At 43.0% G+C, this 72,089-nt stretch overlaps 1 protein-coding gene across 1 annotated transcript; it reads right to left on the bottom strand.

Annotated features, from left to right (window-relative positions):
* Positions 1-7,643: 7,643 nt before the first annotated feature.
* Positions 7,644-33,701, bottom strand: B3GNT3 (UDP-GlcNAc:betaGal beta-1,3-N-acetylglucosaminyltransferase 3). The gene is made up of 2 exons (XM_075850930.1): positions 33,540-33,701; positions 7,644-9,293 (listed from the first exon to the last, which is right to left on the bottom strand). Exon 2 carries the CDS (start codon positions 9,282-9,284, stop codon positions 8,136-8,138), a length of 1,149 nt encoding a protein of 382 aa, XP_075707045.1. The 5' UTR covers positions 9,285-9,293; positions 33,540-33,701; the 3' UTR covers positions 7,644-8,135.
* Positions 33,702-72,089: the final 38,388 nt, after the last annotated feature.

A 72,089-nucleotide genomic window follows, 5' to 3' on the forward strand; every position in this document is an offset into this window, starting at 1 on the left:
ATATATATATATATATATATATAGAAGCCAGGTGCGTCTCTAAGGTCTTAAAACGTCAGGGGGAGACAGCATATCTAAAGAACTACGACAATATAGCTATGGATAGGATTATATATAGTAGCTCAGCAGACTTTATCACATATTATAGGCTTAAATATAGGGCCCAGCTCACTGACATTGCGGCTCCAACGCTGGACCCAGAGGAGGCAAGTATAATAATTACCTTTCTTTTTTTTGTGTTACTAATTTTTTTGTGTGTGTTTTGTGTTTTTTTACAGGTTCGGTTGTTGGACTACTACGGATTTGAGGACTACTTCGATGATGGCTTTTCTTTTATTCTCAATAAAATGATTAACGAGGATTATGTTTTTTTTTATTTTAATAAAATATTTTTCTAGGTCCTAGAATTTTTTTAAACTTTATTACTAGCGTCCATTACTAAAGTGGGTCTTAATGTTAGCTGGTGAGAAGACTAGCACTAACCCCCATTATTACCCAGATACCCACCCCCACTAGCGGTAGCAGGAAGAGTCGGGTGCGATCCAGTACCCGACCATCCGTAGTGATGGTCGGGTACTGGGTTAGTCGCAGACTGGAATTATTAGACTAGGAAAGGCCAGAAACCTTGGCCCTTCCCACCCTGGTAATGCTAGCCTGCTGCTGCTATGTTTTATCTGGCTGTTCATAAAATAATTTTACATTTTTTTTAAATGACACAGAGTACCCACTTTTCATAACTAGCCAGATACAACATAGCAGCAGCAGGCTTGCATTACCAGGGTAGAAAGGGCCACTGTTTTGGGGCTTTCCCAGCCTAATACCAGCCTGCGGCCACCCCAGTACCCGACCGTTACTACAGATGGTCGAGTACTGGATCGCACCTGGCTCTTCTTGATACCACTCATCCATTTAAGGGAATATTCAAATGTGGTTTGTAGTCACAATGCAAGTATGTCAAGAAATCCAATGTATTCTTTGACTCCACTAATTGGATACAATTCTCTGTACGAAGTTTTTTGAACGGTCGTTCTACCATTGTTCTGTATTCGATTTTTTTGCCCCTGCATGAAGTTCTATGTAGGGAAAACCATCAGGGAATTGCAATTACTGATTTCTGAACATATCCATGATATTAAGAATGGTGATGAGAGGAGTCTATTATTTATGTCTATCAACTTCCGAGGGACAATGGGGGCGGTAGTCGCAATTGTGTCTGTTGCTCCAAAAAGAAAGTATGTGGATATATACTTTAGAGATCCCTTCACCCCTGTGGTTTGAACAGTGAACTGAAATTACATGTTTCTTTAGGTGCCCACTTTGGGCTCACGTGACTATAACCAGTGTGTGGTCCGACTCCTTGGACCCAGTCTCCCATCGTTATTATTTTTTCGTTTGTTTTTCTTCCTTCCTCCCTTTTAAATTTTCCTCTTTTTTAAAAAAATATATATTTATATAATTTTTCCTTTCTTTTTGTTTTTTCTTCCCACCTTTTCCTTTTGGATGGCACCTGATGGGGAGTATATCAAAAGCCTAATTAAGCATGTATAATTTTCTGTAGCTTATTTCGCCCCTGCAGGGGTTAATAGAATTTATGTCAAACGTAGGCTGTCTATTGGCTGCTTGTATATTTAAGGGACTGCACTATACCTACCTTGCTATGCAACGCTCTGAAGAATTCACGTGGTGACGAAGCGAGTTAGCGTACGTAGCTCACGCTAGGACATCACACGCCAGGATCCAATGTTTTCGGCTACACGCAGACCTGGCTGGTGTCTACATCCTATATGCTGAACGTTTATCCGGACAGCAGACATTGCATGTGCTGTTATCAGGCGTCAGAGACTCCATCACCGGGACCGAGGTCCCGTTTAGTTCCCTATTGTGGAGAACATCTTTGGAGACCATTTTTGCTGGTTGGATATCAAATTTCTTTGCCACAATTACCCACCTCGGCTAAAGGTGCCTCCATGGCGGAGTATATGGTATTTTCTAAAACTGCATATTTGTTATTTGAACTGCTCGACTGTTCTGAATTACACGGCCTGTTCTGTATCATATGGACTGTTTTGAATTATATGGTCTGTTCTGAAGTATATGGACTGTTCTAAAATGTATGCTCTGTCCTGATCTATATGTTTTCTTGCCATTTGGTAATACATGTTAGTGCCTGATATGGCTATATAAGTCACTGCCCTTTGATATATAGCTATATTGGAGCTATGCTTTTGTGCCACTTTCAGCCCCGTATTTGCACCTATATGGAAAACTTTTCTTAGCTCCATACCATGCAGCTGCTTATATTACTAGTGGCTTTTCACCATCCTGAGGTCATTGACCATTGTTCAATTTATTTTCTCAGTCAACCATTTGAGCTTTTTGTGCTTATGTCTCACTAAACCCCTATGACCTATACTGCAACATGCAATCGCAAAGGGGGTGGGAGCAATGGCACTTAAGAGGTGGGCCGCACTCCCTCATTATAATGGCTTAGATATTGTGGTGGCTATTAACCGGGGCATCAAAGGGGTTAGAAGAGTGGGATTCCGCTCGTTAGACTAAAGTGTTGGCTGTAAGATACAGCCAACACACTCGTTCTATGGAGCCCATTATATACTCCCCCGGAGTCAGAAGGGGATTAAAGGGATTGTGAGGATTAGAAAAACATGACTACTATTTGCAAAACATAGTGTCCACCTGTCTACAGTTTGTTTGTGTTATATTGGTGCTCAGCCCCATTCACTTTAACCCCTTCCTGACATTTGTCGTAAGTATACGTCATGTAAAGCCTGTGATTCCCGCAAAATGTCATATACTTACGACAAATGGGTGGCACCGGCTCATAAGCCGAGTCGGTGCCATCATCCCTGGATGTCAGCTGTATCTTACAGCTGACACCCTGATGTAATGGCGGGGACCGAAATGAGCTTAGATCCCTGCCATTAACCCCTTAAATAACGCAGTCAAAAGCGATCGCTGCATTTAACCCTTTCACGACCAATGACGAAAATGAACGTCCTGGTTGGCTGCTAGTTCCTGCCCCAGGACGTTCATTTTCGTCAGTATTTAAAACTGTCACTCTGTGTAAACACAGAGTGACAGGCAAGCGCTGACAGCTGTCCTAGACAGCTGACATATCAGTCTCGCCGGACAGCGGACCATCGCCGCTGCTTTCGGCAATTAATCCCTTAAGTGCGGCGACGGCGACGATTATTTAATCTATGCGGTGAATGGCATAAAAAAAAAAACGTAAGAAACAATGCCAGAATTTGTTTTTTGGTCACTTTGCCCTACAAAAAAAAAAAAAAAAAAGTGATCAAAAAGTCGTATGTATCCAAAAATGGTACCTATAAAAACTATAGCTCATTTCGCAAAAAACAAGCCCTCATGCAGCTCCGTCGACTAAAATTTTTAAAAGTTATGGTCCTCTGAACATGGTGACAGAAAAAATACATTCTTTTTGCACAATAAAATTACTTTTGTAAAAAGTTGTAAAACATAAAAAAATTGGTATAAATTAGGTATTGCAGGAATCGTACAGACCCGCAGAATAAAGTTAACAACATGTAATTTATAACGCATGGTGAACGCTGTATAAAAAAAAAACTAAAAAAAACTATGCCAGAATTGCTGTTTTTTGGTCACCTTGCCTTCCAAAAAATAGGAAAAAAAGTGATCAAAGTCCCATGTAACACAAAATGGTACCAATGATAAAGACAGCTCATCCCACAAAAAACAGCCCTCATACCACTATGTGTATGAAAAAATTTAATTAGTTAAGGCTCCAAGAAGTCAGGAAATAAAAATATGCGGTTGTGCAGGCCCGAGGGGAACATTTCTTCTGTTTCAGGAGGCGATTTATCGGGGCCCTAAAATTAGGGAACCGGGGAGGGCCCAAACATATCTGCTGGAATCAAGGGTGCCCGTATTATACCAGGACAACACTTCCCAGCAAAATTCCCCAAACTGCAAAGGTGCCGAGTGTGTACCAAAAGGGGGATAAGAAAGGACACCATTAATCAGTGCGACACCGGCCTGTGCAGAAAGGATTGCTTCACAGCGGAACACACATCTATGGATTATTTTATTGTTTTTTTTACCCCATTATGATACCACCTGACTATGCCCCTGATTTACTCTGCCCAGCTTACATGTACCCCCACATTATAAACTGAAATACCAGTAAAACGGCAAACACAACGACTACCAAGCAAAACTACGCTTCAAAAACCAAATGGTGCTCCTCGCTTCTGAGCCCTACAGCGTGCTCAAACAGCCGTTTACTTCCACATATATGGCACCGCCATACCCGGGAGAACCCTTTTAACTATTTTTGGAGTGTGTGTCTCCAGTGGCATTAAAAAGTTATCCCTACATGCTATAATAAGACCAAATCAAACGTATCTTAGAAAAATACAAAATGACTTTATTGAAGACAAACAACACAGTTGATCAAGACAAATTAAAAATTACCACCCATAAAAATAATGTACAGATAGTACAAAGAGAATAGACAGTGTTGAATATAAGGCAGGGCAAACAATGGTAGTATTATGCATATTATATCATAGACTATAAAATATGTATCATGAGTAGAAATGTACTGATATTAATCACCACAACAAATGCCTGAAGTATGACCACAAAGAATATATGGTAAGAGTCATGGAAAAGAAAGACGCCGTGTACTGCGTGATTGAGGTGCCGCCTCTCCTCGTGCATGCGCCAGCTGAACATCCTATGGACAAGTAAGTGTGGTACACTGCTCAGCTGTGTACCCCCTATTTAAATCCTCTGGTCACACTCTTCCAGCACCCCCTGACAAAGCCAGGTGCGAAACGCACGTTGGGGTGTTCTGACAGTGTTGTGGCAGTGGAATGGCTCATGGTGGGTTTTTGGTATGCGTATCTTGAGGTCTTAGTGATCTTTCTTTTCCATGACTGTTACCATATATTCTTTGTGGTCATACTTCAGGCATTTGTTGTGGTGATTGATATCAGTACATTTATACTCATGATACATATTTTATAGTCTCTGATATAATATGCATAATACTACCATTGTTTGCCCTGCCTTATATTCAACACTGTCTATTCTCTTTGTACTATCTGTACATTGTTTTTATGGGTGGTTATTTTTAATGTGTCTTGATCAACTGTGTTGTTTGTCTTCAATAAAGTCATTTTGTATTTTTCTAAGATACGTTTGATTTGGTCTTATTATAGCATGTAGGGATAAGTTTTTGGTGTTTCTATTCATGGGGTCCCATATATGCAACTATACTCATTGATATATGACCTTGAATTTATAGGTATTCTTTTTTGGTTTAATAACTCCAGTGGCATTAGCTGGGCATGACATGGCCACCGAATTAGGGCCATATTTGGGGAAAAATTTACATTTTTACTTTGCACCATCCGCAGCGCATTCATTTATGGAAAAGATCTGTGGGGTGAAAATGCTCACTACACCCCTTAATAAATGCTTTGAGGGGTGCAGTTTCCAAAATGGGGTCACTTCTCAGGAGTTTTTTATTATTTCACATGAGCCCTGCAATTGTGAACGAATACTTTGTAAGTCGCCAAATTAGGCCTCAATTTCGCATGGTACGCTTCCACTCCTGAGCCCTGTCGAATGTCCAGGCAAAAGATTAGTGCCCCATATTGGGTGATTCTAAAACCGGGAAACACAGCATAATACTTAGAGAGCTGTCTTATGGTGGCACAAGTTGGGCACCACATATTGGCATATTTATGGAAAAAATCCCATTTTCACTCTGCAACATCGAGTGCACACTAATTTCTGCAATACACCTGTGGGGTTAACATGCTCACTACACCCCTAGGTGAATATCTTGTGGGGTGTAGTTTCCAAAATGGGGTCACTTCTGAGGGGTTTCCACTGTTTAGGTCCCACAGGGGCTTTGCAAATGCGACATAGCGACCAGAAACTAATCCAGCAAAATCTGCACTCCAAAAGCAAAATGGCGCTCCTTCACTTCTGAGCCCTACTGTGTGCCCAAACAGCAGTTTATGACCACATATGGGGTATTGCCGTACTCGGGAGAAAATGCTTTACAAATGTTGGGGTGCTTTTTCTTCTTTATATTTTGAGAAAATGAAAAATTTTGAGCTAGCTACGTCTTATTAGAAAAAAAATTTAATTTTTATTTTCACTGCCCAATTCAAATAAAATCTATCAAACGCCTATGTGGTCAAAATGCTCAAAAGCAACATGGTGTCAAGAAACCAATCCAGCAATATCTGTGCTCCAAAAGCCAAATGGCGCTCCTTCTCTTCTGATCCTTGTTGTGTGCCCAAATAGCAGTTTATGACCACATATGGGGTATTGCCGTACTCCAGAGAGGTTGCTTTACAAAATGTTGGGGTCCTTTTTTTCCTTTATTTGTTGAGAAAATGAAAAATGTTGAGCTAAAGCTACATCTTATTGAAGAAAAGGGATTGTTTTTATTTTCACTGCCAAATTCTAATAAAATCTATAAAACACCTCGAATTAGCCATGAATAAGAGCACAGATCGTGCTCGAAACGCATAGGCTACTATTTAGTTGCCATTCTAACCACCTTGTTACTCTTCCTGTGTCCGCTATTGATTGTTCACATCCAATAAAAGTGGAAACCGAGTTTCCCCACATTTATTACACATCGCTGGATCCTTTCTTTCTCCTGCATTGTCTGCCGTGTGCCGTCGCGGTGATCCGGACGAGATCCGAACACAAGAACGTGGAGCAGGTGAGCTGGAGGTTTCCTCCTACCCTCTCTTTCCCTTCTACAATTTCTGTAGACATGTGGGAAATGTTAATTAGCGACTATTAGGGTATGTTCACACGTGCACGTCCGTTACGGCTGAAATTACGGAGCTGTTTTCAGGCGAAAACAGCTCCTGAATTTCAGACGTAATGGCATGTGCAGGTGTTTTTCGCAGCGTCCTTTACGGACGTAATTGGAGCGGTTTTTCTATGGAGTCAATGGAAAACGGCTCCAATTATGTCCCAAGAAGTGACTTGCACTTCTTTGACGAAGGCATCTTTTTTACGCGCCGTCTTTTGACAGCGGCGCGTAAAAAAAAATTACCGTCTGCACAGTACATGGTAAAATCCATGCAAATGAATGGGCAGATGTTTGCCGACACTTTCAAGCAGTATTTTCGGCCGTAATTCGAGGTGTAAAACGCCTTAATTACGTACGTAAATAGTGCGTGTGAACATACCCTTATATGTGGTATAACTGCCTGTCTTACAAGCACATACATATAAATATAGAAAAATGCTAATTTTTCACTACATTTTGGTGTCTTTCACAATTTAAATACTGAATGTATCGAGTTAATTTTAACAGTAACAAAGTCCAATGTGTCACGAGAAAACAATCTCAGAATCGCTTGGATAAAAGCATTCCAAAGTTATTACCACATAAAGCGAAACATGTCGAATTTGAAGAATGAGGCTCTGTTAGGAAGGTCAAAAGTGGCCAAAGCGGGAAGGGGTTAATGGAGCGGAGCTGCAATACCAATCACAACCCATAGACAGAGGGTGCGGTTTCAGGAAGAAAGCAACCATGGTTTTTCTAATCAAGTACAAACATTCTAAAACCAAACTTAAAGGCTGTAGACTTTTATAAAAGTAGCTCAAAAGGTGGAACATGGCTTTAAAAGTCTAAATAGATACAAGCTTTTTAAATGCAGAGTTTGGCAACAGTAGCATGTTCATTCAACATAGTTCAATAAGTACTTCAATTATTAGACTATACAGAACCTGTAGAAAAAAAAAATACTAATGGAGAATAATCATCAAATGAACAAATAATTTCATTTGCAATACATAGAAATGCTGCCGGCCTCAAAATTCATGCATTTAAATGTCAGACTGTGTACATGTAGTCGATTCTATTCTCTTGACCCATAGCCAATAAGCTCATAAATAACATCATTTATAATCAAAAGGTTAAGTTTTGTTAAATGATCATTTTTTAATGAAAAAAAAAAAGGTAAATAACTTAATATATCACATAAATACAGCTTTTACAGAACAGTTTCTCCAATCAGTAAATTATACAAAATCTGCTTAGCAACAGTATATTAAATTGCTCTTGGTTTTCTATCAACATCAGTTCATTCCCGTTATACGCCTAAATAAACGGACAATTTCTGGCCACAGTCAAGGTGAGGATCTTGAATAGCCTTCCACATGACTAACATCTGATATGGTATAAAACGATGCACCATTAAAAGTTCTCTATAATAACAGGGATTGAATGAATCCAGTTTAGCAGAGGGTACATGCACCCCCACTGTCCTCATGCCCATGTGAGAGGCCGGGAAAAGGCCAGCCTTTGCTAGACACATACCTAGATAAACATCATCAATAGGGAATAGCTGAATGTCCTGAGATTTATTGTAGATGACATGGGCAGTATATTTAGACATGAGAATTCCTCCACCCCCACAGTACATTGGGTAAGCATTAGAGGCAGTAACTTGTACAGGTACATAATATTTGCTTCCAGCCTCACGGATAGGTCCAACATTAGCTATTAGCTGACCTACAAAAAGGTGCTTGTCTGCTTCATGACCACGCAGGTATATCACTACATTAAAGGTGTTGACAAATACATCATCGTCTCCATTAAAAATGAAGTTTGCTCCTGGGCAGTATTCATTTATCCACCCATAAAACAGCAACTGTTTTAGTGTCAGGTTATAAAATGTGTCATGAAAGTCCCACTGTAGGATATCCCCGTATGTTTCGCTCTCAATTTTTAGAAGCTGTCTTAAATGGCGGTCTTCGCGCTCATTCTTTGAAGTTCCAGAGAGAAAAATCCTTTTGACATGAGCACCTTGATAACTGGTTTCCTCCCCCCATGTTTGACGAATGATGGCTCTTCTTTCGTAGTTACCCGGAGAAGATTTTATGGCAAGTAGAAGGAAGACGTTTCTAGACACTGCTGCACCTCCACACTTATTTGGTGACTTAAGGATCTGGGGAAAGCTCCTGCAATGCCTATACAGCAGAAAATCCTGAATATGTGCAGGTAGTTTTGAAAAACCCTCAATACTTTGCATTGATGTGTTATCCTGGCATGCAGGGAGCCATTCAAGTTTTTTAAATTCAGCTGGGGCAACAGTAAAGCGGGATGGAATAGCAGGCTGATCTTCCTCTTCGTCCAATGTAAGTTGTTCATCTCCATCCCCCTGCATGATAAACAGAAGTCCAACAAAACCGACACTTAGAAGGAGAATGCTCTCGAACTTGCCAAAGGTTAGCCTCATAATGACAGTCTACAAGAAAAATAAAAATAAAAAGATAAAACAAGTCAAATAACAGGATATTAAAATGTGTTTAAAGCATTAAGAAGCAGAAAAGTAAAAAAAAGTATACTGCATTATTTGAAAGAAATTGTGCACATTTCTTGAAATCACTAAAAATCCCCCCCAAGTTGGATGTCTGTTGGGAGATATGGTGCAGGCTGCTAAACAATGCCAGGTTGGTGGTGGAAAGCTCTTATAAATAATTTCCACGTAAAAGCCATGCTTTCTTTCATCAACACAAACAATGGTAGTCACCGTTTAGGCCTGTAAAGGTTTCTAGAGGCCCTCATAAGTAGTTTGGTATGAATGCCATGCTATTTCATACAATAACACCAGAAGACTGTAAATTTGATAAACTAAGATATTCACAGAAACCAAAAACAGTATACTGTACGAGTGTGCTTTGACATAATTGATATTTAGTAAAAAGAAACAAAAATCTGATTAACTCCTTCCCGACCGCCCACCATCTTTTGACGGCAGGCGGTGCATGTGCTAAGTCTACAACGACTTCTTTTGGTGTCGCTGTAGATGAGGCTGATGAGCACTCGTGTGAGCGCTCATCCTCTAAGCAGGAGCTGTAACTAACAGCTCCTGATCTTAGAGCAGCCTCCTGAACACAGCTGGGGTCGGAAAACATTCGGACCCCAGCTGTTTAACCCTTCGATTGCCGCGGTCCGTAACCACGGCATGATCAAAGGGAATTCCCCTCTTTGATAGCATCAACGGGATTCCGGTGATGCGATCAAACACCGGAGAATCCCTCTGCAGTTAGCCCTGGGGACCTACAAAGGACCCCAGGGCTGTCTGTTCCGTTTGCCTGCTGTTCGGGCACACTATGTGCTGCCCGATCAGCAGCCTGTGTCATAGTGACACAGTGTAATGTATTAGCATACAGGAGTATACTAATACTTTATAAGTAGAAAATAAAGTTATCCCTTAATGGGTTTAAAAAAATAAATTAATTAATTAATTAAAAAAAGGCCCAAAGAAAGTCATTATTTTGCATAAAATATATTTTATTGCCCCATTACATAAAAACAAAAAACCTACACGACCGTAAGAACCTGAAGAATTAATTTAACAGGTTATTTAGCGTGAAACGTGAACGGGATAAAAAATAAACAAGAAAAACAATGCAGAGAATCGCTGTTTCCTATATTCATGCCGTAAAAAAAAGCCAAACATTTTACCCCCAAATGGCGGGGGGAAAAAACTGCGGGGGAAAAAAAACCAAAACGATTTCTCTTGCATAAAACAAGGCCTCATACGCGGGAGAAAGAAGGGGCATTCCCTATATTCGCGCGGTTACGTCAATGAAAAAATAAAAAAAGTTATGGCTGCTGAAAGAGAGGCAAAAACGTAAAAAGTTTTAGCTGGTCATTAACCTGTTGCCTGTTTCTCGCGGGAGAAAACCGCCTCCACCTCCCATTGAAATCAATAGGAGGCATTTTCGGACGTTTTTTGGCGAGTTTTGTGGCGCGGTTTCCGCACCAAAAAACTTGTCAAAGAACTCAGTGTGAACCCAGCCTTTAAACTGTTCAGGTTTTTTGCAGGTTTATTTTGTTAAAGTAAATAGTTATTAAAAATGAAGATAGATTTTGCAACAATAGTAGGCAAATTATCATTGCATTTCTTTGTCAAAGATGAGTAACTAAAACGAGTCACTGTGGTGAGAAGACAAAACAATAAGGGTATGTGCACACACACTAATTACGTCCGTAATTGACGGACGTATTTCGGCCGCAAGTCCCGGACCGAACACAGTGCAGGGAGCCGGGCTCCTAGCATCATACTTATGTACGATGCTAGGAGTCCCTGCCTCTCCGTGGAACTACTGTCCCGTACTGAAAACATGATTACAGTACAGGACAGTCATCCTGCAGAGAGGCAGGGACTCCTAGCATCGTACATAACTATGATGCTAGGAGCCCGGCCCCTGCACTGTGTTCGGTCCGGGTCTTCCGGCTGAAATACGTCCGTCAATTACTGACGTAATTAGTGTGTGTGCACATACCCTCAGGTGTAAACCAAAGACAATGTAGATGAAACTTGTAAAGGTCACAGAGATTGGAAAAAAAAAAAAAAAATCACACCCAACTATTTCGTTCTGATGCCTAAAGTGTTGCATATGAACATGAACAGATCCTGATTTTGGTGGTAATGCATTCCTTTGAAGATATGAGTACCGCTGTATTTTCATATACTGTTTATTTCTATTTATTTTATGTGGAATTCGCATGTACAAAGAAGAAAAAACACAACAAAAACACACCTAGCTCCATAAGGGTATGTGCACACGGTGAGAGGCTTTTACGGCTGAAATGACAGACTGTTTTCAGGAGAAAACAGCTGCCTCGTTTCAGATGTAAAAGCTCCTCCTCGTATTATGCGAGGCGTCTGAGACGCTCGTAAATCTTGAGCTGCTCTTCATTGAATTCAATGAAGAACGGCTCAAATTACGTTGCAAAGAAGTGTCCTGCACTTCTTTGCCGAGGCAGTCAATTTACGCGTCGTTGTTTGACAGCTGTCAAACGACGACGCGTAAATGACAGGTCGTCGGCACAGTACGTCGGCAAACCCATTCAAATGAATGGGCAGATGTTTGCCGACGTATTGTAGCCTTATTTTCAGGCGTAAATCGAGGCATAATACGCCTCGTTTACGTCTGAAAATAGGCTGTGTGAACCCAGCCTGATATGCTGCAGATCAGCGCTTTTAGGCTGGGTTCACACTGAGTTTTTTTGCAGGCAGAAAATCTGCCTCAAAATTCAGTTTGGAATTTTGAGGCAGATTTTCCTCTGCCTGCACGCCGATTTTAGTGGCGTGTTTCGCCTGCGGCCATTTAGCGCCTCGGGCAAAAAACGCCGCAAAATACGCTTTCTCTGTCTCCCATTGATGTCAATGGGAGGTCAGAGACGTAAACGCCCGAAGATAGGGCATGTCGCTTCTTCCCGCGAGACGGTTTTTCCGCTCGCGGGGAAAAAAAGCCTCCGCCTTCCATTGGAATCAATGAGAGGCATTTTGAACGTTTTTTGGCGCGTTTTCCGATGTGTTTTCCGCATCAAAAAACTCTGTGTGAACTGAGCCTTAGGGTGGAATACAGTGTGATATGAGACACACAATACTAAACTATACGGACCGCAATAAGATTTTGTACACACTGGTCATGTGAATTAGGCATTATGATTAAGCTGAAAAAAAATTAGCGGAAATTAGATTGCGAGCCCCAATGGGGACAGGCATTGATGTGAGTGATGACAATTTCTGTGCAGTACAGCAGGATGTGGTGCCACTATATAAGCTACAGGAAATAAATGTTTTTGGTCTCCGACACTGAGAAAGCTGCTACTTAATAGCTCTATAGTAATATGACCAGCAAAATCATCAACAATAATACACACATCCTATAATACCAGGTAAGATGTATTTTACCAGTTTAAAGGTACACGTGTTATCACAGGATATCTAAACACAAATAGTTAAGAAACACGCCAAACAAGAAGAAATATTGTAAGCTTGCTTCCTAACTAGCTCTGTAATATTCACAGCAGAGGTCGGAGATATTCATCTACAATACCACACAACTTTGTAAAAAATAAAAGCTCAATCCTCAAATGTTTACTCTTGGCTATGAATTTAAGAGATCCAAGCTGATTCACGATAAAAACGCATTTTTTTGGCGTTATTAATTAAATGTTATTTCAATACTACGGTTTGGCTTTTAAGAATCCGTTTTCTAATCAACCTTTGCTCTACAGACTGGAACGCAATGAATTCTGTTCAGGTGAATAGCTATGCACATACAATTATCGCCAGTCCCTGTGAATGACCTTTGAAGAAGAACAACCAATGTACTGTGACTATTTTGAATGTCTTCCTTTTATATTGGGATATTAAAAGGAGATAGCAGGCAATAAAAACTGCTGATAACGTTGGACTGTCTTTTTACTTTATAGTATATTGTATTAATTAAATTAGTCACAAAAAAAAACAAGAATATATTGAAAATTATACTATAAGAATGATGGTGGAATACAATAACTCCCAAAACAGAATGTGCTGGAATGCCCTTTTTTCAAAAGCTACAAGGTGGCAAGCACAGATGCTTAAGCCAATGCACACACTGCTGCCAACCGCACGGTTTGCCTTGTAGTGACTAAATCAGTATTAGAACACAAATGCAATCCAAACATAAGCACACAACAGAGCACAATAAATCATCTAGAAGCACAACCTAAACTGTACTTTCATGCTCCTTGCTGAACAATAGTGTCAAATTTTGCTTACTTACATTTTACTGTTATCCCATAGAGGAAAAGCAGAGAACTTCTCTCAGTGTCCCAAGACAAATATAAAATCTCCAACCTGACTGGTTTCACAGGTAGCACATTGACAAGTATCAGGGATGGTCAATACAAAACACCTTCTATAGGAGGAGTTTTGTACTACTTGAAAAACTGGTTTGCTTGTGTCCATCCTGGACCACTACACTTTAGAATATATAGACAGACAGAATCAGGAAAGTGTTTGGGTCAAAATGTTATATGAACATTATTAATGATCTCACTGTACTCCGTTATTTGGATCATCTGTTGCTTCAAAAAGCTCCTGACAGAGCACTTGGTGAATGATGTGTGGAAAACCTTTTCATAAATAGATATATGCATTCCTTTAAGTCAGCCACAGAACTGCAAGAAATAATTTCACAAGAACAGAAACCGAAGACTTAGCAGAAATAACCAATTGTGAGACTCAGATTGAAAAACAATATGATAGCAGCACCCATCACTCATCAAAGCAAGTTTATCAAAATGGCACATATGGCATAATATAGTTGGCACAACATGCTAGACATGTCAGACATGTCAGACACTCTTCTTTATTCGACCTCATAGCTGTGGTACATATACATATTCTGTGCAAAAAAAATCTTTAGCAGTCACATGATCCCTTACTTACTCAGTAGCCACAGCAATCCCTCCACCCCTTTCCCGAGTAGTCTCAGCATGGTAAGGGCGGATTCACACGAGCGTGTGCGTTTTGCGCGCGCAAAAGGTACATTACCGCTCCGTGTGTCATCAGCATATGGTGCGCGGCTGCGTGATTTTCGTGCAGCCGCCATCATTATGACACTCTGTTTGTATGTTTGTAAACAGAAAAGCACGTGGTGCTTTTCTGTTTTCATTCATAGTTTTTACTGCTGTTGCGCGAATCACGCGCATCACACGGAAGTGCTTCCATGTGCTGCGCTTGATTTTCACGCACCCATTGACTTCAATGGGTGGGTGATGCGCGAGAAACGCACAAATATAGGAAATGTCGTGTGAGTTTTACGCAGCGGACACACGCTGCGTAAAAATCACGGCCCCATTGACTAACATAGGTCCGTGCGAGGCGTGTGAAAATAATGCGCGTTGCACAGACGTATTACACGTTCGTCTGAATAAGCCCTAAGGGAAAGAACAAAAAAAGAAGGACAATTGATGAAATAGCTAAAACTACACTGTAAAAGGACAACGGTAGCGAGCATTATATATATATATATATATATATATATATATATACACACACACACACACAATTATAGTGCTATATTAGCAATTGCCCTTATTGACTGCTGCCAAGTTGCCTTTCCTCTGCCGTTTGCCACTTCAGCTTTGAGCTAAAAAATCATGAAGAGTCATGTCTGACAATATTGTTGCTAAGCATACACTGCCTAACAACCACAAACTTTTTAAAGGGGTTGTCAGGAAAAGCATTGGTAGACACCAGTCTGTCTTCAGCTACATTCATACCATGTTCAGTTTGTACTTTCTGCATATGTGCCAGGAAAAATCTCCTTGCGCATATGCCAAGTTGGTCCGTAGACATCCACTGTATGGGCATGCCGGATGCCAAAAAAAGTTTTCTTTTGGCATCCACCAGGCAGGTTTCCTGAACAAAAAAAACACATATACTAAGCAGTATATGTTTTTACAATAATGCCCTTTGAAGGATATACAGTTGCATACATCGGGGCTTTCATTTTAGTGCATACGTCGGGAGATTTTTCAGTCATGTGCGCTAAACATAAAGAAAAAGCTAAACGTGAACAAAGTTTTAGATTAGTCAGGTCTTTAGCTAATGGTCACGGAATATAAGGCACAGAAAGTGGAGCAGTCTCATGGTTATTGTAACCATATTTTTCTAAAAAACAAAACAAAGAGAATCTCTTAAAAACTGTTCCTGGTCTCATGATTATTTCCAATGTAGAAAGAACCTTGTATTCTCTCGTCATCACGTTATTGAGTAAGAGATACCAACTATAATAAGAATGAGATCAGCTATGACTGTGACAAATGTCGCAATATTACTCATGGCTGAGCGGACGTTCCCACCAGTAACAGAAAGAATCAAAGTCAGGGCAATGGCGTGTGCTCAGATCTGTAAGGGTAGGGTTTTTTCAGAGCATAAAACGGTTGCATTATACTCTGAAATACGCCTTGAAAATGCCTGCAAACAGCAAACCATTGCTTTCAATGGTTAAAAGCTGGGTGGTGCATAAAAGGCATCATTTTACGCCACTTTATAAAAAAACGAAGCGTAGATTTTGACCATTTCCTATAGGCAATGTCAATAACGCTTTGATAAAAACGCTTTAAAAGCGTTTGGCATATCTGCCTCAAAAACAACTTTTTCAGAGGCTGTTTTCTCTTGAAAACAGCCTCGTATTTTTTTTGCGGCTGTGAGCAATATTTCATAAAACGTAAATTTTCTTCTCAAGGATAGTCATGAAATCCATGAAATAGAAAACCCTCAATGTGCTTGAGTATACATTTAAAGACGTTTAAGGTACAGTACGCGCACATATATGTGTACACAGGATATGAGTGCTATATTCAGGATGTGTGTTATACAGCGGTTATGTGCATGATGTCGAACACATTAGCAAAGTCCTAAAATTTTTTATTTTAGGTAAGCCTTAAGGCTGGGTTCACACGACCTATTTTCTGACGTAAACGAGGCGTATTATGCCTCGTTTTACGTCTGAAAATAGGGCTACAATACGTCGGCAAACATCTGCCCATTCATTTGAATGGGTTTGCCGACGTACTGTGCCGATGACCTGTCATTTAGGGTATGTGCACACGGTAGCAGGCTTTTACGTCTGAAAAGACAGACTGTTTTCAGGAGAAAACAGCTGCCTCGTTTCAGTCGTAAATGCTCCTCCTCGCATTTTGCGAGGCTTCTCTGACAGCCGTAAATTTTGAGCTGTGCTTCATTCAGTTCAATGAAGAACGGCTCAAATGACGTCTGAAAGAAGTGTCCTGCACTTCTTTTGACGAGGCTGTATTTTTACGCGTCGTCGTTTGACAGCTGTCAAACGACGACGCGTAAATGACAGGTTGTCTGCACAGTACGTCGGCAAACCCATTCAAATGAATGGGCAGATGTTTGCCGACGTATTGTAGCCCTATTTTCAGACGTAAAACGAGGCATAATACGCCTCGTTTACGTCTGAAAATAGGTTGTGTGAACCCAGCCTTACGCGTCGTCGTTTGACAGCTGTAAAACTACGACGCGTAAATTGACTGCCTCGGCAAAGAAGTGCAGGACACTTCTTTGCAACGTAATTTGAGCCGTTCTTCATTGAAGTCAATGAAGAGCAGCTCAAGATTACAGGCGTCAGACGCCTCGCATAATACGAGGAGCAGCATTTACGTCTGAAACGACGCAGCTGTTTTCTCCTGAAAACAGTCTGTCTTTTCAGACGTAAAAGCCTCTCATCGTGTGCACATACCCTATGGGTTGTTAACACAGCGTTTTTTGGTGCTGTCAGAATAAGTGCCAAGAAACGCCACAAATCGCCCCCCCCCCCCATTGATTTTAATGTGACGCAGATGTATTTTTTTCCACAGGCAGCTTTTGGGGCGCTCGCAGAAACAACAAAAAGGAGCATGCTCTTTCTTCGAGCGGTTTCCGACCTCTGGCCCCCCATTGAAATAGGAGGCAGAAAAAACCCTGCGTGGTTCATTTAGAGCATTTTTTGCCATAGTTTTTGTATTAGATTAGTTAAGCTAAAAAAAAAAGACGCAAATACAGTGGGAAAAAAAACAAAAATACACTGGCATTTCAAAATCGGTCTCAAAATTACTGAAGGAATTCTGAAGCAGATATTTTCTGCCAGCTTAAAAACGCAGCGTGAACTACCCCTTGTAAATCTGCAGCATGCCCTATCTGTTGCAAATTTCACATGGATATATTGAGTCTTTCGTCCATTTCAAACCACCTCTCAGTTCACATGTTCATCTGTATGCAAAAACATGTGAATTTACAGCTTTGAAAAACTGCAGATGTCTGGCAGAATTTTTAGACATCAGCTACATGTTAATATAAAGGGTGGGTTCATATTTGGCAGTTTTTCTGACACTTCTTTCACCCTTTGCATTGCAGAAAGTCAAATCCGCTGTAAAAATCCCCAACAATACCGCAACATGATGAGCACGCCTTGAAACCCGCATGGAGTTTTTTGCTGCCACCTAATACCAACATGCCACCAAATCCAGACAGAGAATGAATGGAAAGGTGGCCATGCATGTGGGTGTGCCACAACCACCTAACCATGTCTGGTGATTGAGAACACTGGCGGTGAAGTAAGGGAATCCGTGAGGCAGCACACACTGCAGTAGAGGCTGTAGGAGGTGGCACCAGAGAGGCACAAAGGGAAAATGCTGCGCTCATCACAGTTAGTCTGCTATACACAGCGGCTCATCCTCCAGGGCTGACAATTACTGGAGCTCTGCTGCAGAAACAACAGCAAGGTTCCCCATGGACGTATATGCCCACATGACCACACTGGCATGTGGTAGACAGTTACCTCCACCTGGTGTCCTGCTCCTCTCTATGAGGCTGGCTTATCATCCATAGGTGTCCTCCTATTCTTCTCACTTATGAACTCTCCTTACATCTGTTTTATTAAACGTCCTGCAGGAAACTTTTTAAAGTAGGACCTTGATTCCACATACAGTAAATAGTTAAGTGGCCTTTATATGTGTATTTAACCTCAAATTGAACAGCAACAGTGTTAGGGGAAGGAAGGTTGCAGCATATAGGATCATATACGCACCGCACCATAAATACTTAGTATACTAGCAACATAGCATCCATACCATTATTATGACCACCAGCTGATATCCAGAGTAACCACCTTTGGCAGCACAGCCAACAGCTAGACGGGCTGGGAGTGACTCAATAAGGTGCTGGTAGGTTGTCTCAGGTATCTGGAGCCATGTTGACTGCAGAGCATCCCACATTTGCTGGAGGGTGTGTGGGGGAGGATCCATAGAGCGAACAGGACAATCAAGGTGGTCCCACAGATGCTCAATTGGGTTGAGCAACAAAGTGGTGTGTGCGCCGCAATATTTGCAGTGGAATCACAGCGATTCCACCGCAAAAAGAAAATGTTAAAAAAAAGTTATACTTAACCAGAGTTCCCGGCTTCTTCTCCAGTCCGGCTTCCTGGGATGACATTTCATCCCATGAGACCGCTGCAGCCAATCACAGGCTGCAACGATCACATTGCCTGTAACATCATCCCAGGAGGCCGGACTACGCACCGAGAAGAGGGAGGGGGTAAGTATGAAAGTTTTTGTTTTTTTTACGGTGCTAATTCACGCAGCGGAAATTCCGGCGGGAAAATGCACCACAATGCGCAGCTTGACGCAGCATATCCCTCCTGAACACGTTGTGCGTGTTCGTACCCTTAAGGGAGCTTTGCTGAGTTTACTTAGGGTATGTTCACACGCAGTGTCTTCAGACGTAATTCAGGCGTTTTACACCTCGAATTACGCCTGAAAAAACGCCTAGAAACATCTGCCCATTGCTTTCAATGGGTTTTACGATGTTCTGTTCCCACGAGCCTTCATTTTACGCGTCGCTGTCAAAATATGGCGCGTAAAAAGATGCCCGCGAAAAAGAAGTGCATGTCGCTTCTTGGGACGTTTTTGGAGGCGTTTTTCATTGACTCCATTGAAAAACAGCTCCAATAACGGCCGTAAAATACGCAGCGAAAAACGCGAGTTGCTACAAAAACATCTGAAAATCAGGAGCTGTTTTCAGGCGAAAACAGCTCCTGATTTTCAGATGTTTTTGGTCACTGCGTGTGAACAAACCCTAATACTTAACCAAGACGTGCTATTACATCCGGGTGCGGAGTTGATGTTCGGAGCTCGCTCACGCGCTGAGCACGCTCCATATGCTGCGGGTGTCGGCTGTATTGTACAGCAGACACCCAGTACTAACAGCCAGGAGCAGCGATCGCGCTGCTCCTTCCTTTTTAACCCCTCAAATGCTGCCGTCAATCGAGACAGCAGCATCTGTGACATTGAAAAGAGGGGGCGGCCCGCTCTGACAGCTCATCGCCCCCCTGCAACGAGATCGGGGGTGGCGACAGTTGTCATGGCAGCCCAGGGTCCTAATGAAGGCCCCCAGGACTGCCTTCACTGTGCCTCTGCTAAGCCCTGCCTGTGGCAGGGCTTAACAGATGCCTGTAAAAATGACAATATACTGCGTCCGTAAAAGTCTGTACTATTATAATATAGCGCACAGTGAACGCCGTAAAAAATAAAAATGTTAAAGGCCAAAATCGCTGTTTCAACTTAGCTCTAAAAAAAAAAACTGTAATAAAAAGAGATCAAAAAAGTTCAACGTACCAAAAAATAGTACCGATAAAAACTACAACTCGTCCCGCAAAAAACTAGCTATCACACCGCTCAATCGATGAAAATATAAAAAAAAGTTATGGCTCTCAGAATGTGGCGACACAAAACATTTTTTATCAATAAAAGAAGTAAAATTAAAAAAAAACCTTATAAAAATTTGGTATCACTGTAATCGTATTGAGCCACAGAATAAAGATAAGTTGTCTTTTTTACCGCACGGTGAAAGCCGTAAAACGAAACCCAAAAAACAATTGAGGAATCGCAGTTTTTATCCAACTTCAGCCCGCAAAGATTTTTTTTTTCAGTTTCCCAGTATATTATATGGAATTATAAATGGTACCAATAGAAACTACAACTCCTCCCGTAAAAAATAAGCCCTCACACCACTCTATTGACGGAAAAATAAATAAAGTTAAGGCTCTTGGAATTCGGGGAGTGAAAAACTAAAATGAAAAATCAAAAAAATGGCTCAGTCCCGAAGGGGTTCAATTATTATCACTAGTGATAAGAGCCCCTCTGAATAGTATAAGTTGGGATAGTATGTCCCCGATGCATTGTATTGGTAAATAAATGAGCTGTGCACATGGAGTGATCTTTTAAAAAGCTTTATTACATTTAACCCCTTCATGTTGTAAACAAATTTCAGATTTTCCTCCCCACCTTCCAAAAGCCATAACTTTCTCATTTTTCTGTCGATATAGTCCTATAAGAGCTTGATTTTTGCAGGACCAGTTGTAGTTTTTCATAGCGCCATTTATTGTGCCTTATAATGTACTAGGAAATGGGAAAAAAATTATTTGTGAGGTAGAAAATGAAAAAAAACATTGATTCCGAAATTGTTTTTTTAGCGCTTAGTTTTTACGGAATTCACAGTGCAATTAAAACAACGTGTTAACTTTATTCTGTGGGTCAATACGATTATGGAGATACCAAACATATATAGTTTTTTCTATGTTTTACTACTTTTTCAAGGAAAAAACTAAGTGTAAAAAATAAAATTTATTTTGTGTCGCCAAATTCTGAGAGCCATAACTTTTTTATTTTTCCGTCGATTAAGTGGTATGAGGGCTTATTTTTTGCGGGCTAAACTGTAGTTTTTAATGATACCATTTTGGGGTACATGCGAGTTTTGATCACTTTTTATTCAATTTTTTGTGGAAGATGAGGTGACCAAAAAATAGAGATTCTGGCATTTACATTTTATTTTTTTTATTATGGCGTACACTGTGCGGGTTAAATAATGATATATTGTAATAGTTTAGACATTTACGGATGCGCCGATACCAATTATTTTTATTTATAGAAATTAGAACCCTTCTATTAACCAGTTCAGGACCGGGCTATTTTGAGCCTTCAGGACCAGACACCGTTTAGCCCTTTTTAGCACGTGTTAAACGGCTATAACTTTTTTATTTGTTGGGCTAACGACGTGTTTTTGCAATGTTTTTTCCGTAGACAATGCAGGTTACGTTTTTTATCATTTTTAGGGCTGATTCAGACGTGCGTGGTATTTTTGCGCACGCAAAACACGCGGCGTTTTGCCTGTGCAAAAGCCACTTACCTGCTCCGTGAGGCAGCATCATATGATGCGTGGCTGCGTGCTTTTCGCGCAGCCGCCATCATTATGACATGCCATTCGGATGTTTGTAAACAGAAAAGCACGTGGTGCTTTTCTGTTTACACTCATCCTTTTGACAGCTGGTGCGCGAAACAGGCAGTTCGCACTTCAATGGGTGCGTGATGCGCAAAATACGCGGAGATATTGACCGTGTCGCGCTTTTTGCGCAGCGGACAAACGCTGCGCAAAAAGCACGGACTGTCTGTACTGCCCCATAGACTTGTATTGGTCTGTGCGTGGCGCGTGAAAACCATGCGGCCCGCACGGACGCAATACACGTTCGTGTGAATCCAGCCTTACACACATCCTTCTTGCAATTTTAGAATTTTTATTCATAAAGTTTGAAAATAGTAAAAAAATAAGCTTTTTTACGTTTCAGCTATTTTTTTGGGTAATGACATAGTTTTACCCTAAAATAGGCCTTTTATTTGTGATCGTGATTGTCTACCGTAAATTTTAATATATTACATGTCTATATTAGGGTAATTGGGTCAGCGCTAGCGTTACAACAATGATTGGCGGGGTGTAACTTTTTTTTGGGCGTGGGTATTCTATGTGTATTTATTATTAATTTTTTTTGCACTTTACTTTACTATTTTTTTATTACTATGGTCTGTCCCTCAAAGGTCAAAAAAGACCTTTGGGGGACTTTATATATTTTTTTTTCTTTCTTTTACACCATGCTTTTCCCCTGTAAATGGAGCTGCATAGCAGCCCCAGTTACAGGGGAAATCAGCCCTCTCATAGTGACGATGAGCAGCAGTCTGTCAGTAACGGCAGATGACAGCAGTCTGTCAGTAACGGCACCCGGCGATCATGTGACTATTCACATGAACATCGGGAGGAATAGAGACAGCGGCGCGGCCGCTGCCTCTATTCCTATACACAGCGTTGATTGAGCGCTGTGTACAAGTGATCAGAGAAGACAGAAGCAGCTTCTATCCTCTCCTCAGGGTCCCCGGCAGTCACTGACAGCGGGAGACCCGACATTCAGCGGCCCGATCGCTCGGGCAGCAAGTTAAAACCGGAGCCGTAAAAAGTCTATGGCTCGGGTTTTAAGGACCCCGACAGCTGGCCGTAAAAACACAGCCAGCGGTCGGGAACCAGTTAAGCCCTGCCAGAGGCAGGGCTTAATAGGTGCACAAAGATGGCGGACCTGGGGGCCCTCATTAGGCCCCAAGGCTGCCATAGCAACCACTGCCACCCCGCGATTGCATTGTGGAGGCACGATGAGCTGCTAGAGGGGGTCGCCCCCTCTTTCTAACGATTTAAATGCCGCAGTCGCTATTGACCGCATAATTTAACGGGTTAAACTAGCGTGATCCCACTCATTACTGTGAAGTGTCAGCCAGCACCATACTTCCCCTACCAGACTATGACGTAGCCATATGTCAAATGTTGGTAAGGGGTTAAAGAACCAGTAATCAACTTTATATTTAGAAATTAAATCTGTAATTTTTCTCTATCACTACACAAACATAATGGGTTAAGTTAAGTAGCCTCAAAAGGCGACCGCCCTTACAACGAGGCAATCCACGGATTTGAGAGTGTGTTAAAGTACAGCTTTTATTTTCCCAGAGCAGTTTAAGAAATGAAAGATGGGCTCCGATTGGTTTCTATAGGCAACCAGGACAGTCTAAGTTCACACGTACAAAAAGAAGTGGCTGAAAATTATGAGGCTGTTTTCAAGGGAAAACCGCCTCTGATTTCAAGGCGTTTTTGAAGCTTATTTTAAGGCGTTTTTCATAGTGTGGCTGGGTTCACACGACCATGTTACGTCCGTAATGTACGGAACGTATTTCGGCCGGAAGACCCGGACCGAACACAGTGCAGGGAGCCGGGCTCCTAGCATCATAGTGATGTACGATGCTAGGAGTCCCTGCCTCGCTGCAGGACAACTGTCCCGTACTGTCCCGTACTGTAAAATACGTTCCGTACATTACGGACGTAACATGGTCGTGTGAACCTAGCCTGTCAATGGAAAAAGAAGTGACATGCTACTTTTTACGAGACGTTTTTTTCTTTTAACTCAGCAGCATAAAAATACGCCTCATGTGAACAACAGTGTATTTTCCATTGAAATGAATGTAAGGGTATGTGCACACGAGAAGTGGCTTTTACGTCTGAAATGACAGCCTGTTTTCAGGAGAAAACAGCTGCCTCGTTTCAGCCGTAATTGCTCCTCCTCGCATTTTGCGAGGCTTCTCTGACAGCCGTAAATTTTGAGCTGTGCTTCATTGAGTTCAATGAAGAACTGCTCAAATTACGTCTGAAAGTGTCCTGCACTTCTTTTGACGAGGCTGTATTTTTACGCGTCGTCGTTTGACAGCTGTCAAACGACGACGCGTAAATGACAGGTTGTCTGCACAGTACGTCGGCGAACCCATTCAAATGAATGGGCAGATGTTTGCCGACGTATTGTAGCCTTATTTTCAGACGTAAAACGAGGCATAATACGCCTCGTTTACGTCTGAAAATAGGTTGTGTGAACCCAGTCTAAGGGTATGTTCACACGCTGAGAGGCAGTTACGTGTGAAAAGACAGACTGTTAACAGCTGCCTCGTTTCACACGTAAAAGCTCCGCCTCGTAATTTACGAGGCGTCTGAGACGCTCGTAAACCTTGAGCCGTGCTTCATTGATTTCAATGAAGAACGGCTCAAATTACGTGGCAAAGAAGTGCCCTGCACTTCTTTGCCGAGGCAGTCAATTTACGGGTCGTCGTTTGACAGCTGTCAAACGACGACTCGTAAATAACAGGTCGTCTGCACAGTACGTCGGCAAACCCATTCAAATGAATGGGCAGATGTTTGCCGACGTATTGTAGCCATATTTTCAGACGTAAAACGAGGCATAATACGCCTCGTATACGTCTGAAATTTGGCCGTGTGAACATACCCTTAAGCTGTTTGCAGGCTTACTTCAGATGTATTTTGGAGCGTAAAATGAGGCTTTTACACCAAAATGAGCCTGAATACAGGTTGGGGTTAAATGCTCACACAGGTCTGATTTGCTGCAGAAAATTCTGCAGCAAATCTGACCCTGATTCCGCAGAGAAATCTGAAACTCAATACCTATTACTATACGTGGGGACATATCAAATATCCAAAAGGAAGAAATAACAAAGTACAATGTATGTACCATGCAAAAATATAAATACTTTATTACAATGATCATAAGAACATATTGGCTATCAAGACCTAAAAATAGACAAACAATTAAAATACAGTAGTGTGGAGATAAATGAGGACTACACAATTAATATGCAATTGTCATATAGACACCATAGGACGTGATGCCGTTCAAGAGAACTACTCAACAGGACACGCTGTATATACATGGATCAATTTAAGGCCTTAGTCACACGAACGTGTTATACGTCCGCTGCGTGAAACTCATGACATGTCCTATACTTGCCCGTGTTTCGCGCAGCACGCACCCATTGAAGTCAATGGGTGTGTGCAAATCGCGCACGGAAGCACTTCCAGGTGCCGCGCGTGATGCGCGATACAGTAGTAAGATAAATGAATGAAAACAGAAAAGCATCTCGTGCTTTTCTGTTAGTAAACATAAAACCAGAGTGTCATCATGATACCGGCTGTGCGAAAATCACGCAGCCGCGCACCATATGCTGATGCCACACGGACCTTTTGCGCACGCACATATGTCGTCCGTGTGAATAAGGCCTAAGGAACACAAGTGTACCATAAGGCATAATGCCGTTCAAGTGGACTACTCAGAGAGACAAGTTGTATATACAAAAATCGGTCAAAGAAGCACAAGTGCAACTGCAGTTACATAAGCATCAGGGAATCACCAGACATAAAAGCCCCAGAACCTATACCGACCAGTTTGTTGCATGGTGAGCCTAAACAAACAATCTCCACACTAAGGCTATGTTCACACGGGGTATTTTGCCGAGTTTTTTGACGCGGAAACCGCGTCGCAAAACTCGGCAGAAACGGCCCGAGAACGCCTCCCATTGATTTCAATGGGAGGCGTCGGCGTCTTTTTCCCGCGAGCAGTAAAACTGCCTCGCGGGAAAAAGAAGCGACATGCCCTATCTTCGGGCGCTTCCGCCTCCGACCTCCCATTGACTTCAATGGGAGGCAGGAGAAAGCGTATTTCTCGCTGTTTATGCCCGCGGCGCTCAATGGCCGCGGGCGAAAATCGGCGCGATAATTGCCGCGAAAATCGGCGTGCAGGGAGAGGAATATCTGCCTCAAAGTTCCAAACGGAATTTCGAGGCAGATATTCCTCCCCCAAAATACTCCGTGTGAACAAAATCCGTCTAAAAAGCCTGCACCAAAAAATAAATAGAAAAGGACCATACTCATCTCCTTTGGCGCTGTCATAATGACATGTCCCCGCTCCCCTGGCTTATCTCTATGTGGCTAACCTCCTGTGATGACGATCTGCCCCATGTGACTGCTCCAGCCTGTGAAGGTGGGAGCATCAGAAGAGAAGCGTATGGTAAATATACGCAACAATTTCAAAGTATGAACTGCCGCTTCGAGTGAGTTTTCATAATAACCTGTCATATGTGTGTACATGAGGAATAACACTATTTCTGGCCATTATAGGGCTTTTTCACAGTGTATCCGCCTTGTTTGCTGCAGGGAATTCCGGCCGAAAAACCGCACCGAATTATGGTGCCGTTTTTTGTCCGGAATGTTGGCTGCAGAAAACTGCACTTAGGAAAAAAAAACAAAAAACATTGGATAATTAAGTAGCCTTGGCGACGTGTCCCTCTGACGTCCTGCAAGCTGGCCACTTGGGATGACGTCTCATCCCATGTGACAGCTGCAGCAGTCACATGGGATGAAATGTTATCCCAGGAGACCGGCCTGGATGAAGAAACACAGAATTATGGGTAAGTATAAGATTTTATTTTTTTCTAAGTTGCGTTTTTTGCGGCGGAATCACTGCTTTTCCACCGCAAAAAAATGCAACATCTGCTATTTGTTGTGGGTTTATCTTGCCATTGAATTCAATGGGGAAAACTTGCAACAAATAAGCAGCGATTACGCAAATACAATTGACTAATTGTAGGTTAAGAATCCGCACCGCAGGTCAATTTCTGAGCGTTTTTTTCTCTCAAGATTTGCACAGCATGTGGATGAGATTTGTGCAAATCAAACTACTGTATTATGCTGTGGACTTTCTGCAACGATATCCGTTACAGAAAATCTGCAGTATTTACCCTACAAGTTGAATATGGCATTTTTTAGCGGTTTTCCGCTCTGCAGGCTTACTCTTTAATTCTGTTTTCCCTGAGCTAGTCTAACTCCTTTTATGTCTGCTATACAAAGCACACATAGAGAACAACCTGCTCCCAAATCTCTTTGTAGCATACACGTCGAGTCACATTATTATGAACACCTAATACTTTCGACGTCGGCGACGCGTAGCCCATGAAGAAAGTGATGTGTTGTGGGCTGTCCTGGTGGGTATATAAGGTGGCGATAGGCTGTCTGAACACACATCACTCGTTATTGCCATGGCTAAAAGGGGCGATTTATCAGAGTTGCAGAAAGAGATGATCATTGGCTTTTGAGCCAAGAGTGGGAGTATTTTTCAAACAGCGCAGTTTGTAAACTGTTCGCGTGCTGCTGTGGTGAAAGTATCATTTGTGGACAAATGGCACCATTGGGAATAACCGACATGGAAACTGCGGAGCACCACGTGTCATTGTTGTGAGTGGTGAACGTCTGCTACTAAGGTACGAGAGGGCCGAACAACTACAGTGGAGCAGCTCAACGTGAAAATCAACAAGTGGGCTACCACACGTGTGTCTAAAACAACAGTTCAGCAAACCCTACTGCGTATGGGGATCACATGCTAACAAAGGTGCATTGGAAAAAAAGGCTTCGGTTTGTACAGCAGTTTCGGATCTGGACCATCGATGACTGGCAAAGAGTTGCCTTCTCCAATGAGTCCCGCTTTCTGCTTCATCGAACGGATGGACGTTGGCGTGTCAGTTGAAAAACATCAGAGAACAAACACCCTGCAACCATTGCTGGAAGAACACAAGCTGGTGGCGGCAGCGTTAGGGTATGTTCACACGATTAACAAAATACATCTGAAAATACGGAGCTGTTTGTTTTCAAGGGAAAATAGCTCCTGATTTTCGAACGTCTTTTGAGCAACTCGCGTTTTTCACTGCGTTTTCGCTGCGATTTTTACAGCCGTTTTTGGAGCTGTTTTAAATAGAGTCTATGAGAAAACGGCTCAAAAAACGTCCCAAGAAATGTCCTGCACTTCTTTTGACGAGCCGTCATTTTTTGCGCTGTATTTTGACAGCGACGCATAAAATGACAGCTCGTCTGCACAGAACGTCGTAAGACCCATTGCAAGCAATGGCCAGATGTTTGCCGACGTATTGGAGTCGTCTTTTCAGGCGTAATTTGAGACATAAAACGCCTCCATTACGTCTGAAAAGAGGTCGTGTGCACATACCCTTATGGTTTGGGGAATTTTTTCATGGTGTTCTCTGGGCCCACACATCCATGTGGAAGGCACTCTGAACCGATTTGGATATGAATCCATCGTCGCAGTTCACGTCCACCCATACATGCGGTTTGTCTTCCCTGGGGCAGATGGAATCTTCCAGCAAGACAATACGACATGTCACACAGCTACAAAATGTCCAACAGTGGTTGGAAGAGTACGACCAAGACTTCCGAGTACTTCCCTGGCCCCTTAATTTGCCAGACTTGAACCCAATTGTGCATCTGTGGGACCACCTTGATCGTCCTGTTCGCTCTATGGATCCTCCCCCACGCACCATCCAGCAAATGTGGGATGCTCTGCAGTCAGCATTGCTCCAGATACCTGAGACAACCTACCAGCACCTTAGGCCTCATGCACACGACCGTAGCCCGACCGTAGCCGTGTGCACGCCCGTGATTTTCGTGTCGGCCGGCTGCGGACTGTCAGCGGACTGTCAGCCGCAAGCCGCCCGCACATGCACATGGCCGGGCCATTGTTTTCAATGAGCCCGGACCGCAACTCCGGACCATAATAGGACATGTCCGTACTTTCTGCGGTCCGGGTTCCCGGGCCGTGCACGGACCGCAAAAACTACGGTCGTGTGCACGGCCCCATAGAAAAGAATGGGTCCGCAATTCTCCCGTGGATTTGCGGGGGAATTGCGGACGCAAAAACACGGTCGTGTGCATGAGGCCTAATTGTGTCACCCCCGTCTAGCTGTCTGTGCTGCACACAGCGGTTACTCTGGATATTAGCTGGTGGTCATAATAATGTGACTCGACTGTGTAGAAGCAGCAGCATGAAGGACATTATACAGCAGTACTGAGAAGTGTAGCTATGAATCCAGCACTAGGGTGAGCTATAACACTTATTAGGAAGAACCGTTCTAGAAGCAGAACCACAAAAATACCGGAAGCTCCAGATCTCCGTCATTTTGCCAGACAATATAGCAAGACATGCTGCGTTCTTTTTTTTTTTTGTCCAGCAAAATTGACAGAACCTACAAAGAGAACACAGCCTCATTATATGGTATTGGGCTGGTTGTGAGGTGAAGTAGTTTGGAATCTGTTTGCAAACCATTTCCGGTCTCTGTTGACAGAAAACACAGAATCAGTATTTAACAGTATATAACAACTTCAAACTGTAACCTTCAAAAACTACGTAAAGCAGTTGATTACTATATAGGGTGAGGGATCTGCGAATTACGAAGTCAGCAATAGCTACAACACTCTTTAGAGAACAAAGGTCACATCTAGTGTCATAAGATAACAGACATTATTCCTTTACAATATACTAGATGTCATACTGCTTATGGCTATAGGGAGTGGCTGTGACATGTAAGAGTATTAGTCTGTTCACATGAGCTATTTTCAGCTGTTTTTAGGGCTTGTCTTTTGCGGGACGAGTTGTAGATTTTCACAGCACCATTTTTTGTACCATATAATGTAGTGGGAAACGAGAAAAAAAAAAAAATATATATGTGGTGGAATAGGAAAAAACAGCGATTCCTCAATCTTTTGGGTGGTTTTGTTTTTACGCCATTCACCGTACGGTAAAAACGGCATGTTAACTTTATTCTGCGGGTCAATACCATTACAGCGATACCAAATGTATATAGTTTTCTTTATGTTTTACTACTTTTAGGCTGGGTTCACACGTGGCGGAATTTCACTTAAATTCCGCTGCGGACACTCCGCAGCGTTAATCCGCAGCGGAGCCGTTTCTGCATGGACTTCCACTTCTATTTAGAAGTGTTCGTTTAGACGATGCGTAACATTCCACTGCGGAGCATAGGCTGCGGAGCGGAATTTGGTGTCCGCAGCATGCTCTGTCTGTTGCGGAGCAGTGGCGGACTCATGGCGGAATTTCTCCATTGACTTCAATGGAGATTCTAAGTTCCGCAATGAGGTCCGCAGCTGTCATGCACATGTTATGTGTGCTGCGGATGCGTCTTGCTTTTGAGCCATGACATTTCCTCATTCTGGCTGGACCTATGTATTTCTAGGTCTCCAGCCAGACTGAGGAAGTCAATGGGGCTCCCGTAATGACGGGAGCGTTGCTAGGAGACGTCTGTAAATAGTCACTGTCCAGGGTGCTGAAAGAGTTAAGCGATCGGCAGTAACTGTTTCTGCACCCGGGACAGTGACTACCGATCCCAATATACAGCAACCTGTAAAAAAATATAAGTTCATACTTACCGAGAACTCCCTGCTTCTGTCTCCAGTCCGGCCTCCAGGGATAACGTTTAATCCCATGTGACCGCTGCAGCCAATCACAGGCCAAGCACAGGCTGCAGCGGTCACATGGACTGGCGCGTCATCCAGGGAGGTCGGGCTGGATGCCGAAAGAGGGACGCGTCACCAAGACAACGGCCGGTAAGTATGAAAGTCGTTTACTTTCACTAGGGAAAGTGCTGTCCCTTCTCTCTATCCTGCACTGATAGAGAGAAGGGAAGCACTTTTCCCGCAGTCCGCAGCAGCTAGTCCGCATCAATTTTCTGCACATTTTGTGCAGATCCGCAGCCGTAATCCGCAACCCGGATTAGGTGCGGCATTGATGCGGACAGTTGCGGAGGAAATCCGCCACGTGTGGTCATGCCCTTACAAGGAAAAAACTGATTGTTAAAAATAAGATTTGAGTTTTGTCGCCATATTCTGGGAGCCATAAAGTTTTTATTTTTCTGACGATTTAGCCGTGTGAGGGCTTATTTTTTTGCGGGCTGTAGTTTATATTGGTACCATCTTGGGGTATATGAGACTTCTTGATTACTTTTTAATTCATTTTTTGTGGGAGATGAAGGGACCAAAAAACAGCAATTCTGCTGTTTTTAATTTTTTACGGCGTTCACTGTGCGGACTAAATAATTATATATTGTAATAGTTCAGACTTTTACGGACGCGGCGATACCAGTTATATTAGCCTTTTTATTTTTTTTTACATTGTGCTTGAGGGCAAGTGGGTAAAGGTTTTGTTTTTTTTAACTTTTAATTTTTTTATTTGTTAAAAAAAAACTTTATTTTACTGTTTGTTACTTTTTTTTTTTACTTGTCCCCCTAGGGGACTTTAACCAGCGATCGTTAGATCGCTTGCACGATATACTGCAATACTAATGTATTGCAGTATATCGCGATTCTGACAGTCTCCTATGAAGCCCTGCCCATCGCTATTGACCACGACATTTAACGGGTTAAACAAGTGGGATCGCGCTTGAACGGGATCCCCTTCGTTATCTGGAAGGAAGTGTCGGCTGTAACACACATGTAACCGATGAGCCCGTCCATATTCCCCCACCCGGCGTGCGCCATATATATACGGCGGATGTCGGGAAGGGGTTAAACGGGCAGATATTCTTTCATGAACAAGCAATGATTTAGCGAGTCGTTTGCATTCGAAAGATGGCCGACTACATGTAACAATAATCTATACAGATTTTCGCTGTTTAGTTGTTACTGAAAATTTTCACTGTTTAGTACGATAATCGTTCGGTCTAATAGGGCCTTGAAGGGGTTATCGGGGATGTGAATTTTCTTAGTAGTGGCTGGAAATTAAATAATTAAACCAAAAAGCAATTCTTACCTATCCTTGCCACCGGCAATCCAGCGCTGACTATCCGGGTGGCTGATTACACACACGACCGTGCTCGTAATTACGACTCGTAATTACGAGCACGGGCGGGCACGGCCGGCCGCAGGCAGCCGGCCGCTTTTGCGAGCCGTGCTGTCATTATAAAGTATAGCAGCACGGCCCGTAAAATAGAAAAATAGAACATGTTCTATTTTTTTAACGGCACGGGCACCTTCTCGTGAGAAAACGAGAAGGTACCCGTGGCTAACAAAAGTCTATGAGCCCGTTATTGCGGGTCGTAATTACAACCCGCAATAACGGGTGTTTTTACGGTCGTGTGCACTAAGTTCACATCTCGTTTTTACCGGACGTCTGACGTCCACGTTTTGAAACGAAAAAAAACAGTGTCAAAACGTGCACCACAGCGTGTACATTGATTTCTATGGTCAGGACGGATGACCTAATGGTGTAGTTTGTGCATACATTTTCTGTGCTTACGTTCTATCCTTTTTTTCCAATTGTCCTGAAAAGCGTAGTCTACTACGCTTTTCAGTATTATTCCAAAACATATACCACACGTATACGTTTTTATTTGCATCGAAGTCAATGTCGACGTATGCAGTCTTAAACCGCATACGTTTTTGGAACTTTAAAAACGTATACGTCATCGTATACCACAAACGTGTGCACAAAACGAGATGTGAATTTAGCCTTACGCCTCATGCACACGACCGTTGTGCCACTCGGGCCGTTTTTGACGGCATCTGAGTGGCACCCGATAGTCTTCACGGACCCATTCACTTTAGCGGGTGAATTGGGTCCGTGAAAAATTATACGAGTCTCCGATCCGAGGAAAGATAGGACATGTTCTATCTTTCCTCGAATCACTGACGGGACTCGGCCGGCGCACACAGGTGTTCAATGTATATACATTAAAAACTAATAAAAGGAAACAAGGAGACCTAGATATATTTTTTGCAAGTTATTCCGAGTCTCGATCTTGTTCTGGCCCACTTATATCGTCTTGCGCCTAAAGCTAGGTTCACTTGCAGCAATTGTTTTTTTCATTTTTTTTGCTGTTTGAAAAGGCTGGAAAAAAACGCATTTGAAAAACCGCACAAGTTTTGCAATAAGGTTATTGGCTGCTCATTTTTTACAGGCGAAATATTTTTTTTTAACAAACTTCACCAATAAAAACAGCATTGCAAAATTGCGGCAATTTGCAGTAAAATTGTTTTCCAAAGCGCTAAAAAGAAAAAACACGCAAAAAAAGACACGCTAATGCAGCCTTATTCGGCTCTATTGACCATAGTACAACAGCATAGGGCACGTTGCGTGCAAAAAGTTTACATTTTCTCTTCCATTTAGTCAAATTACATCTTTCAAGACCCCATTTTGTGGGGAAAATTTGTTTTTCAGATTTCTAACATTACAGCATGTCCTTTCTGTCGAATACTTGACACCTATATTACATTATATTATACACATGCAGCTGTTTCACTTAAATGTGGGGGCGGACGCACGTTGATATATTTTGTACAGTTTTTGCAGCGAGTGAACGGACGGCTCCACCTCAGAGCGGTTTCCTTGCTTGTGACACACACATCCCTTTTCCACGACCATGATTTCCATCACTCCTATCATGACAGTTTCCTCTACCTCACGTCGGAACGAGGGGAAAAAAGACTCAGCAACTCTCATTAGAACTACAAGCAGCCCCTATTTCCCCACAGCTTCCGAGCAGCGCACTTTTCGGTAGTGTAGCGTATAGGGTCTTCGTCCTTTCCTTTTATTTTTCCCGCCCTCATCGTCCCCCTCAGAGTGAGAACCGCTGCACGTACCTTGTTCGGGTTCTTTCTTTAGGTGCCTACATTGGAGAAGTGACAAAGTCTTGCGGTTTAGGGGAGGAGTGTCCGAGTAGGAAGGAGAAACTGAGGGGAAGAGAGCGAGTTTCACGCTGTAGTATGAGGTCTCAACCTTTGCACTGGTGTTGCAGCGTTTGCGCTATTTCAGTAAAATATGCCTTGTTTTCATAGTAGTCCTTGTGGTTTTTGGTCCCACGCTACATTGCTGAGTACCAAACCTTTTTTCAACTTCCTAAGTAGCTTTATTTCATGCTCAGCGGCACTTTTTTACTATTGGTATATTCACATGTTGTTTATTGCAATTGTGGCAATAAACTGCAATTTGACAGCACTGTTTGAATACACGCTACATGTTGCAATGCGTTTTTTTACCGTTATCTGGACTGGTTTTGCCACGAATCCCAGAAAAAAAACAAAACAGTTTGAAAGTCCAGTCTAAGGCCTCGTTTACACGTGCGTGTGCGTTTTGCGCACGCAAAAAAACCGCGGCGTTTTGCGTGCGCATAAGGCACTTAACAGCTCCGTGTGTCATCACCATATGATGCGCGGCTGCATGCTTTTCGTGCAGCCGCCATCATTATGACACTCCGTTTGGATGTTTGTAAACAGAAAAGCACGTGGTGCTTTTCTGTTTTCATTCATCCTTTTCACTGCTGTTGCGCAAATCACGCTGTTCGCACGGAAGTGCTAACGTGTGACATGCGTGGTTTTCACGCACCCATTGACTTCAATGGGTGCGTGATGCGCGAACAGCGCACAAATATAGAACAGGTCATGAGTTTTTTGCAACGGACTCACGTTGCACAAAATTCACAGACTGTCTGCACGGCCCCATAGACTATAAGGGTATGTGCACACGATGAGAGGCTTTTACGGCTGAAATGACAGCCTGTTTTCAGGAGAAAACAGCTGCCTCGTTTCAGACGTAAATGCTGCTCCTCGTATTATGCGAGGCGTCTGTGACGCCTGTAATCTTGAGCTGCTCTTCATTGACTTCAATGAAGAACGGCTCAAATTACGTTGCAAAGAAGTGCCCTGCACTTCTTTGCCGAGGCAGTCATTTTACGCGTCGTGGTTTGACAGCTGTCAAACGACGACACGTAAATGACAGGTCGTCTGCACAGTACGTCGGCAAACCCATTCAAATGAATGGGCAGATGTTTGCCGACGTATTGTAGCCCTATTTTCAGGCGTAAATCGAGGCATCATACGCCTCGTTTACGCCTGAAAATAGGTCGTGTGAACCCAGCCTTATAGGTCCGTACGACACGCGTGAAATTCACGCGCGTCGCACGGACGTATAACACGCTCGTGTAAACGAGGCCTAAGGTTTTGTTCACACGCACTATTTAGGGATGTAATTCATGTCACTTCTTGGGACGTAATTGGAGCCGTTTTCCATTGACTCCACAAAAAAACAGCTCCAATTACCTCCGTAATTGACGCTGCGAAAAACGCCTGCACATGCCATTACGTCTGAAATTCAGGAGCTGTTTTCTCCTGAAAACAGCTCCGTAATTTCAGCCGTAACGGACGTGCACGTGTGAACATACCCTAAGGGTATGTGCACACAACCTCTTTTCAGACGTAATGGAGGCGTTTTACGCCTCGAATTACACCTGAAAAAACGCCCCTAATACGCCTACAAACATCTGCCCATTGCTTTCAATGGGAATTACGATCTGAAAAGAAGCCTCAAAAGAAGCTCCAAATTTCATTCTCAGCTTCAAAAACGCCTGAAAATCAGGGGCTGTTTTCTCTGAAATCAGCTCCGTATTTTTCAGACGTTTTTTGTTAAGCGTGTGAACATGCCCTTAGGGTATGTTCACACGGCCAAATTACGGACGTAATTCGGGTGTTTTACGCCTGGAATTACGTCCGAAATTACGGCTTGAATGCGTGGACAAACATCTGCCCATTGAAAGCAATGGGCTGACGTTTGTCTGTTCACACGAGGCATATATTTACGCGTCGGTGTCAAAAGACGGCGCGTAAATAGACGCCCGCGCCAAAGAAGTGTCCTGTCACTTCTTGGGACGTAATTGGAGCCGTTATTCACTGACTCCAATGAAAAGCAGCGCCAATTATGTCCGTAAAAGACGCGGCGTTCAAGCGCCTGCACATGCCGTTACGGCTGAAATGACGGGGCTGTTTTCTCCTGAAAAAAGCCCCGGAATTTCGGCCGTTACGGACGCTGCCATGTGAACATACCCTAAGGCTGGGTTCACACGACCTATTTTCAGACGTAAACAAGGCGTATCATGCCTCGTTTTACGTCTGAAAATACGGCTCCAATACGTCGGCAAACATCTGCCCATTCATTTGAATGGGTTTGCCGACGTACTGTGCAGACGACCTGTCATTTACACGTTGTCGTTTGACAGCTGTCAAACGACGACGCGTAAAATGACTGCCTCGTCAAAGAAGTTCAGGACACTTCTTTGCAACGTAATTTGAGCCGTTCTTCATTGAGGTCAATGAAGAGCAGCTCAAGATTTACGAGCGTCAAAGACGCCTCGCATAATGCGAGGAGGAGCTTTAACGTCTGAAACGAGGCAGCTGTTTTCACCTGAAAACAGTCTGTCTTTTCAGACGTAAAAGACAGTTCCCGTGTGCACATACCCTCAATGAATAACGGCTCCAATTACGCCCCAAGAAGTGACAGGTCACTTCTTTGACGCGGGCGTCTATTTACGCGCCGTCTTGTGACAGCGGCGCGTAAATATACGCCTCGTGTGAACAGACAAACGTCAGCCCATTGCTTTCAATGGGCAAATGTTTGTCAACGCATTCAAGCCGTAATTTCGGACGTAATTCGGGGGTTAATACGCCCGACTTACGTCCGTAATTAGTGTGTGTGAAAAATGCCTGAAAATCAGAGGCTGTTTTTGCTGAAATCAGCACCATATTTTTCAGACATTTTTTGTTAAGCGTGTGAACATACCCTTGAGGGTATGTTCACATGGCAGCGTCCGTAACGGCCGAAATTACGGGGCTGTTTCCAGGAGAAAACAGCCCCGTCATTTCAGCCGTAACGGCATGTGCAGGCGCTTGAACGCCGCGTCCATTACGGACGTAACTGGAGCTGGTTTTCCATGGAGTCCATGGAAAACGGCTCCATTTACGTCTGAAGAAGTGACATGACACTTCTTTAGCGCGGGTGTCTATTTACGCGCCGTCTTTTGACAGCGACGCGTAAATATACGTCTCGTGTGAACAGACAAACGTCAGCCCATTGCTTTCAATGGGCAGATGTTTGTCAACGCTTTCAAGCCGTAATTTCGGACGTAATTCGGGGGTTAAAACGCCCGAATTACGTCCGTAAATAGGCCGTGTGAACATACCCTAAAACTATATTCTGAGCCATGCCACAATCGCATGCTAAAAAAGAAAAAAGTTTGCCACAAATGCACATATATGGACAGGTGACAACACAATTTTTACCCTTCTGATGTGTACAATTAAGGCTGGGTTCACATGAGCACATTAACGTCCGTAATGGACGGACGTATTTCGGCCGGAAGTCTCGGACCGTACTCAGTGCAGGGAGCCGGGCTCCTAGCATCATACTTATGTACGATGCTAGGAGTCCCTGCCTCTCTGCCGGACAACTGTCCCGTACTGTAATCATGTTTTCAGTACAGGACAGAAGTTCCACGGAGAGGCAGGGACTCCTAGCATCGTACATAACTATGATACTAGGAGCCCGGCTCCCTGCACTGAGTTCGGTCTGGGACTTCCGGCCGAAATACGTCCGTCCATTACGGACGTTAATGTGCTCGTGTGAACCCAGCCTAAGGCTACGCGGTGACTTGCGTCGTTAAGATCGCATATGTCGTGCTGCCAGTTACACCTGGCACAGAAACTCAGCACTTCCACATCGCAGCATTTAGCGGATTGCAATGCGACCACATTTCCTTATTGGCATGAGGTGCGATGTAATAGCGCAACATTGCGATCTTGTGTTGTGCGACTAGAAGTCTCAGTGTATTCCTATCCTAAAAACTGAAATAAAATAAAAAATTGTAACTAAACTCCTATACTTATAAATGGTCAGTCAGGCGTTACAAATCAATACATTGTCAAAAAGCCACTTAGTGCTTTGTACACACAAGTGCCATCGTGTAGTTTTGCTTCAAAATAGGATTTTTTGTAAAAAAAAATAGGTAAAAGTCTGACGCAGCGTGAAAGACATTAGCTAAGTCCACCGTCTTATCCTATACTCTCTCGTCTTCAATATAAAGATATTTTGCTGCTTACAAAACCATACAAGACCCACCCAACCACGCAATCCACACCCTGCTGTAGAAAGAAGATAAGCAGACAACTATGTAGAATGAATGCTGCTCCCGGATTGGTAGAATTTCAAGCTCAAGATATAATGTTCTATGTTAGCAATGTTCAGTCTAAGAGCTTATTCAGACGAACGTAAAATATGTCCATGCAACGTGAGTGATTTTCACGCGCCTCGCACAGACCTATGTCAGTCAATGGGGCCGCTCAGACTGTCAGTGATTTTCACGCAGCGTATGTCCGCTGCGTAAAACTCACGACATGTCCTATATTTGTGCGTTTTTCGCGCATCACGCACCCATTGAAGGCAATGGGTGCGTGAAAATCAAGCGCAGCACATGGAAGCACTTCCGTGTGACGCGCGTGATTCGCGCAACAGCAGTGAAAAGTATGAATGTAAACAGAAAAGCACCACGTGGTTTTCTGTTTACAAACATACAAACAGAGTGTCATAATGATGGCAGCTGCACGAAAATCACACAGCCGCGCATCATATGGTGATGACACACAGTGTTAAGTGCCTTATGCGCACTCAACACGGCGCGTTTTTTGCGCGCGCAAAACACACACGCTCATGTGAATCCGGCCTAAGGGTATGTTCACACGCTTAGGGTATGTGCACACGATAGCAGGCATTTACGTGTGAAAAGACAGACTGTTTTAAAGAGAAAACAGCTGCCTCGTTTCACACGTAAATGCTCCTCCTCGCATTTTGCGAGGCTTGTCTGACAGCCGTAAATCTTGAGCTGCTCTTCATTGAGTTCAATGAAGAACGGCTCAAATTACGTCTGAAAGAAGTGCCCTGCACTTCTTTAGACGAGGCTGTATTTTTACGCGTCGTCGTTTGACAGCTGTCAAACGACGACGCGTAAATTGACTGCCTCGGCAAAGAAGTGCAAACGACGACGCGTAAATGACAGGTCGTCTGCATAGTACGTCGGCAAACCCATTCAAATGAATGGGCAGATGTTTGCCGACGTATTGTAGCCCTATTTTCAGACGTAAAACGAGGCATAATACGCCTCGTTTACGTCTGAAAATAGGTCGTGTGAACCCAGCCTAAGGCCTGTCCTCCACTTCTTTTGACGAGGCTGTATTTTTACGCGTCGTCGTTTGACAGCTGTCAAATGACGACGCGTAAGGGTATGTTCACACGCTAGCTGGCTTTTACGGCTGAAATGACAGCCTGTTTTCAGAAGAAAAACGCTGCGTCGTTTCAGCCGTAAAAGCTCCTCCTCGTAATATACGAGGCATCTGTGAAGCTCGTATATCTTGAGCTGCTCTTCATTGAGTTCAATGAAGAACGGCTCAAATTACGTGGCAAAGAAGTGCCCTGCACTTCTTTGCCGAGGCAGTCAATTTACGCGTCGTCATTTGACAGCTGTCAAACGACGACACGTAAATTACAGGTCGTCTGCACAATACGTCGGCAAATCCATTCAAATGAATGGGCAGATGTTTGCCGACGTATTGTAGCCCTATTTTCAGACGTAAAACGAGGCATAATACGCCTCGTTTACGTCTGAAAATAGATTGTGTGAACCCAGCCTAAATGACAGGTTGTCTGCACAGTACGTCGGCAAACCCATTCAAATGAATGGGCAGATGTTTGCCGACGTATTGTAGCCCTATTTTCAGACGTAAAACGAGGCATGAATAGGTCGTCTGAACACGGCCTAAGGGTATGTGCACACGATAGCAGGCATTTAGGAGAAAACAGCTGCCTCGTTTCAGACGTAAATGCTCCTCCTCGCATTTTGCGAGGCTTCTCTGACAGCCGTAAATTTTGAGCTGCTCTTCATTGAGTTCAATGAAGAACGGCTCAAATTACCTCTGAAAGAAGTGTCCTGCACTTCTTTTGACGAGGCTGTATTTTTACGCGTCGTCGTTTGACAGCTGTCAAACAACGACGCGTAAATTGACTGCCTCGGCAAAGAAGTGCAGGGCACTTCTTTGCAGCGTAATTTGAGCCGTTCTTCATTGAACTCAATGAAGAGCAGCTCAAGATTTACGAGCGTCACAGACGCCTCGCATAATACGAGGAGGAGCTTTTAGGGTATGTGCACACGAGGGCGTACGTAACGGCTGAAATTACGGGGATGTTTCCGCCTGAAAACATCCCCGTAATTTCAGCCGCAACGGCATGTGCAGGCGCTTGAACGCCGCGTCCATTACGGACGTAATTGGCGCTGCTATTCATTGGAGTCAATGAATAACGGCTCCAATTACGCCCAAAGAAGTGACAGGTCACTTCTTTGACGCGGGCGTCTATTTACGCGCCGTCATTTGACAGCGGCGCGTAAATAGACGCCTCGTGTGAACAGACAAACGTCTGCCCATTGCTTTCAATGGGCAGATGTTTGTCAACGCTATTGAGGTGCTATTTTCGGACGTAATTCGGGGCAAAAACGCCTGAATTACGTCCGTAATTAGTGCGTGTGAACATACCCTAACGGCTGAAACGAGGCAGCTGTTTTCTCCTGAAAACAGTCTGTCATTTCAGCCGTAAAAGCCTCTCATCGTGTGCACATACCCTTATGGAAAATCAGCTTCAAAAAATGCCTCAAGAAGTGACATGCACTTCTTTTTACGGAGAGTCTTTTTACGCTTCGTTTTTTAAAACAGCAGTGTAAAAAGACGCCCCGTATGAACTAAATGCTGTTTTTCCAATTGATTTCAATGGGCAGATGTTTGTAGACGTTCAGCTTCCATTTTTCAGGTGTTTTTCGAGGCGTAATCGCCCCGAAATACGCCTGAAAACACTGCGTGTGAACATACCCTTATGCTTTACCAACCCCCCCCCCCTTATCTGATGGAGGGGCGCATGTCATTGTAGGTGACACATGTCACCTTATTTGTCACACCCTGCTTAACCTCTTAAGAGCCATGCCATTTGCAGTCTGTAGTTTTTATTGGCACTATTTAACCCCTTAACGCTCCAGGACATACTATTATGTCATGGTAACTGCATTGTTCGCGCACCATGACATAATAGTATGTCATGGATGAAACACAGCGCCGTTCGCGCGGGGCGTGTTCATGAGCTGTGCTAGCTGCTGTTTCCGACAGCAGGCTATCATATCTCAGTGTGCAGGGACCATTCGCGGTGGTCCCTGCAGATTAACCCCTCAGAAGCCGCGTTCAATAGCGATCGCGGCTTCTTAGGGGTTAAAACGCCATCGACGGCCCGCTACATGATAGCGGGCGGCGATGGCTACTATGGCAACCAGAGTCCTAACAATTAACTCCGGCTATGCCATCTACGGAAGCCTAGTGGTTCCTGGCAGCTCTAATACACTCTAATACACTACACATGTAGTGCAGTGTATTAGAATTGCGATCAGGGCCACCTGCCCTCAAGTCCCCTAGTAGGACAAAGTAAAAAAAAGTAAAAAAAAAGTTGTGTAAAAATAAGAACATAAAAGTGATAAAAGATTCCCTTATCAGTCTTTATTATTAAAATAAACAAATAAACTATACATAATTGGTATCGCCGCGTCCGTAACGGCCTGAACTACAAAATTATTTTGTTATCCCGCACGGTGAACGCCATAAAAGAAAATAATAATAGACCATACCAGAATCACAATTTTTTGGTCACTTCACCTCCTAAAAAATGGAATAAAAAGAGATCAAAAAGTCACATGTACCTAAAAATGGTTCTGATTGAAACAACAGTTCGTTACGCAAAAAACAACTCCTCGCATGGCTTTCTTGATGGAAAACTAAAAAAGTTATGGCTCTTAGAATAAATTAACACAAAAAGTAAATGATTTATTACAAAAAGTATTTTATTGTGCAAACGCCATAAATAAAGTGAATATGTCATTTATAGCGCAAGGTGAACGCTGTAAAAAAAAATAGAATAAAAACCAATAGTAGAATTGCTGTTTTTTAGTCACCACGCCTCTTAAAAATAGAATAAAAACTGATCAAAAAGTCGCATGAACCTCATGAAAACTACAATGAATTCCTCAAGGAGTTTATAAAATAGGGTCACTTTTGTGGGGTTTGCACTGTTTTAGCACCACAAGACCTCTTCAAACCTGACATGGTGCCTAATAAAAAGGTGGCCTCAAAATCCACTAGGTGCTCCTTTGCTTGGGAGGCCGGTGCTTCAGTCCATTACCGCACTAGGGCCACATGTGGGATATTTCTCAAAACTACAGAATCTGGCCAATAAATATTGAGTTGCGTTTCTCTGGTAAAACCTTCTGTTTTACAGAAAAAAATGGAATAAAAAGGCTTTTCTGACAAAAAAAAAAAATGTCAATTTCACCTCTACTTTGCTCTAAATTCCTGTGAAACACCTAAAGGGTTAATAAACTTTCTAAATGCTGTTGTGAATACTTTGAGGCGTCTAGTTTCTAAAATGGGGTGTTTGATAGGGGTGTCTAATATATAGGCTCCTCAAAGCAACTTCAGAACTGAACTGGAACCTAAAAAAAAAAAAAAATGAGGCAATTCTTCGCTTCTTACATTATACTGACAATGAGCAGCGCCCACCCCGAGATGACCCCAGTTTTAACCGTTTGTATAAACGGAGACCCCTATTAGACCATTTCAGTGCCCGGTTTTCCCAAGCATTCACCTCCGAGAAGTGTATTTCTATTGATGAGTCCTTGGTACATTTTAAAGGGAGGCCTCAATTCCGCCAGTACCTGCCGAGCAAGAGGGCAAGGTAGAAGATGTCAGTGGCGTAAATTCCGCGGTAGCAGCCGTAGCGGCTACTACGGGGCTTGAGGGGGCCCGTGCCGCCAGCCGACACGCCACCCCATATGCCCGTTGGCGCTGCTAGCAGCCATTATGGCTGCTACAGCGGTAGCGCCGCTACTATGGGGCCCGCGCCGCCGAGCCTCCAACAATTATGGGCCGTACGACACAGGCCCTCTCATGCCTGTAGGTGCCGCTAGCACCGGAGGGGGCCCCGGTGCTAGCGACAGCCAAATACAATCATTAGCACTGACCATCCAGTGCCTTACAATGATGCTGATTGGCTAGCGGCACGATGACATCATCGCGCCGCTTCCATGCTTGAAAGGTGCTGATTGACGGGGAAAGTCATTCCGCCCCACCAATCAGTGTCATTGGACGACGCTCGTTCAGCTCCAGCAGACATCCTCAGAAGAGAGCATGTCTGCATCGCCAGTGAACAGCGTGGGATGGGAACGGGATCATGAGAGTATGTCAAGTTTATATATTTTTTCTCATAAAACTGTGAGTGGCATTATCTATAGTGGGGGTCTATCTACAGGGGGGTTGTCTATATGTGGGCCACTATATACAGGGGGGTCTATATGTGGGCCACTATATACAGGGGGGTCTATATGTGGAACACTAGCTACAGGGGCGGTCTATATGTGGCGATGTGGGCCACTATCTACAGGGGTGTCTACATGTGGGGATGTGGGGCACTATCTACAGAGGGGTCTATATGTAGGGCACTATACGTGAGACACTATACAGGGGTGGGCTATATGTAGAGCACTATATATAGGGTAGCTATTTTTAGGGTACTTTCCATAGGGGTGGGCTATATGTGGGACACTATATACAGGGGTGGGTTACCTGTTGGGCACTAGCAACAGGGTGGCTATATGTAGTGCACAGTCTACAGGGGTGGGCTATATGTGGGACACTATATACAGGGGGAGCTATATGTGAGACACTATCTACAGAGGTGGGCTATACGTGGAGCACTATCTATAGGGGAAGCTATATGTAGGGCAGCACGGTGGGTCAGTGGTTAGCACTATTGCTTTGCAGCTCTGGAGTCCATATGTGGGCACTATCTACAGGGGCTTCTATGTAGGACACTATCTACAAGGGCTTCTATGTAGGTCACTATCTACAGAGGCTCTATGGGGGGGTCACTATCTACAGGGGCTATGGGGCACTATCTACAGGTGGCACGGTGTGTGTGTGTGTGACAGTGTATGGTACTATTATAATCAGGGACACAGTGTATGGCGCTATTATAGTTAGGGGTGCAGTGTATGGTGCTTTATTATATTTAGAGGTGTTGAGAATATTAACTTTGTTTATAGGTACAGAAATGTTTTAAAAGTGAGAAGCTGAAGACATCTGAGCGGAAAACTGCAGACATGGGTCATGGTCGGTAGAAATCCTTCATAGATGTCTGGACCGCAGGGATAAGAAAAGAACTAGAATCTGAGATGCCACCGGTGAGTCACTTAATGTAAATGTTTATTCTGCCTCTAATCAGTATTGTAGTCACTGTGTGATCTGCAGCGAGATGATGGTGGTATGATATTTTTTGTGAAACAGCATCTCCCAGCATATCCTTACCATTGTTCGGGCCATGCTGGGAGCTGTAGTTTTACGCCGTACAAACCTGATCTTGGTTCTTATGCTGTATGTAAGTACTGAGCTTGGTTCTGGTGCTGTATATATGTATGAGATTGGTTGTAGTGCTGTATTTATGTACTGCAGTTGGTTCTGGTGCTGTATTTATGTACTGAGGTTGGTTCAGGTGCTGTATATATGTATGGGCTTTGTTCTAGTGCTGTATATATGTACTGAGCTTTGTTCTGGTGCTGCATATATGTCAAAGCTTGGTTCTGGTGCTGTATATATGTACTGAGCTTTGTTATGGTGCTGTATATATGTACTGATGTTGGTTCTGGTGCTGTATTTATGTACTGAGCTTGATTCTAGCACGGTATTTATGTACTGAGCTTGGTTCTGGTACTGTATATATGTCAGAGCTTTGTTCTGGTGCTGTATATATGTACTGAGTTTTGTTCTGGTGCTGTATATATGTACTGAGCTTTGTTCTGGTGCTGTATTTATGTACTGAGCTTGGTTCTGGTACTTTATACATGTCAGAGCTTGGTCCTGCTGCTTTAATTATATAGGTTATATTTATGATAACAAAATTGCAGCGTAGATGGAATTGTTCTCAATTCATTGTATATTTAATGGGAATCTGTCAGGTAGTTTTAACCCCTTGAAACGCCACCATGAGGTAATACATGACCTGATAATATTTCCAAACATTGCAGCAAAATCCTTAAAATCCACTTTTAAAACGGCGCACACTATATGCTAATTACTCATTAGAGGGTCATGGGGCGGTGCCGCTATACTGAAGAGTCACACAATACTGCCTCCCAACCCACCTTTTTATGTTTGAGTGACATCTCCCTGGTTGATACAACTTTCTCAGATGCGCCATTGCCTTGTAGCACTATACACAAGGAGGGGGGGCTGTGTGGCACTATACACAAAGGGGGGCTGTGTGGCACTATACACAAGGGGGAGCTGCGTGGCACTATACACAAGGGGGAGCTGTGTGGCACTATACACATGGGGGAACTGTATGGCTGTGGCTCTATCTACAGGGTGCTGAGTGTGGCGCAATTTACAGGGGTCTGTGTGCTGCACTTTCTACTAAGGGGGGGCTGTGAGCACTGTATACAAGGGAGTGGGGCTGTGTGGCACTATATACAGTGGGAGCTGTACATCGCTATATACAGTGGGGGCTTTATGGCGATATCTACAGGGGGCTGTATGGCACTATCTACAAGGGGGAGGTGGGGGCGCTATCTACAAATGGGGTGTTACACTGTCTATAGGCAGGGCTATATAGCACTGTCTACAGGGGGGCTGTATGGCACATTCTACAGGGGGCACTATTTATAAGGGGGGCTGTTTGTGGCACCCAGGGGGGGGGCCTGGTCATTAGTTTGCTATGGGGCCCAGTCTTTCCTAGTTACGCCCCTGGAAGATGTATAAGCTGTGCGAGAGTGCATCAGGGTATACTTACAAATTTAGGATATATGAAGGGAAGGACACCAGTATTCAGCCCCCAGAATGCCCCCCGTTACTGGGAGTTAATGCAAAAATTGTGTGGGATTTGGTGCACCCACTGCTGTACTAGGGTTACCACCTCTGCCTGGATAATTTTTATACCAGCGTCCCACTCTTCAAGTGCCTCGCTTCCAGAAGTACTGCAGCATGCGGCACTGCTAGAAGAAATCTGAGAGGCCTCCCTAAGACTCTGCTTGGGCAAACACTCAGAAGGGGTGAGAGCAGGGCACAATCTAGCAGCAACATATTGTGTGTCAAGTACAAGGACAAGAGAGATGTCGTTGTATTGACAACAATACATGGCTACACCAGTACCCATGTACCAGTACGAGGTGCCAGTACAGAGACCCCTAAACCAGACTGCATCCTGGACTACAATAGATACATGGGAGGGGTGGACTTGTCAGATCAAGTCCTGAAGCCCTACAGCGCCACGCGTTGTGGTATAAGAAGCTGGCTGGGCACATCATACAGATGGCATTGTACAATGCGTACGTGCTACGTCGATGTACAGGCAGAGGGGAACTTTCCTGGAATTTCAAGAGGTGGTTATCAAGAACCTAATCTTTAGGGACCAAGAAGGGGGACACCCAGTACTTCTGGGAGCGAGGCCACACGCATCGTATCAGGGCAACACTTTCCAGGAGAAGTTCCCCAAACTGGCAAGAAGGGAAAAAGTCAAAAGAGGTTCAAAGTCTGCTATAAGAGGGGGATAAGGAAGGACACAATATATCAATATGACACGTGTCCCGAAAAACCAGGGCTCATACATCCCTTGATTTTTAATCTACCCCAGTTTTACTTACCCTGATGCACTCCGCACAGCTTATCCCCCTCATCTTTCCCTTCTGAGTCCTGCTGTGTGCCCAGGCAGCTGATAACAGCCACATTGAGGGTATTGCCGTACCCAGGAGAACCCACATTACAGTTTATGGGGTGTATGTCTCCGGTCAAAATGCTCACTACATCTCTAGATGAATGCCTTAAGGGGTGTAGTTTTTAAAACGGGGTCACTTCTCGGGGGTTTCAACTGTACTGGTTACAGGGGCTTCTGCATACATGACTTAGCACCAGAAAATCTCCAGTAGGCAAAATGGTGGGCCTTTCCTTCTGAGCCCCCCCATGGGCCCAAACGGCAGTTTATAACCACAACTGGGATATTGTTGCACTCAGGACATGTGGGGTATTTTATTCCTTGTGAAAATTTGAAATTTTTAGCCAAAACGACATCTCATTGGAAAAAATTTAATTTTTGTTAATTCACAGCCCAATTCAAATAAATTCTGTGAAAAAACTATGGGGTCTAAATGGTCACAACATTCATAAATGAATTCCTTGAGAGATTAAGTTTCCAAAATGGGGTCACTTCTGGTGGGTTTCCATTGCTTTGATACCTCTGGGGCTCTGCAAATGCGACATGGCACCCGAAAACCAATCCAGCAAAATCTGTACTCCAAAGAACACATAGCGCTCCTTTCCTTCTGAGCTCTCCCATGGGCCAAAACTGCAGTTTATCGCCACAAATGGGGTATTGCCGCACTCAGGACAAATTGGGCAACAAAATAGGGTATTTTATTGCTTGTAAAAATAAGACATTTTGAGCAAAAACGACATCTTATTGGAAAAAAATTAAATTTTTTTTTTTATTCACAGCCCAATTCAAATAAATTCTGCTTAAAAACTGTGTGGTCTAAGTGGTCACAACAACCATAAATGAATTCCTTGAGGGGTGTAGTTTCCAAAATGGGGTCACTTCTAGTGGGTTTCCATTGCTTTGATACCTCTGGGGTTCTGCAAATGCGACATGGCACCGAAAACCAATCCAGCAAAAGCTGCACGCCAAAGAACACACAGCGCTCCTTCCCGTCTGAGACCTCCCATGGGCCCAAATGGCCGTTTATTGCCACAAATGGGGTATTGCTGCACTCGGGTGAAATTGGGCAACAAAATGGGGTATTTTGTTCCCTGTGAAAATATGAAATGTTGATGAAAAATTAAATTTTATTGGAAAAAAAATCATTTTTTTAATTTCACAGCCCAATTCAAATACGCAGTGTGTAAAAACTGTGGGGTCAAAATGGTAACAACAACCATAAATTAATTCTTTGAGGGGTGTTGTTTCCAAAATGGGGTCACTTTTGGGGGATTCCTACTGTTTTGGCACCTCAACACCTCTTAAAACTTGGCATACTGCCTAAAATATATTCTAATAAAAAAAAGAGGCCCCAAAATGCACTAGGTGTTTTTTTTCTTCTGGGGCTTGTGTTTTAGTCAACGAGCACACTAAAGCCACATGTTGGACATTTCTAAATACTGCAGAATCTGGGCAATACATATTTAGTAGTGTTTGTCTGGTAAAACCTTCTGTGTTACAGAAAAAAAATGGAATAATATTGAAATTCAGCAAGAAAAATGAAATTTGCAAATTTCACATCCACTTTGATTTAATTCCTGTGAAATGCATAAAGGGTTAAAAAATATAAATGCTGTTTTGAATACTTTGAGGGGGTCTAGTTTTTAAAATGGGGTGTTTTATGGGGGTTTCTAATTCATAGGCCCCTCAAAGCCACTTCAGAACTGAACAGGCACCTTGAAAAAAAGGCTTTTGAAATGTTCTTAAAAATATGAGAAATTGCTGTTTATGTTCTAAACCTTGTAACATCCAAGAAAAATAAAAGAATGTTCAAAAAAACGATGCCAATTTAAAGTAGACATATGGGAAATGTGAACTAGTAACTATTTTTGGTGGTATAACCATCTGTTTTGCAAGCAGATGCATTTAAATTCAGAAAAATTCAATTTTTTCCAAATTTTCTCTAAATTTTGCAATTTTTCACAAATAAACACTGAATATATCGACCAAATTTTACCACTAACATGAAGCCCAATGTCTCACTCTCAGAATTGCTTGGATAGGTTTAAGCATTGCGAAGTTATTACCACATAAAGTGAAATATGTTAGATTTGAAAAATGGGCTCTGAGCCTTAAGGCCCAAACTACACTGTGTTCCAAATTATTATGCACATTGGATTTAAGTGTCATAAACATTTAATTATTAGTTTTTCAATTAAACTCATGGATGGTATTGTGTCTTAGGGCTCTTTGGATCATTGTAATCAATCTCAGACACCTGTGATAATTAGTTTGCCAGGTGTGCCCAATCAAAGGAAAACTACTTAAGAAGGACGGTACACATTATTAAGCAGGCCACAGGTTTCAAGCAATATGGGAGAGAAAAAGGATCTCTCTGCTGCCGAAAAGCGTGAAATAGTGCAATACCTTGGACAAGGTATGAAAACATTGGATATTTCAAGAAAACTTAAGCGTGATCATCGTACTGTGAAAAGATTTGTGGCTGATTCAGAGCACAGACGGGATCGTTCAGATAAAGGCATAATGAGGAAGGTTTCTGCCAGACAAATTAATAGGATTAGAAGAGCAGCTGCTAAAATGCCATTGCAAAGCAGCAAACAGGTATTTGAAGCCGCTGGTGCCTCTGGAGTCCCGCGAAACTCAAGGTGTAGGATCCTCTAGAGGTTTGCAAGTGTGCATAAAGCTATTATTCGGCCACCCCTAAACAATGCTAACAAGCAGAAACGGTTGCAGTGGGCTCAGAAATACATGAAGACTAATTTTCAAACCGTGTTGTTTACTGATGAGTGCCGTGCAACCCTGGATGCTCTAGATAGATGGAGTAGTGGATGGTTGGTGAATGGCCACCATGTCCCAACAAGGCTGCGACGTCAGCAAGGAGGTGGCGGAGTCATGTTTTGGGCTGGAATCATGGGGAGAGAGCTGGTAGGCCCCTTTAGGGTCCCTGACGGTGTGAAAATGACCTCTGCAAAGTACGTAGAGTTTATGACTGACCACTTTCTTCTGTGTCATTGGCTGCTATGGGCATAAAAGGAGAGAAACTCATGGTGTGGCCCCCATGTTCCCCTGACCTGAACCCTATTGAGAACCTTTGGAGCATCCTCAAGCAAAATATCTATGAGGGTGGGAGGCAGTTCACATCAAAACAGAAGCTCTGGGAGGTTATTCTGACATCCTGTAAAGATATTCAAGCAGAAACTGTCCAAATACTCACAAATTTAATGGATGCAAGAATTGTGAAGGTGATATCAAAGAAGGGGTCCTATGTTAACATGTAATTTGGCCTGTTAAGTTTTTTTTGATTGAAAGAGCTTTTGATTTCTGTAAATATGACCTCCTGATGCTGCAAATTCAACAAATTACTATTTTAGTTCTCTTTACAACCTTTAAAATGTTTAGATCTCTGTTGTGCATAATAATTTGAAACAGTGCATTTTGAGTTTTTTACTTCTAAAAAAAAATCTGTTCTCATTAGGAGATTTGTTAAATTAAATTTGCATTATACTCCAACGGTTGATGGCTTGAAGATTATACTGACTGTCATTTGCATCGACTATTTAGGAAAATCAGCGAAAAATAACATTTGCATAATAATTTGGAACGCGGTGTAGGCTGCGTCCTTAAGGGGTTAAAGTACCATAGAATATACTAGGAAACTGAAAGAAATTTATTTGTGGGGTGGATTGGAAAAAACTGTGATTCCCCCATTGTTTTTTGGGTTTCGTTTTTACGACCTTTAACGTATTGTAAAAACGATAACTTTATTCTGCGGGTCAATACGATTACGGCGATACAAAATTTATATAGGTTTTATGTTCTACCACTTTCACAAAGAAAAAACTATTTGTTAAAAATATGATTTGTTTTGTGTCGCCATATTCTGAGAGCCATAAGTTTTATTTTTTCATTTATTCTGCAGTGTGAGGGCTTATTTTTTGTGAGGGAGCTGTAGTTTTTACTGATACCATTTACTACTGTTCACATCAGCGTCAGGCTTCCGTTCATCGGAGGAACCGATGAATGCATAGCCAAACAGAAACCATAGCTTCTGTATGCATTACCGTTGATTTCAATGGTAATGCTTCAGTTGCAGTTGGTTTCCGTTCCGTAAGGTTTCCGGTTGGCTTTGCGTTTTTTCCTATTTTTTTTATTTTTTTTTTACTAGTAGCCGACGCACCCCATACATTGTTGTCATGGTGCGTCAACATGAGTTCCCATAAACATATAGGTGACCATTTTCTGACCGCTGGGGGCCCCACCGCTGGAACCGCTCCTGAACCCCCATTTCTCCTCACTGCTCGAGTAACAGTGAGGAGGATATTGAAGGGAGTGGAATTCGTGCATGCACACTTCCTGTCCATTTAAAGTCTATGGAAATGACGGAAACAGCCTTTTATTTATCCACAACAGGAGAGTTCAAGCATGCCACTTATGCCTATGTACAGTAAACATGCACACAGGGCCAGCTCTAGGTTTATGTGGGCCCTTGGGCGACACAGACTTAGTAGGCCCCTTTGCGGGGAAACTCACGGCGGCACTAAAATGGCAGAAAATTTCACTTTGTGCCCCCATATATACGTTAGGGCCTGTTTATGCCCCCATATAGAAGTTGGGCCCCCAGTTTGTAAAATTCCAACTGAATCAGTGTAGGTAGTGTATGTTTAAATTGTTAAATATGAAGTCCTGCCTAATACTAAAAGATAGGGCACTGATGCCAAAAAATCTGAGTATAGGCGTAGGCAAAACAGATCAAAGATCCCTGATAAAGTGTTTAGGTAAAAAAGTAATGTTTGGTAGACCTTTACATCAATACAACACTAAACAGGTGTAGTGATTTACACCACTAGTCCATTTGCCATAGTGATACAAAATCACCAAGCCTCATTGAGATGTCCTATACGCACTGATACAAACGTGCACCACTTTAGACATTCACAGAGGACCCTAGCAATTATAAAAATGGTCTGTAAACCACAAATAAGCAAATGTCCCAACACGTTTCTGCACCCCTGTAAATACAGGGGAGCGTCCTCAGGGCTTTTAAATTGCTTTAGTTATTTAACAACTGCCGATCAGCACATATTATGCTGTTTATTTTGTATTTTCCGGCGTGCTCTGAGACACTGATAACTGGTCTAGCGCGCCGGAGAAACTCAAGAGCCTTATAGGGCTAGCCCCACCCACATCATAGACGTCATGTGGAGCTGAAACCAATCAACGAACGTCACAGTGACGCCCACCAACTAGAACGGCCTCCTGGTAACATCACATCCAATAGAAAAGATGCATCACGCATCGAAGGTCGCTAGGGGAGTTTCAGGCGGTCTGAACATACATCGCTGCAAGAACAAGGTAAGTGTGAAATGCTCGCTAAAGAAGCTCTTAATTAAAAAATATATATAAAGTAGAAGCAAGGGGGAAATAATTTGTGGTATCGGATGTATCACAACAAAATCTCCCAAATGATGCCAAAAGACATTACAAACAGATGCAAACAAATGCATAGCTGATGTAGGGGAGAAATGGGGCACTCAGAACGCAACGCAGAACCAGATAGGAATTATAATAAGGAGGGCCAAATATTTATATCGGTAACGGATAATAGATGTTCTGTAAACAGTGTTTGAGGTAGAAAGATGAATAGTAAAGGGAAATTAATTGAACCAGGAGATAGAGCTAAAGGGCTTACTGGGTTATATTGGACTATAAAAAGGGAAGAAATGATAGATGTTCATTGAGCCCCAGTGGACTAACAGTTTTCATCCTAAAAATCCACTGTGCCTCCTTCTGTAGAATTCTCCTGTCCCAGTCACCCCCTCTAACAGGTGGCTCGATGTGTTCCATCCCCTGAAACTTGAAAACCATAGAATCTCCTGAGTGACAGTCCCACACATGTCTGGAGACTGAAGTATCTTCTTTCCTGTTAATATCACAAATGTGATCCCTGATGGCAGGGCTGGCGATCTGCTAGCAACCTCTAAGATGCAGCGATCACTTGCGATCGCTGCATCGAAGGGGTTAATGGCAGGGATCGGCGCTAGCACTGGTTCCTGCCGTTACAGGTGGATGTCAGCTGTAACATACAGCTGACATCCACTGCTGAGGACGCCGGCTCAGCTCCTGAGCCGGCGCCATCTTGCCGTCGGCTATGGAAGCCTTTCAGGCCCCGCTGCCGGGCGGGGGCTGGAAGTTTTCCGTGCTAGGCAGACCGAGAGGCCAGTATTAGGACTCTGGTTGCCATTGCAGCCACCAGAACCCCAGCAATTTCATTGCTGGGGTTCTGATGAGCTGCAAATAGCTTAAATGCAGCGATCGGGTTTGTGCGCTGCCTTTAAGGGGTTAATGGCATGGATCGAAGCTAATTTCGGTCCCCGCCATTACAGCCGGATGTCAGCTGTAAGATACCGCTGACATCCGGCGATGGTGGCACCGACTCAGCTTCTGAGCCGGTGTCAACCATTTGTCGTATGTATATGGCAAAATGCGGGAAGCTCTAGCTTTCCATGACATATCCATACGGCAAATTTCGGGAAGGGGTTAAGGCCCAGAATATGCATGCAGGGGGAAGGGATTAATATATGTAATGTACTATCATTACATCGTTACTTCGATGTTTTATTGCCTGGAGTGATTTGATTTGTTAATCACTCAGACATGCTGATTGGTTAATGTCTACTTAAATAAATTGTGTCTGTAACTATTGACTAAGCTTGAGAAAGACCAAATCACTACTATGGGTCAAAACTTTGCTGTTTTCCTCTGTATGACTACTCGGCACAATACATTTTTGACTATTGAATTGGATGCTGTTGCCTCTACTACTATTTTGGATATCGTATTGGGATTGAAAGTGTTAAAGGGGGCAAATGACTATCTGTATTATCTCCCTTTTCTCCGTTCCTAGTCCGTTACCTTTGTTTCTCATATAGTCCGCTTACTTTGTATTGTTCACAATGTGCACACACTCCAGTCCTTCACACACCACAGGAGTAACATACAACCCTCGCAGATACTTAAATATATAAAAATACTTTACTCATAACATAGACGTGACAAACCAATATACACTACATCAAGATACAATACATTACATAGACAACACAACCACACACAGCGGCCTCTCTTCCTACCTTCCCTGAACACTTTGCACATGTGACTAGTAATGTGTATGTATATATAATATAAATCCAGGTCCCAACCTTATACGGTCTCCTGGTACTACCACTATAACCAAAGCCACATACAGCGCCTGACCATTAGTACATGTACATATAGAGACTCATGCATAACCAGCATATATATATCTACTCATCTATAATCCACATAAGATTCCTAGAATATCTCTATGTACACATATAAAGTCTGCTGTAATATAATTATACTTATATACATACACAGAAAGCACACATATAATAGAACTTAGCTTGCTCCTGATGTTAAGTGCTGAGCGTCCAGGGCTGGCAGGAAAGAGCCCGCACCAAGAGCTTCCCATGACCTATATGTTCCTATCCCTGGGTTGAACCCACCCATTCCATTGACTCCGCCTTATGACCACCCATACACCTTCCAATGTGCATCTGTACAGTATAGGTAAATCTATTCCCAGTATGCTCAGCTGTCTCTACATCCAGTTTACAATGGCTCCTTCCTGTACTGAGGTCCATTGTAATGCTAATAAGGCAGTAGATAAGAATCTATGACCAAATGGCTTCTGAGCATACTGCCACCTCAAAGGGTGAACACCACTGAATAATATCAGTATATACTATATCTATTTACCAGGTATATTTTATGTGGTCATAAAACAGAGTGTCTGGATGGGAACAATATTCTCCTGTAACATTCCCCCTGTTGTCGGTATACCGACACAATATGTTGGAAGTCTGGTCTTTTGTGTGTGGGGTGCTTACATTTCATTGCAAAAACAAGTAAAGGTGAGATCTTCTGTCAACCACTGTGGAGGAGGTATAAAAAAACATCTGTGTAATTGGCACACAGCAGGAAAAACACCTAGGAAGTCCACAGTGGAAAAATAAAAATCACTACTTCTCCCTTGGATGTGAGAAAGAAGATTGTCCACAAGAACATGTATCTTAGAGGCAGTCCATATGTTCTTGCAAGCACATAAGACATAGAATAAGTTTATTCATTTTGCATTTCTGGCCAATCTGTTGGTTCATCTTCTTGGGCATCATCAGTTCTGGTTGTCACCCCATCTTGGAGTCCATCAGAAATGGGTTGTTTGGGCAGATGTTAGGTCACTTTTACCGTCCAAGGCATTCATTGTTTCTTTGTGCATTTCTGTACCTGAAATTATATTAAGAGAACAGTATGCTCCTCGGAGGAGGTCTCCTCAATAGCTGCAGTTAGTACCAAACACAAGGTTCAAGACATTTCATCTCTGCATGTTGTCCATGCTTTCCTTCACCTATCATTGTTGTCTCAGTTATCTGTCATTTACATGATTAGAATCCATCAGGAGATTTGATGCTCCCCCTGTGGACGGTATCTATAACAGACTACAACACTTGGCACCCTCAGTAGTTACAGTATGAACAGAGGCTTGGGATCATGACTCCTCTGGAGTTCCCCCTTGGACCGGCTGCGACAAAGACCTGCGTCCGACCGGGCGGTCGTTGTTCCTTCAATGCGCCTCTGTGGTACACAGTGGGGCTATCCACTCCCTCACAGAATCCCCAATAGCGAGAGCTATGCTCCACGGCCTATTGGCTGCGCCGCAGACTTTGTAGGCTTGCGCCCAAATCACACCACACGCCTCCATGGGTCCTAGTGGAAGCTATCCGCTACATTTCTTTGGACCGGTTACACAATTGATTGGCAATTGTTGGCCTGACCAACCGCCTACGTACAGGGTTTACCTTAGTAAGAGACACAGGAGAATAAGCAATAGACCTTGGAAAAAGCGTATCAAGACCCAACACCACCATCTTCAAGACCGCAGCCTGTATCACATGCAGTTCTGCTGCTAGGTGTGTTCTGCATCATACTCTTGTCTTTTAGGTACATTATGCATCTGCCTTACCATTCTTCAATGATCTGGGGGTGTTATTAACATTTTAGCACTCCCAGCATGAACTGAACAGCCCAATTCTACAAGAACTTATAGTGCTTGGAGTTCTGTGCACTACAATAGTTTGAGAACCATCAACACCACTATTGCCATTAGATACCAAGAGACAAACAAAATAATAAAAATACCTTGCATTTTAACAAGTAAAAGATTGATATTCATGAGCATACCTTTCACAGAAAACACCAAATGTGTGTGTAAAGTAAGGGTTTTCATGCTATGTTTTCCAGTATAACAAAATTGTACTACAATGAATGTGCATAAACTAGTTAGGAACTCACAAAGTTTATATGCGCATTGCCACTGCTGTTGCATCTGGCAAAATCAAGAGTCACAATGTATGTGAAAGCTGCATGGCCTTACCCCCTGGGGGGCACACCTGTGAATAGAATGGCTTCTACAGTAAAAACGCCATAAAAGCCAAGGCAACTCTAGATATCTCTTGTGTAGACAACCCCCATCCACTGGGCAAACAGGACTGTAATACATTTACATTTTGCTAAGAAAAACAATACAACAAAGAGGTTCTGTAACAGTAAACCAAATCCCTCCCCCCCCCCCGCCCCCCCTTGTTGGTGATCATGTCTTATCACCACCAACTGAGAGTTATTTAGGTTTACATGAATAATAAATTGTGGGCAATTTTCTATGGGGTATCAATGAATATTACATATTAGGGCCAGATGTTTAGGGATCCCCAACCACAAGTCTTACTGTACCAGTATCCCAATATGGGCATCTGTTGTACCAGTGTCTTGTACCAGCCCAACTTTATCTGTAGCCTGTGTGCTCAGATGTTCTCTCTGTGTCTGTGTTGGAGTACCTGTCCACCTAACATAATTAGATTTCATTGTGAAACCATTATTATCTAAGTTCACATGATTCTTGTGAACTCTTCGTGGACAGAATCTCTTTATGTGCCCAAATTGTAGGCAATGGAAGCACCGGACATTCCCCCACTTCCCAAATTTGGATGCATTAGGATACACAGGTATTTGGCTAGAAGCCGTATCCTGTAGCACATGGTCATGTTGCAGTTTGCTATTAGCTGCTACCTGTCTCCTGATATTTATGGACTTTCTTTTCTTCAGCAAATCCTGCCTGGACTGCTCTATCACTAATGCTGCTTCAATGAGTGATGGCGCTTTAGCCGCGTACAAACGAATTGCGATGTCAAGATATGGAAACTTTTCCACAAACATGCGTACCATTCCTTGTGGGACTCCCATACTATGATCCTTAGTCACTTTCCTATACATAGCTTCAAACCTCCCACATAGAGACAAGGGCTCATCATGGATGGTAGGCCTGAAATTACTTAGGACTTCCGGGTTGACGTCTAAATGCCCTGTTACCAATTTCATGAGGATGGAAAGTCTGTCTTCCTCATCATGAAATAAGCCATTCCTGGGGGCAGTTTTCCCTATGACCTCATATCTTTGATGAAGATGTGTAGGTAACCATAGTTTAAACAGTTCCATGCGATATTCCTGAGGGACAGAAAATTTCTTACAATGTCCCTCAAAAATGTCACAGGAAGTGAAGGGATCTACGTTTGGATCATATCTAGGAATCAGTTTGTATATCTTCATCAGAAATTGCATCCTCTCCATGCTATGGAAAGATTGCAATTCTCCTGTACTACTGTGGCACATTTGTGAGTTGGAGGTGGCCTGAAAATTCTCCACGTCCCCCCCCCAATCCACCAACTGTGTCACCAGCAATACTTGTGGCAGCATTACAAGCAGTCCCCTTTGGGGCAGACCTTGTATAGTCTGCAGTAGTCATAGGTGCAGTCTCCTCAGTCCCCCTGTTTGCACTCAAAACACAAATTTGTTTTGTGGGCAAATATTGTTGACGTGATGACTCACCTATAGTCTTTGTCAGATCACTGATAGTCTCATCCCTTTTACCTAGCTCGCTTTTCAGGTCAGCAATAGTCACATCAGTAGATGCTGCTTTTTTCTTATATTCAGTTATGTCCATATATAACTGTATAAAAACCTTGTCAACATCTGCATAATATTTCTCTCTTTCAGCTAGTTGAGACTGTAGCCTGATTATTTGGCTGTCTTTCTCTACGGTTACCTCACTGTTTTCTTTTAGTTGTGTCTCTAAACTGCAAACCTGTTTAACCCGTTCTGTACAACAATAGCAATGTAAATTTCCAGAGATAACTGTCTCTGACCTATTGTGCTGGTCAACCTCCTCCAGCTTACAAATGCTGTCCTCAAAAACGCACACCAGCTTAGCAAGCATGTGAAGGCGTTTAGAGGTTTGGTTCAACACACTACGCTTGGCAATATGCAACTTATCATAGGAACCAGCCTGTTCTAACAGTGATTCCCATAAAATCTTAGTAGATTCATACGTGTTCAGTATTACAGGGTTAAACGTATTGCATTTACTTAACTTTTCAAAAGTTACATGTCCTGCTTTGTCACTCATTGTTATCCTGCGATCCGTGCTACTCCTATGAGTGCTGTCTAGTGGTTGCTGCATGGGAAAGATCCTCTTTTGAACTTCTTTCCCCGACCAGCAAGATTCTATCAAAGGACTGAAAATACAAAACAAAGAAACACAAAAAACAAAAAAAAAAACAACACAAAAAACACAGGAAGTAACCAATATTCTAGGAACTCAACTTAACTAGATTCGCTGTAATTAATCGCTCACACTAGGCCTCAGAAGAAACTGTGCTACCTGTCCGAACCTCTCAGGGATAATAACCTAAGTTCACAGTATAACAAAGATTTCTACTTGATATCCTAATAAAGAGTAATTAAAACAGTCCACGTTCGGGCGCCATTGTTAAAGGGGGCAAATGACTATCTGTATTATCTCCCTTTTCTCCGTTCCTAGTCCGTTACCTTTGTTTCTCATATAGTCCGCTTACTTTGTATTGTTCACAATGTGCACACACTCCAGTCCTTCACACACCACAGGAGTAACATACAACCCTCGCAGATACTTAAATATATAAAAATACTTTACTCATAACATAGACGTGACAAACCAATATACACTACATCAAGATACAATACATTACATAGACAACACAACCACACACAGCGGCCTCTCTTCCTACCTTCCCTGAACACTTTGCACATGTGACTAGTAATGTGTATGTATATATAATATAAATCCAGGTCCCAACCTTATACGGTCTCCTGGTACTACCACTATAACCAAAGCCACATACAGCGCCTGACCATTAGTACATGTACATATAGAGACTCATGCATAACCAGCATATATATATCTACTCATCTATAATCCACATAAGATTCCTAGAATATCTCTATGTACACATATAAAGTCTGCTGTAATATAATTATACTTATATACATACACAGAAAGCACACATATAATAGAACTTAGCTTGCTCCTGATGTTAAGTGCTGAGCGTCCAGGGCTGGCAGGAAAGAGCCCGCACCAAGAGCTTCCCATGACCTATATGTTCCTATCCCTGGGTTGAACCCACCCATTCCATTGACTCCGCCTTATGACCACCCATACACCTTCCAATGTGCATCTGTACAGTATAGGTAAATCTATTCCCAGTATGCTCAGCTGTCTCTACATCCAGTTTACAATGGCTCCTTCCTGTACTGAGGTCCATTGTAATGCTAATAAGGCAATAGATAAGAATCTATGACCAAATGGCTTCTGAGCATACTGCCACCTCAAAGGGTGAACACCACTGAATAATATCAGTATATACTATATCTATTTACCAGGTATATTTTATGTGGTCATAAAACAGAGTGTCTGGATGGGAACAATATTCTCCTGTAACAGAAAGCTTTCCAATTTTTATCATACTTGCATCCCTATATCGCTTGGGTCCGCTTCTGTCCTACCATATGGTTTATTTGCTACAGAAATGTATGGCGCTTTGCCTGGTAAATCATGAAGAGGCCACGGCAATAAATGCCATGGCCCCTTCAGTCAGCTGATCGGAGGGGGTGCCGGGAGTGGCATCACCACCAATGTGATATTGATGACCTATACTAAGGATAGGCCATGAATATAAAATTCCCAGGGAACCCCATTAATAAATGACAGCACGCTGAAATCAGCCTGTCTCTCCCTACTTGTCTGAGGGCGGCATCAATGTCTCAATTGCCTAACTGAGGGCAGTAAAAATATCTGACCAATCCGCTTTAATATAAAAAGTTAGGAGAAGTAATAAATGAAAGGGATTGAACACCTTTGAAAAGTGGACACATTCCCCCCCCCCCCAAACTCTATATATTTCCTTAAAGCAGACAACATGACTATTATAGTTTTCTTAAGCCCTATTCACATCTCATTGTAACATATATGCTGCGAAAATTTCCTGACTTACAAGTTAAATGGAGGCTATGACAGATGCCTAAGGGTATGTTCACATGGGTCGGATTTGCTGCGGAAAACTTCAGAGCAAGTCTTACCTATATTCCGCAGGGAATTCCGTCTGAAAACCCAGAGCAAATTTTGGCTGTAGCGAAAAGTTCCTACTCCCCAGCTGGTCTGTGTTGAGCCGGCATCCTGGGATGACCTCTTGCCTCATGTGACAGCCTGTGATTGACTGCAATGGTCACATGGTGCAAAACATCATCCCAGGAGTCTGTATCAACACAGACCAGCCTGGGGAGAATCGACGCAACGCTATGGAAACACCAGGGTAAGTGAGTAAGGTCTTTTTTATTTGTATTATTTTATAGCCTATTTTCTGAATCTGCAGGTAGAGTTCCAGTAGCCCCACTATATGTGCGAGATGTTCCTCATAGAAATTACTGCGATAGCCCTCCCTTTCTTTTACCTGCTCTAAGGGTACTTGCCTAACGTAATGAAGGGGGCATTTTTATTGGGGGTATGGAAGCTTTGTATGGCCATCTATGTGTTTGGGGACTGTTTTTGTCACTACCCAGCAATGCTGCCATCCTGGCCTCTTAAATTTAGCCCCCCCCTCGCTACTCAGCGGTCTAGGCCGCATCTTCCATGGCTGTAACCCAGCTTAATTATATCACGTGTCTTTTCTCTGCCTATCAGACTTCTTGGTTTGCCGGTCTGGCTTTGTAAGTGGTAGGCTCGGTTGAGGGTGGCTCACTGGCGCTGGGTGGTCGCTTCCTGCAGCTTCTGTTCACCGGCTTCACCTTATTATCGTCCATGCTGTTCCAGCCTGATTACAGCTCCTCCAGTCTGTTCAAGGGCTCGTTGACGTTCTCTATGGTTTGACTGGCAGTACACAGCACCTTGGGGGTCTGGTAGGCTAGCCCTGTGTGCTAATTTTTCCCTGTTGCAGGTACAAAAATTATGACCTTGACAAAAGTAAGTCAAACACAGAATCATATAATTTGAAGGTACGTCAGGATAGAAGTGAGACCCTGTGAAATTAGTCAAATTAGTGTTAACCAGGTGGAGGGGGACCAAACATCTACAGGATGTAGTCTGTATAGGACTTCCAAATAAAAAAAAACAAAAGAAAAACAAATAAAATGGAAAGGGGAGGAAAACTCAAGACAGACATGTGTGTCCTACCCAAGAGAGGGGACGGAGGGAGATATTCTGAGATGGATATTTGAAGGCACCTAGTCTGCCAAACTCCTATCTGAAAGATTAATGGGATGCGTAGCGGAGGGAGTATGACTTGTATATTGCGCCCAAGGAGCCCAGACTCACTCAAACCATTCCACCTTGTTGTTCAACAGGACAGTAAGTTTCTCATTAACCATGTACCATGACAGGCGTCTTTTGACCTCAGAGAATTCAAGATGTTTTATTCTAAACATAAGCAATGGTTTGTTTGGTAGCCAGGAATATAAAGGAGATAAGAGTTTGAGCATGTCTGGGGAAAGCTGGGATACAAATGTTAAGTAGAACTTTCCAGGCATGTTTAACAAAGGTATGACCTGTAATAAAGAAAATAAATAGGTACTTATCCAAAGTCTATGAACTTTAGGTAAATGTCACGAAATATGAAGCATATCACCTGAGTTCAGGCATCTTGTAAAGCAAGCGGTAGGGTAGTTGGGAACCAGCTTTGCAATTCTAGCTGGCGTTATATACCTTACAATTATTCGAAAGCATCAGTTTATTAGGTAGACCAGATTTCGGCCCACTCTTCATCCGTCAGGGAAGTGCCAAGCTCCGATTTCCAACAGGTGACATAAGTCAGGTGTCATCTATAGGGCGCATGCATTAGATGAGTGTATAGCAATAAAATAGTCTGTAACGTCTATGGCCACAGATCGTCGGGATTACTCACCCCCCGATGGCCACAGCCATGTATCCGTGAGCGCTGGCCCGCATCCGCTCCTCAGGAGACGCCAGCGCTCACTTCTGCTTCATTCTACTGTGTTCATCTCCATGCAGCATGATGACTGGGTGCAGCTTCTTCCTTGGGCCGAGTTCTTTTATAACAACCACACAAGCGAGTCCACTGCTGCCACACCATTCTTCGTAGTTTACGGCCAACACCCACAAATTCCTCTCCCGGTGTCAGTTACGCCCCAGGTGCCCGCAGTTGACTCTGCATTCAGGGACTTCCTGCAGATCTGGCAGCAAACCCAATCCTCTATTCTGCTGGAGGTTGACCACATGAAACAAAAGGCAAACACAAGGAGAAGAGAGCCTTCTCAGTTTCTTCCAGGTCCCAAGGTCTGGCTGTCCTCTAGGAATATCCGGCTGAGGGTGCCCTCATACAAGTTTGCTCCCAGGTTCCTTGGTCCTTTCGAGATTCTGGAACAGATAAACCCTGTCTCCTACAAGCTTCGGCTGACTCCCACCCTCAAGATCCCCAACTCCTTTCATGTCTCCCTCCTGAAGCCTGTGGTCCTGTACCGCTACACCAAGACTCCTAGTCCTGCAGTTGCCCCCAGCGGTTTATCAGATACATTCGAGGTTAAGGAGATCTTGGACACCAGAAAAGTAGGAGGAAGAACTTTTTATTTGGTGGATTGGAGGGGGTTTCATCCAGAAGAGAGGTCCTGGGAGCCAGAGGAGAACCTCAATGCTCCTATCCTCGTGAAGAAGTTTCTCTCCCACTCTGGCCCCAAGAAGAGGGGGAGTAAGAGGGGGGATACTGTAACGCCCATGGCCACGGACCGTCGGGATTACTCACCCCTTGACGCCCACAGCCATGGATCCGTGAGCGCTGGCCCACTTCATTCTACTGTGTCCTGTAGTGTGCATGCGCACATCAATAAAATCATTAATTAGCCCATTCTCACCCTGGACTATAAGAAGGTCCCTGCCCCTTCCCTTATTGGCTGAGCATTATTGTGTTTACCCATGTTAGTTTTTACAAATGGTGCCTTAGTGTTTTCCAGTTCCCATAACTGTATCCCGTGCTACCTTGTTCCTGTGCCTTAGAAAGTTGGAGTCGTGTTGTGCCACCAGTCATGCCTGGTGTCTGCTGCCAAGGTCCATCACTACTTGTCTGAGCTGCCACAGGTACCCTTACTCGGACTATAGACATTGACTTGGTACTCTGGCCAGCTGCTATTCCACTACTGTGGTAGGGTCCAGTGGGTCCACATACCCACAGATCGTGACATAGTCCCAGGAGATTTAGGGTTTTGGTGGCATCGTTGTTGAAACTGAGTGAAAGAGATAGGTTGGAGTAGGGCAAACAGGAAGTGTTTAAGTTGTAGATAACAAAATATTTAAAGATTAAATCTTTCCTGTAGGGCACAAAAAAGTTTTACCCCACTAGATAAGAGTAAATGATGAACTTTGTGAGACCTAAGGAGGTCCAAGCGCGAAACACATGTAAGGCCTCCGCGGAAATAGTGCATTAACATAGAGAGGTGTCAGGGTCGGTAAGGAGGAAATGAGCGAGGCTGAATACTTAATGGAGTCCAAAATCTTCAGGTAGTAAAACATAATGGAGTTAACAATCTGTATATGTCTGTTTCTCTCCTTTGTAGCATGTCTTCCTCTCGGGAGGATCCCAGCAAGCATCTGGTTGCTGGGCTACATACTATGCTTGTGACTACTGTAAAAAGAATTTTTGATCTGTATCTAGCCTGACCCTTTTGCCCACAGTGGCTGGTATCCAAAAGCTGCCAGGATGCACCCCCTTCAAACTCTCACTCACTATGGTTAAGTGTCTGGAGCGCTTGCTGTCCTAAATAGTAGCCCAGATTAAAGCTCCACCAGCCTCTTCACTAGATCCCATGAAGTCTGCGTTACATGGTAGGTTGCATAAATGACTCAGGAAAACAAGGGACAGATCACGCTCCTCTTCAGGTTATTCCCAAGGGTCCCCAGTAAGGACCAGTACTGGATAGACTGCTTCCCATCAGGATCAGTCATTTTCCTCTGAAGGATACTCCTACTCAGTATCTGAACAGCAGACACAGTTAACGGCTACCATTGATACGTATGGTAAGGGACAACTTAAATGTTAAGGATGACTTTCACGGTTCTCGAAAGTTCCACCATCCCTCAGCATGATTTAGCATCACTCAGTGATTCTCTTGACAAAAAATTTGACTCCCAGGCCAAGTCTACCTTCGTGGCAGCAGGTTCTGCCCTGCGCCCCGCATTAGCTTCTTCTCGGGTTAGCAAGGCCTGCTCAGTATGGACAAAACTATTTCACCACACTATCTCAGACGTAGCGCCATGAAAGGATCTAGCTAATCTCGCTTCTCAGGTTATCCATACTTTAAAATTCTTATTTGAGGCCTGTCTTGAGTCAGCTGTTTTGCTGCCAGAGCATTAGCTAATTCAATAGCTACCCAATTCTCAATTTGGTTATAATCTTGGGGGGCAGGCCATGCTTCCAAAAAAGCCCTTGTTGAACTGACTTTTGTTTGGGGCTGACTTTTTTGAAAACATCTAGATAAAATAATTTCTGGGGCTACTAATGGCAAGAGTTCTTCTACTGCCTTAGAAACATCCGATTCGTCCGCAGCCTTCTCCCCATTCTTAAACGTTATCGGTCCTTTCCTAACTTTTGCTCTTAGAGGTCATTCTCCTCCCAGAGGTCAGATAAGAGATCTAGCCATACCATGGATCCATTCTTATCATTCAAGACTGGCCACAGCGTCACAGGCCCCAGAAACCCTCCTCCTCATAGATATCTTCAGCCAGACAGCAGGCTCGAGTGGGGGGTATGTCTTCCTTTCAGGATGTATGGCTTGCTCATGTGGATGATGCCTGTGTTTCGTGTTTCGGAGGTGGTGTTGACAAGGTACAAAATAGATTTCTACACACTTCCCCCAAATCGGTTCTTTCAGTTGACTCCACCGGATCGCACTTCCGCTGATTTCCAGGCTGTTCATTCTCTTCACCTCAAGGAAGTGATTATCCTGTTTTTTCAGTTGTAACTACTTTAAGGATTCTACTCGAAACTCTTCACAGATCCCAAAAATGACAGATCAGTCAGACCAATATTGGATCTAAAGAGACTTAACTGCTTTGTTTATGTCCGGAAGTGTTGCTGACAGTTCTCAACATTTCCAGTTCATCGCCCTTACCTTCAGTTTTGCGACGGCTTAAGGGACCTTCACCAAGGTGCTAGCGACTAATAGCGCTCCTCCACGCCAGGGAGGACAACCTTTCTGGGCTCAATATCACCCTGGACACATTGAAGAGATTTGGAAGGATCATCAACAGAAAGGAGTTCTCCTTACTTTTAGCTCAGCTCATAGAATTTCTGGGACTGATTTTAAACACCAGGTTCATCTCCCGGTGGAAAAGGTCAAGGCCATCCGAGTCAGAGTTGGTCTCCTTCGACGTAATACTCCCTTTTCCAATTGGTTTCTGTATGCGGGTGCTGGGCAGTATGATCTTAGAGGTATTTCCCTTTGCGTAATTCCACGCAAGGCCTCTCCAGAGGGTAATTCTCATGACCTGGTCAAGACGCAGGGCACACTGGAAAGGTTGATTCTTTTACCCTCTCGGGTTCATCAGGAGTTAATCTGGTAGGAAACTTTCCCTGCCATTCTTCAGGAGCAGTTCTTCCTTCAGACACCTTCAGTCACTTTCATTTACCTGGATGGATACCAGTCTATCTGGGTGGGGGAACGTTTTTTGGCCTCTGCAAAGTCCAGTGCTCTTGGTCACCAGAGGAGACAACCTTACAAATCAACGGTCTTGAATTGAGGGCCATTAGACTCCAGTTCTCCAGGGCTGCCCGGTCAGAGTACAAACGGACAACTCCACTTCAGGCACCTATCTAAACCATCAAGGGGGGCACTGTGGGAGTCCTCCCGGTTTCTCCACTGGATGGAGAATCATGTGCCAGCTATGTTTGTGGTCCACGTAGAAGGAGTGGACAATTGAGCCACAAACTTAGTTGGGAACAGCTGGATCGGGGGGGAATGGTCTCTTCACCCAGAATTATTTATTCAGATTTGCAAGAAATTGTGCACTCCAGACGAGAATCTTTTTACATCTTGTCTTAACCGCAAGGTACCAACGTACATGGACAGGGAGTTGGATCCCAAGGCCATCACAGTGAATGCCGTGGTCACTCTCTGCGAGGGGTCCTCTCTTCTGTATTTCTTCTCTCCCTATCTGCTACTACCCAGAGTTCTCAAGAGAATAAAATCGTTGGGCAATCCCGTGATTCTAGTGACACCGGACTGACTTCACAGGGCCTGATCCAACGACCTGGTCAACCTGCTCGCGGACACACCTTGGCGTCTTCTGCTACGACGTTACCTCCTTTCCCAAGGTTGGCAGTTCCACCCCACTATACCTCAGATGCGTTTAACAGCGTGGCTTTTGCATGCCACGGTTTTGAGAGTCCAGGGTCTCTCTGAACCAATTATCCAAACAATGGTAAAGGCCAGAAAACCTCAATCTGCCATGGTGTACCACAGTACGTGGAAGGCCTATTTCCACTGGTGTAAACTGTGCAGTTATGCTGGTATGTTCTATAACTGGGATCATGTCCTTACTGCAATCAGGTCTTGAGCAGGGATTTGGATTCTCTTAAGGGTCAGTTCTCTGCTCTGTATATCCTTTTTCAGCGAACGCTAGCCTTTTGTTCTCAGAAGGAGAATTTTCTGCAAGGGGTATCTCATATTGTTCCTTGATTCAGACATCCCCCTGAGCCCTGGGATCTTAGCTTGGTCCTTGGGGCTCTTCAGGTATTGCCTTTCGAACCCTTGCAGGAAATTTTGCTGCATCTCCTTTCCTGGATAGTTACTTTTCTTGTTGCTGCTACATCCATCGGATTTGGGAATTAGATGCTGTGTCTTGCAAATCTCCTTTTCTAATTATCCATAAGGATAAAGTGGTGTTCCTTCCTGGTGTTCTGTATTTTCTTCCAAAAGTGTCTTTCACATCAATGAAGAGATAATCTTTCCTTTTGTTCCTTCCCTTGTCATCTGAGGGAGTGTGTTCAGATGCTCTGATTCTTTTTTATTTTCTTGCTGAAGAGTCCCGCTGAAGAGTGAATTTACTTATGTGTTCAATTTATGCACTTCAGTATGTAGTTGTCTATTCTCGTCAACCTTAATTAGCACATTCTGAAACTACACTTTCTGTTAATCATATGTGAATGTAAGTCTAATGTTAAATTGATTTTGTTTTAGTTGTGACATGAATTTCTGTCGTTCCATATGTGAGCCCTGCCATGTTAGCAGCAAATTATCAATGTACCGCAGCCAGTACTGCACATGGTCCATAGCATGCGCATCGTCCCCATAAAAAAACCTGTCCCTCCCAGAAGCCGACAAACAGATTAGGGTGGAGATATAGAGTTAGAGTATTTGACCATGAGTCTGTCCAAACCTTCTTTGGGATAATCCCCAATTCATAGGCCTTGTTTAAAATTGAATATAATTCTGAGGAGAAAGTATTCAGTGGGTTATAGGACAGTTTGCGAAAGGTTTGCTTATCTCTCAAACTGGCGATATTCCCCTTTCTTGTATGTCTCTACAGGCCATACCACAATGTTTCCCCCTTTTTCAGCTGCCTTATAAACGACATCATAATATGCCTGCAGTTTCTTTCCGTTAGATGTTTGTCAAGTTGTAATGTCTATGTCTGACAGAAGTTCTGAAGTCTTCAATTACAAGTTTTGTAAAGATCTCTACCTGAGGCGATAGGGGAAAACCTTGTTGATCTGTGCATGACTGACTGAGGAAACATAACTTTGATTGTTCATTCAGTTAAATCCCGTTCTTTTCAGCTTAACTGTTTAAGCCCGTATCTACTGCACCCCTACTGTGTAGTTCCTTCAAAATTAGTTTACGTGAAAAGATGTGTAAATCTTTCATGGCTGTAAAATATTCAAATCTGTTACTGGGAGAAAATTTTAATCCCATACTTAGTATATCACATTGTGCATCAGAGAGGATATGAGTTGATACATTTTTCCCTTGTTCATACTGTCATGTCATTTTCGGTTTAGTTACTTGTCTTTTCTTATTCCTTGCGGGAGTTGCCACAACTTTCTACTGATCTCTTATCTTTTACTTTGTGGTGTATGGGATGAATTAGATCGGGAGCAAGACACAGATCGCAAACGATTTCCAGTCCGTCTCCATTTATACACACGATCTTGTTGTAACCGCTCATATCCTATGAAACTTTTTAGATTTATCACTACAGATCTTCTGGTTCCACTTTAAGTCCTTATCTAGTTCCTCTTTTAATTTATTCAATGCATCCTCAGAGAGGTTTCCTTTTAATTTTGATTTGTAATTCCTCTACTTGATTCTTCATTTCCCCAACATGGTTTGGTTCAATCAAACTAGAAGTGGCATAATCCTCTTGAACATTTATTTGACAACTCCTTCAAATTTGTACTGAATCCTTCGTAATCAATTACAAATTTATCCTTCTTTTTTTTTTAATCATTGAAATTTTTATTGAGCTTTTTCAACACATTACATAGGAAAAATACCTCCAAGCTTCAGCACCCAAGGTTCTCAACATGAGAAGTCCTACAAAGGAGTGCACAAAACAACATAACAGAAAATCAACTAAACAGAAAACAAAAGAAATTTAAAAAAAAGACATTCATATACATACTGTGACTCTGTTCAGACATATTCATGACTTATTTATAATATTTTGAGCTTTTCCATAAATCCCACGCCGCCACCTTAGTATGAGGTGTGTTAAAGTAATAGAGGAAGGACGTTTCATGTCTACAATCTATGTTAACTCTTCTAATTACCTCTAATATGGATGGAGGGACGGAAGACTTCCACAATTTAGCTATTGACATTCTTGCAGCTATGAGAATATGTTGAGAAATCAGTCGGACTTGGTGAGGTATATCTTCCAACCCCATGTCCAAAACGGCCAATTCTGGGGACCCTGAGATAAGTATACCTGAGATCTCAGAGATCAGTTGAAACACTTCTTTCCATAGAGAGCTAATAGAAGGACAGGTCCACCACATATGTAATGTGGAGCCTTTGTTTCCGCACCCTCTTCAACACATATTAGAGCTGCCCCCTCCAAAGTGGGAGAATCTGGAAGGCGTTAAGTACCACCTAAGATGTATTTTTTTAACTAACTCCATATGATTTATGCATCTAGAATGCTTGGAGATCCAATTAGCAGCTTTAATCCATTGTTCTGAGGAGAATGAAGTACCCAACTCTCCTTCCCATTTTAGCATATAAGGGTCTTTTGAATCCCGCCCTCTATGAAGCAGTAAATCATAACTAAATGTGAGGCCTTTCGGAAAACCCTGCCATTGAAATATAAACTTATGAAATGTAGAGAGTTGGGGCGGTTGGGTGGGAAGTTTCAAGCCCTGCAAGAAATGCCGAATTTGGAGATATTGAAAGAACTTCTTATGAGATATGTGAAATTAATCGGCTAAATCTGCAAATGTTCTAAAAACCCTGTTGTCATAGAAGTCAGAAAGAACCTCCACCCCAGCTGATTCCCATTCTAACATTGGAGTGGCAGGAACAAAGTCTTGAATAGAAATCACTGGCATACTTTGTAAGGAGACATGCACCCAATTTTGTTTACACACTACCTGTGACCAAACCTGTATGGAGTCTTTCATAGATTGTATGGGGAGAGGAGGAACTGGATCTCCCATATATATGCTATTATCATCAGGGTTTTGAGAGAGTGATGAGGAACAAGCACTTCTTCAATTTGAGCCCATAGGTGCTTAGGAGAAGCATGCCACATCTCTCGCAGCTGTTCCATTATCGCTGCCACATTATAGAAAGCAATGTCAGGAACTCCCAAACCTCCATCCCCATTCCTTCGATACAGCAGTGACTCTGCAACTCTTGCACGTTTGTGATTCCAGATAAATTTAAGCAAAACATTTTGGAATTGTGAAGTGAATGAGACAGGTATAAGAAATGGGATGGTTCTACATAAGTATAAGATCTTAGGCAGTAAGAACATCTTAACCAAATTTATCCTGGCTATCCATGATAATTGGAACTTATTTAACCTTTCACAACCTTTATAGTCAACAAAAGAGCAGAATAATTTTTAGAGATTATTTGGGAAGGACATGAAAATAACTTTATACCTAAATATGGAATGCCTGTTTCTGCCCATGCAAACTGAAATTTTGATAGAACTGCCCTCAGGGGATCCAAAATGTTAATTGGTAACATTACCGACTTGGATATGTTTAGTTTATAATATGAAACTCTGGAATATTGGGAGATAACCTTTAGTACTGCAGTCAGGGACTTCAAGGGGGAAGTACAAGTCATAACCACGTCATCGGCGTATAGGCCTATTTTGTGCTCCATGGCACCTACTTTAATCCCTGAGATCTCCTGAGTAGTACGGATCAATTCTGCGAAAGGTTCCATGCAAAGAGTAAAGACGGAGACAATGGACATCCCTGACGAGTACCATTAGTTATCTGAAATGTACTTGACATAAACTCGGAATTCAAAACCCTTGCTGAAGGGGAGGTATACAAAGAGAGAATTGCTGTTTTTATAAAAGATCCAAATCCTAATTTTTCCAGGACTGCATCCATGAAACCCCAATGTACCCTATCGAATGCTTTTTCAGCATCCAGGGAAAGAAAAATTGTTGCATCCTTAGATTGAGAAGCTACTTGAATTAAATCTAAAAACCGACGAGTTCCATCTCTAGCTTGTCTTCCCTTAACGAACCCAACTTGATCTAAAGCTATCAATGAAGGTAGACAATCATTTAGTCTAGAAGCTAGCAATTTATAAAATAATTTAATGTCGCTGTTTAATAAAGATATGGGTCGAAAGTTGGCTGGGGAATCTGGAGTTTTTCCCGGCTTGGGAAGCGTAACAATAATGGCCTACAACATTTCTGAGGGAGGACCTTGAGTAGACACTATTCCATTGAAAGTATCTACCATGTATGGAATTAAAGTTTCCGTAAACGTTTTAAAATATTCATTAGGGAGGCCATCTGGTCCGGGGGATTTATTTTGTTTGGAACCTAAAATTATCTTCTTTAATTCTTCCCCTCGTATGGGAGCATTCAATTGGGATAGTTGTACTTCAGACAATTGGGGCATCTGTACTTTGCTCAGAAAAGCTTGTATAGATTCCTGAGATATAGGAGGGAGGGAAGCATCTTCCCTAAGATTATACAGTGCTCTATAATATTCAGCAAACTCATCCGTTATCTGTTGGGGATCATAAATTCTCTGCCCTCTGACTGAGTTTAAATAATGTATTTTGGTTTTTGCTGTGTGTTGTTTAACTCTGCGGGCTAAAATTTTGCTAGGCCTGTCCCCCTGAACATAAAAATTCCACTTAAGTTTCTTTAGGTTTTTCTCATATGCATAAAGATATAAGGAACGTAGTTTATCCCTGAAATCTCTAATTTCTTGTTTCAAAACGACTGAAGGAGACACCTTCATGCTATTTTCCCGTTTATGAATATCAGAAAGAAGAGCGTCTATTTGTTTGGTCCTTTCCCGCTTTGCTCTTGCTGCTGCTTGTATGAATAGGCCTCGGACAAACGCTTTATGGGTACACCACAAAAGTTCAGGAGAAGAAGCCGTAGGGGAATTAATTAAGAAAAATTCTGATAAGGCATTTCCTATTGAAGTCTGCAAAGATTTATCGTTCAATAAATAGGTATTAAGTCTCCACGGAAAACGTGGGGATCTGTTATATTTATCCGCAAGAATAAGATCTATTGACGCATGGTCTGACCACGAAATCACCCCAATATTGGACTGTACAACATTTAGTAAGATCTCCCTATCCACCAGAAAGAAATCTATCCTGGAGTAAGTATTATGCGGGGAAGAGAAAAATGTAAAATCTTTTTCTGAGGCGTGTTGATATCTCCAAATATCATGTCAATTTTCCTCAGAAATCAGGTTCTTAAGATCCCCACCCAGTCTTCGCGGACTCAGAGTACGGTCCATATTTGAGTCCGGAACCTCATTAAAATCCCCGACTAAAATCAGACTCCCTCTTTGCATTTGTTTAGCTTTAGTGATTACTTTTTTAATAAACTGAATCTGTCTTCTATTTGGTGCATATAG

This window comes from Rhinoderma darwinii, chromosome 1, assembly GCF_050947455.1.
Source record: "Rhinoderma darwinii isolate aRhiDar2 chromosome 1, aRhiDar2.hap1, whole genome shotgun sequence".
Lineage (NCBI taxonomy): Eukaryota > Metazoa > Chordata > Amphibia > Anura > Rhinodermatidae > Rhinoderma > Rhinoderma darwinii.

Bases quoted from the DNA above. Each gene is read 5' to 3' on its own strand.
- B3GNT3 (XM_075850930.1), bottom strand. From the start codon at position 9,284: ATGAGGCTAACCTTTGGCAAGTTCGAGAGCATTCTCCTTCTAAGTGTC.